Source organism: Natrix helvetica, assembly GCF_964273705.1.
Source record: "Natrix helvetica genome assembly, chromosome: 5".
Taxonomy (NCBI): Eukaryota; Metazoa; Chordata; class Lepidosauria; order Squamata; family Natricidae; genus Natrix; species Natrix helvetica.
Window position 1 is genome coordinate 125504642 of NC_138551.1, and position 72089 is coordinate 125576730.

The window sequence follows — 72089 nt, forward strand, 5'->3', positions numbered from 1 at the left end:
CAGCGCGGCAAATTCAAACTGAGAAGATGGCGATGCATGCTCCCCCCGCTCCTTTCGACCCAGCAAACGACGAATGGGAAGCCTTCATGATTCGATTCGAGTGTTTCCTCGAAGCGAACGAGTACACGGGGATCACCGATGCAAGGAAGAAAAACATCTTCCTCGGCTACTGCGGAAAGGAAGTTTTCAATACGGCCAGAGACCTCACCGCGCCTACTCCAATACAAGCGGTATCATGGGCGACGCTGCAACAGACTCTGCAAACGCATTATGCGCCAAAACCTTCCCGCCATGTCTGCTGAAAGGAGTTCAACATGAGGACTCAGAGGGCGGGAGAATCCATTAATCAATATGTTGCAGCCCTACGAAAAGCAGCAGCCCACTGCGAATACAGGGATTTGGAAGAGCACATCTTAGAGCAGCTCATCTGTGGGATAAGAGACATTTCTTTGCAAAAGAAGCTGTTGGCAAACCCGAATTTAACCCTACAATCAGCATTAAACGAAGCAAGAGCGTCAGAATCAGCGGAGAAATCATCGGTGACCATACAACGAGGGGCCAGCGTAACCCAGCCAGCACCGAGACAAACCAGAGTCCACTACGAGAACACAAGCCCCGACTACGAGAATTCCGAGTTCGAGGACAGTCACCTGATGCAGAGCAGTCACTTGAGGCCTGGGGGGAGACCCGGATCCCGTTTGCCGCCCTGCGCAAGCTGCGGAGGGAATCACCCCAGGTCTACTTGCAGGCTCAGGAACGTTGTTTGTTCGCACTGCAACAAACTTGGGCACATCGCACGAGTGTGCCGGAGCGGAGTCCTTGCCTCACGGCAGCCACCCATGTACCGCCAACAGAAGCCCAACCCAGGGGCTTGGCGAAATCAAAAAGGGCGCCCAGAGAGAAATCCACAAGTGTTTACCCAGAGAGAAAATTTCCAAAGAGCTGAACGAGCGTATTCCCAGAGAGATTACTCACAGGGAAGTGAGCGAGCGTATCCCCAGAGAGAATACACACCCAGAGCTGAAAGAGCGTTCTATCAAGACGCTCAACAAGAGTATTTTCAGGATGTTGACGATGAGATAGAGTTGACCCAGAGAGAGGAGTTGCGAACGTATCTCACCACGATACATCAGGTCCGCCCTAAGCGGCCCAAAAGGCTGAAAGTCACAGTCCTATTGGAGGGCTCACCCTGCGAGCTAGAAGTTGACACAGGATCCACCCTGACGATCATTTCATGGGCATCCATGAAACAGGCTATCCCTAGCCTCAGAAAGAGCCAACTGCGCGCTCCAGACGTCCTGCTACGAGACTACCAGGGGAACCAAGTCCCCATCGCGGGCCAAGGCACATTCCGCATCCGTTTCAAGGACATCGAAGCCCAGCTGCCCGTGACCATCGCCAGCGCGCCGTTGCAGAACCTTCTGGGGCTTGATTGGTTTGAAGCCCTGGGATTAGAAGTCACCGGAATCAACGCCGTGAGAAACAGCAGCGCTGAAAAGATTTTTAAGGAGTTCGAGGATGTGTTCAGCCCCGGTCTTGGTAAGTATGTGGGCAAACCAATATCATTTAATTTAGACCCCAATGTGGCACCAATCCGACTTAAACCGAGACGAGTGCCTTTTGCACTCCGCCCAAAAATAGATAAGGAAATAGATAAGTTAGTGGGACAAGGGATCCTTGAGCCGGTAGATCACGCGCGCTGGGAAACGCCTATCGTGACCCCAGTCAAACCAGACGGATCAGTCCGCATCTGCGCGGACTATAAATGCACAATTAATGTCGCGCTACAACAGAGCGCATATCCTGTGCCCTTAGTACAGCACTTATTGCACTCGTTGGGGCCGGGAAAAGTTTTCGCTAAGTTAGATATGGCACAAGCTTACCAGCAACTGCCAGTTGATAGCGCCACAGCGGAGGCCCAGACGATAGTGACGCATAGAGGAGCTTTTAAATGCAACCGGCTACAATTCGGCGTGAGTATTGCCCCAGGATTGTTCCAGAGCGTCATGGAACGACTGTTGCAAGGGATACCGGGAGTCGTCCCATATTTTGACGACATCTTGGTGTCCGCTGCAAACGAGGAGCAACTAAACAAAAGAGTCAGATCTGTTTTGGCCAGAATCAGAGAAAAGGGTCTCCGCCTTAAAAAGGAAAAATGCCAAATTAACGTGCCTAGCGTAGAATTCCTGGGTTATAGAATTGATGGTCAGGGAATACACCCCACTTCAAAGAAAATTAAGGCGATCCAGGACGCCCCCACACCACAAAATCAGACCGAGTTGCAGGCCTTCCTCGGATTACTTAACTTCTACAGCGTTTTTCTGAGACAGAAAGCGACCGTTGCTGAGCCTCTACACCGTCTACTCCAGAGGAACGCACCATGGAAATGGGGACGATCCGAAGCTGCAGCTTTCGCCGGGGTAAAGCGCCTGCTCACCACTGACTCACTGTTGGTTCAATACAGTCAGACCCTTCCGCTGGTATTGACCTGCGACGCATCGCCCTTCGGAGTTGGAGCAGTCCTCAGCCACAGGATGCCCGACGGGAAAGAAGCACCCATTGCTTTCTACTCCAGAACTCTTTCATCGGCCGAAAGGAACTACAGCCAAATGGACAGAGAAGCGCTGGCTGCCGTAGCTGGTGTAAAACGTTTCCATGAATACCTCTACGGCCGCGATTTTGAACTGATCACAGATCACAAACCGCTGTTGGGACTTTTGGCGGGAAACCGCCCCACTCCGGTCTCCCTTTCTCCACGCATGACCAGGTGGACTGTTTTCCTGGCTGCGTATTCATACAAGTTAATTCATCGACCGGGCTCCACTTTAGGGCACGCAGACGCGCTCAGCCGTTGCCCATTACCAGACATTTTGCCAGACCCCACTCCAGAAGTACCGGTATTACTCATTGACTGTTTGGATTCGGGACCGGTCTCTTCCTACGATGTTGCAAGGTTCTCCTCTAAAGACAATTTAATAAAGCAAGTGCAAACTTGGGTATGGAGGGGGTGGCCGAAGGGAAATGTGGGCCCGGAATTCAAAATGTTTTGGTCAAAACGGGACGAACTCTCAGTACTACAGGGATGTTTGTTGTGGGGGGATCGAGTTGTTATTCCTTATGCTCTACGAAAAAATGTATTAGATGCTTTGCATATGGGTCATCCGGGGATCGTGAGAATGAAAGCGTTAGCGAGAAGTTACGTGTGGTGGCCAAACATGGACAAAGAAATAGAGGAGTGGGTGGCCACTTGCGACCCATGCCAGGAGTCGAGACCAGCACCCCCGGAAGCGCCCGCCACAGAATGGGAGAAACCCAAGGCACCCTGGTCACGTATACACATTGACTTTGCAGGGCCATTCCAGGGTCAAACCTTCCTCATAGTAGTAGATGCTTATTCTAAATGGCTAGATGTAGTCCTAATGACGTCAACCACGGCAGAGGCAGTCATAAAGGTTCTTCGGCGGCTTTTCGCCACCCATGGTTTACCAGATCTTCTAGTATCCGATAACGGGCCCCAATTCACGGCCATGCAGTTTGAAACATTTTTAGCGGGGTTGGGAATCAGGCATGCCCTCATCGCGCCATTCCATCCAGCATCCAACGGTCAGGCAGAGAGAATGGTGCGATTCGCGAAAGAGGCCCTCGCTAGGATGGGTCCAGGGGATTGGCAAACACGCATTGACCATTACCTCCTGATTCAACACATTACCCCGAGCGCAACGACGGGTAGGAGCCCCGCTGAACTACTCATGGGTCGCCGCCTACGGTCTCACCTGGACCGGCTCCACCCGAATTACTCTGCCACGGCTCCCCCAGACTCTACAAGTAAGGTCCGGTCTTTTAGAGTAGGGGACTCAGTATATGCTCACAACTACACAGGGGGGACATTGTGGATGCCGGCAAAGGTCATTGGCATCACGGGTCCTCGATCGTATTTGCTAGAGCTAGAAGATGGGCGGAATTGGAAAAGGCACATCGATCAACTTCGAGGTCGCCTTGCACACTCCAACATTAGAAATGAAGACGAAAGTTTCCCGTCTACAGAGAGCCAACCGCAGGAAAACTCCATCGCAGGGAACAATGACACCGGCGAGCAGGACAACACGCACACAGCTGAGCAACCCCCAGTCAACGCAGCCGAACAAGCTCCTGAATGCCCGAGCAACGAAAGCGCAAGACCTTCAGAACGGGAAATAGGAAAAGCAACCGATCCTGCAACTACGTCAAACCAACACGCACCCAGTCCTGCAAACACTTCAACCCAACCTGAACTACGACGTTCCTCCCGAGCAAGACAAACACCCACCTACCTAAAGGACTATGTCACCTACCGTAACGTCCCATCTAGGAGGGGAGGGGTGTTAGATATTAACATATATCGGGATAAGTCTTCCCTCTGGTCCGCTCCTACAGCGGGAAACAGGTATCCCTCTGATTGGTCGAGGGGCGTGCCCTATCCCTATAAAAGGGGAACCCTCCGACCACAGAGCAAGCTGGATCACTACTACTATTAATAAATGAGCTGATAAGTTACTTCGTGTCCGCAGTCTGTCTCTCGTTGCCCAGATCCAACAAGAACTTTAGCTTCTGCCCTCAGAACTAATTTAGGAAGTTGTTCGTTTCTCTCTCACACTAAAATTTGGGAATATTATTATTGATCTAAAATGAAATTAATGGAAAATAAGAGAACCCCAAAATCTGGTCTGTCAGAACCAACAAAATTTCAATTACAGCCCACTTTCCTTGAACATCTGACAAATCCTATTAGGAGCTGTGGTTTCCCTGTCTCTTGCGTACTCGGAGAACAAGTTCAAGAGAAAGCTGCACAAAGAATCTGGGATATCCGAGCAGAGAAAGATACACCCAACCTCAGTAAGGTTGGCACATTGAAGTGGATGAGCTGCTACAAACAGACCTCCCAAATTTCCAAGTATTGAGACACAGAAATGCCTTAATATCTCAAGGTCGTATTTATTTGAGCAAGATTTGAAAAGCTAGTCATAATGGTTAATTAAAGAAATATAATCAGCTGCTTATAATGAAAAGGACTTTATCTGTGGAGCCCCAGTTAAGAAGATGTCATGCATCTTAATACATCTATTAATGGAATGTCTACTGTCTAAGAAAGAGAAAGATCTTGGACTGCATTGTTAGACAAATGACCCGTTGCTTAAATCCAAACAATTGATTTCCTGGGTGGTCAGAATTCCAAAATTACATATAATGCAGCCCCTTATTGGAGCAAAACTCTTCCAGTGAGAACTGGATATGTGGGTATGACTGTGGCAGTGGTGGGTTTCAAATTTTTTTAGAACCTATTCTGTAGGTGTGGCCTGTTTTGTGGGAGTGCCTTAGCGGTCATGTGACCGGGTGGGAGTGGCTTCGTGGTCATGTGATAGGTGGGCATGGCCAAGTTGGAAAATGTGGTGAAACTCACTTAACAACACCCTTGCTTAGGAACCAAAATTTTGGGCTCAATTGTGATCATAAGTTTTCTTTCTTCTTTCTTTCTTTCTTTCTTTCTTTCTTTCTTTCTTTCTTTCTTTCTTTCTTTCTTTCTTCCTTCCTTCCTTCCTTCCTTCCTTCCTTCCTGTGTCTCTCTCCCCCACTTATTTTCTTTTTTTCTCTTCCTTCCTTCTTTTTTATCTCTCTTTAACTTTATTTCTTTCTCTTTCTCATTCTTTCTCTCTCTCTCTCTCTCTCTCTCTCTCTCTCTCTCTCTCTCTCTCTCTCTCTCACACACACACACACACACACACACACACACACACGCACACAAACACCATTTCCCTCATGTCTGCCACTGACAGCTCTGAAAGAGAAGGAAGGACTCCTGCCTTGGGAAGGGGTTGGACTAGATTACATTTATGTTCCCTTGTATGCTCCTAAGTCTACTCTACACATATATGTTCTGCTCTGTGCCAGTTGAAACTGTTTTGCATTTGTGTGTGAGGGGATGTTCTTTTCCAATTTTTAATTTTTTTATAATTTAATTACTTGAAACACACTCTAATATACGTTTAGATAGCAAATGTAAGACCACTTCAACCATACAGTAAACAAAGGACTAAAAATTGAAATATGAATTTGCAGAGCAAATAAAGTCTTTCTTCAAAAACATCTACCACAAATTAATGTTCCTTTAAGGAGTGTTAAGAATTCCCTTGAATAGGAATTTTCACGGTAGGTAGCTGGCTACAGCAGACAACCCAAACAAATCCTTCCCATGATCAAGGTCATACATGGGTCAACCATTCATAGAATATTGCAAGCCCTCTTAAAGGCAGGGAGTGGTTGATAGCTGGTTTCCCTGTCTACCATTCCTTAAGGAAAAATATATTTCCCTTTTTCTTTTCCTCAAGTAAAAGACAAATCTGGAAGGATAAAATTCTTGCATGTTTACAATGGTTGATATACACCTGTAACAATATAATAGATAGCATAATGGAAAAAAACTATGGGAACTAATTTTTATAGCAATCAAACCTCTCATGACCAATTTATCCATCCAAATAGATATAATATTAATAAAATAATGTGCTTTAATTTATGGATAGTAGGAGGGAAATAGTAATCTTTCTCTTCATGGCAATGTATATTATGTCTATTATCAATCTAAATATATGTTTGGTTATACCAAGTAGACAAATAAAAATAACCTCCTGCTAGTTCTCATATTCCTGGTGACATTGAGCCAACTGAATGATTTATTGCTTCTTTTGAAAAGAGTCTCCTCAGAACTGGGCACCCTGTTTTCCATCTTTTGAAAATATTCCACTTATAGTGGAAAAAAAGTGCAACGAAGAGGTCAAACAGAAGGGAAGGACTTAACTCACATTGTGAAACTAAAAAAACACACACAGAGAGACACACAAATATTTTCTATACTTTATTGAAAGTGAATATTAAATTGAGTTGTAATATTTTTTAGAACTGTTTTCTTTTTAATTAAACATTAAAATGGTAGAGTTAACTCTAATTTAATTTTGATTTGATGGTTGGAAAACACCTTGAGTATTCTGACGAGGTAGCGCAGAGTATAAATAAAAATGAATAAATAATCCTGGCTCCTACCAACTAAAAATATATTTTGGTATTGTTTAAGTGATGAAAAAGATGAATAGTTTTAAATAAATGAATCAATTACTTTTTTAAAAGGCAGGTTTTCACACACATATTTAGGCTCACCACTGAAATTGGGAATGAGAGTCTGTGGCTCCACGTCTCTCATCTTCTTCCCCGCCTCAGTTCTGTGGGCGAGAGGTGCTGCTGCAGAGGTGGCGCAGCGGCGGCGGTGGCAGGGGAGTCGGGGCACTGCCCGCCGAGCAGCGCGACCCACAGCTAGCCCAGGAGCAGCAGTTGCCACCGTCGGCAGCTGCCCCGCCATCGCTTGCTACCACTCAGGCCGGAGGCCGGGCACGCAGAGGGGCGTGGCAACAGTGAGTGCAGCCGAGGGGGGGCAGCTCTTTGATGGGCGAAGAAGAGCTGAGCTGAGGGGGGGGAGCTCTGCCAGGTGGGGGAGTGGGGTGGGTCGCTCCATAGTGGGAGCCTTTTATTCTTTTTTTCTCTTCCCCTCAAGAGAGTCACACCGACAGCAGCAGCAGCAGGAGGAGCAACAGCCTGGTGTGCGCTCCCGATCTGGCCTGCCTGAGGAACAGGAGGGGAGTTCGGCTCTTTAAAAAGCCCCGCGTGGAACTCCTCTCCTGTTCCTTCTTTTGCTGCTTGAACAGCCACGCGGGGGGTGCTGCCTTTCCTTTCGCAGCCCCCTCATTTCCAATTGGGAGGGATCCATGGAGAGGGACAGAAAAGATGGATTTCTTCCCCACCCCAATTGGAAACGAGGTGGCTGTCAAAGCAAGGGGCCGCCCTGCTGCCCCATGCTTTGCTGGGCAAGTCTGGGGAGGTGCTTTGCTGGCGGCCAGGCCACGCCACGCAAGCTACTACCGCCCCACCACCCCGTGCTTTGCTGGGCAAGTCCGGGGACCTTGCAAAGACCTTGCAAGGTCCCCAAACTTGCCAATGATGCCAGCCATGCCGCTTCCACCCCCGCGCCCATACTTGCTGGTGGCCAGGCATCTTAGGGGCGAGGGAAGCGAGCAACAGGGCCGGTGCCAGTTCCCAGGGCCCAGAAGTTACTTCCGGGTCCGGTCACCAACCAGTTTGCACGGACCGGTGAGGACCAGCAGAAACCCACCACTGGTTTGCACCCAGGAGCTCTTTCCCCTCTCCCACTTCCTGTCTCCTTCCTCAGTTCCAGGAAAGAGAAAGAATCCCCTGCAATGAGAGATCCTGATTTGCGGCCTCCTGCTTGTGTGTCTTCTCCTGCCTTTGCTGCTCTGGAGAAGCCACTCAGAAGAAACCTCCAACCCTCCACAAAAGGCCAACAATGAAAATGGGGTCACCCTAAGATTTGCTTAATGACAACATGATTTACTTAACTACCACACTCATTTGCTTAACAACTGGGGCAAACAGGTTGTAAAATGAGGCAGAACTTACTTAAGAACTGCCTTGCTTAGCAACAGAAATTGTGGTCATAAGTGGAGGACTACCTTTATTGCCTCATAGTTCATTCTAATTTATATACAGAGACATTCAGGATCCCATAATTAGAACTTCCCCTTTCTTCTCCCTTCTGCTCACTTCCTGGGAGCCTGGAGCAAAGTCCTTCTGAAGGGCTTATTTCTGGGGCTTCTTGGGCTGGAAGCAGACTGAGATGACTGAGGGGAACCCCCCAGATCAGGCCTTCAAAGGTTGCACTGCTGGGCTTCCCACCTTGGAGAGAGAGGGAGACCCTCTTTCTTTCCTCTGGTGGAGTTCGTGACGCACCCGATATCCTGCTTGCAACTATTCACCTGGTGCAGCCACAAGGAACCCAATCTCCTCAGGATGCAGTCTGACTCTCCCATGGGGTTTCTCCACCCACATCTTCTGGGCTCCAGTCTCAACCTAGTCCATGCATTGGGGAAAAGAACCAGCTGTTTACAGTGTCCTTATCATCCAATAAGGGGATGGAGATGGGATGGCGGATCTCATGGAGAAGCTTCTTTCACAGGACAGGAGTAACTATGGAGAGGTAAGCTAACTAGGTCTCATTGGATGAGAACATCTAAGCATCTGGATTGGTGGGATGGCCATTGGTTCTCATGGAGATTATCAAACAACATAGTTGGAGTTTGGCTCCCACATCTTACCATTTTTCCTATTCATTCTTTCAGGCAAACAATTTTAGTTGCTGTTGGTATGAATAATTGATCAAATGATTTCTTCAAAGGTATCAAATTCATTGCAGTTGCTGAACGACACATTTCTCTGAATGATATTCACAGAGTTCTCTTTAGCAAGATTTATTGAGATGAAAGGGAAGGGACTGGATCCCCCTGCGAGACCCCCAGAGTGGACAAATCCCCCCTTGCTTTTCTCCCAGATATTCTGGGAGATTCTCTTCAGATCATGATCTGTCTGATCTCGGTCCGTCTCTGGAGTTGGAGGGTCTTCCTGGCCAGCCTCCCCTTTTCCTTCCCTGCACTGATTATTGTGGTCCTTGGATTCACATCTGGGGCTGTTTCTCTTCCCACCCAGGAGGATTTTTTTTCTTTTACCATTCCTCCAATTTCACACCCTCTCATTCTTTTGAGGCCTATGGAAACACAAGTGAGGGCACCAGACCCCCTCCCAGCCGTGGGTCACAGTGGGTTTATCTATTCCTTCCCCAAGCAGAGTCTGCCTGAGTCCCATCATCCACTTCCCTCCCTGCCTAGGATCATCTGAATTCCTCCATTCAGACAGCAGGAAAAGGGGAGTTTGAACAGAGCTTCCAGGTCATTCTCTGTTCATCCATACTGACCTCTCCAAAACCAAATTCCCCCTCGGTTCCTGCCTGGACACCTCCAGCCAATGCTCAGCTGAGCTCACAGCAAGGCCAGGGCGGCTGAGAATTGGGATGGAACCACAAACACTCCACAAACCTCCCCAGCCACAACAGACTTTTAGACGCACACCGTGGCCTCACACACACTCCTAGACAGTGCCTTTATGTAGCCTCAAGAAGGGACATGGATCAATCTCACAATCCTCACCCTATAAGGGTTCCTCAGCTGTTGTCCCTGGTGGCAGTTCGAAGATTGTGAATTCTACTCCTGACACCAGTTTCTGTGGAATCAAACATAGGAAGACCCAAAAAACCAATAATCCAGGCTCACTGCAGTTTGTTATTGATTCAGTGTCCACTAGAGGAATTTCCCCCCAGAACATAGCAGGACAGATTCCCACAGACAAAGGATGCAGTCATATTTATACATTTCTGGAAAGGAGGACAAAATGATAATCATCAATAGGCATATCTAATAGATGATATAACCATGAATATTCATAATTAGCACACTTCAGGTTCATGCTCACCCACAGTTACGATCCTCAAGAAAGAGACATCGTCTAAATAAAAGGAAGCTATCAGTTGTGTTGCCACAGCAGTTTGGCTAAAAAGTATTGAGGAATGAGGGCATTAACTCTTTCTATCTATCTTGTTTTTTTAAAATTATTATTAAACAAAATTTTATTGGTTTTTTTAACATTTTACAAGGGAAAAAGGTAAAGGAAAGGTTACAAATTTTGGCAGTTGCGATGTGTAGTAGGTGCCACCCCTCCATACTCATAGTATACATTTACACAAGATTCATTACTAAGTAGTAACATATAGTCAGCATATAAATTCAGTTAGTAATTTCGATCAGTTTATATCAGGTGGATTTTCTTGCTCATTTTTGTGATCTGAGCTTTCTCGGTATTGCCCCATCTCCCCCCGCCGACAGAGCTCCGGCCCCTCCCGTGTCCTGTATGTCTGTTGAAGGATCATCTGGTTTTTCTAGGAGTACTTTGTTTTTTTCCATAAAGGCCTGCGCCTCTATGGGTGTATTAATTCTAACTCTTGTCTCCTCCCAGAATATTAGCATACCTTCAGGCATCAACCATCTGAACCACACCCCCTTCTGGTATAATTTATTCGCTAATTGTGAATAACTTTTTCTTTTTTCCCTCACTTTCTTGGGGATCTGTTTCAGAATGGTTATCTCCCTGTCTTGGTATGTCAAGGCTTGCCCCCTTTGTGCACTCAGAATTTCATCTCTTGTACTTTTTCTGAGAAATTTAATATGTACCTCCCTGGGTACATTATGTGTTCTAGCGTAGCCTGAGTTCACTCTATAAACCAGATCTATTTCCCACCCCATCTGTTTTTCTCTTTCTGGATGTATTCAGCCAAAATACTTGTCATGATGTCCCTTATATTTTCATCATCTGCCTCCATCACGTTTTGAAATCTAAGGTAAAAGGACATTCTCTCAAACTCTATTTTCATCTGTTGGGTGTCAAGTTCTTTGTTTCCCTTCTGCACCCCCTCCATCCCCTCTCTCATCTCAGCCGTCCCACCCTCCAAAAGATCCAGTCTCTGTGAGTTCTTATTAATTTGGGCCTGGTTCTCTTTAATTTCTTCTTTCATCTCCTTCAGTTGTTTCTTTATTTCCTCTTGTCCCTGTAGGAGTTGCTGGAACATTTGTTGAAACTCCGTCTCTGTAGTTTTAGGTTGCATCAAAGCTGTTATCGTTGATTGTGTACTAGGAGTGGAGGTTGCAGATGTTGGGGCAGAGGCAGCAAAGCCAGGCTTTCCAGGAGGTGGTTTTTTGGGTGACATTGTTTATGGAGTAAAGAGTTCAGTCAGTATAGAGAATGATCAGTCAGAGAGGCAGAACAGCCAGGAGAGTCCAGGAGACAGAAGGTCCAGGCAGAAGAGGATTTTTTTCTAATCACCCTGGCAATAGAGCAAAGTTTTTCACTCCAAGGAGTTCAAAAGAAAGCAATCAACAAGAGATTTGTCTGAGTAGCACGGAGACAAAGACCGGAAGCCTGAAGTTTTAAAGGTGGAGTCAGGTTTCACAGTTCATAAAGACAACGGAAGTGTGCCAGCTTGCCCTGCCAGCTTCGGGTTTAGAGGCAAAAACAAAGTTTTCAAAGTTCAAAGTTCCCAAAGTTTCCAGATCATCATTATGTTATGGGATTAAATCCGAAAATTCACTTAGTAAGGGCGTGACATCATTGGTTGGCTCTCCCCCTCCTCCTTCCCCTGGGGCTGAGCGCAGAATTGTTTCAAGCCGCCTGTCCGAGGGGGGGGGGGAAATCCCCCTCCCTCCAGCCGCGCCTCTCCAAATAAAGCTGAAAGGAAAAAAACTTAAACTGCTGACAGTTTCTTCAACTTGGTAAGGGAAATGGAGGGAAGTTTATGCCTCACCGCACCGCAGCTGTGTTCTTCTGCTCTCTTTTTCTCCACACAGCCTCATAGCGAAGATGCTGGAGCGTCTCCCCATCGTGCTCCCCAGTGCCTGGAGCGAGGCGGGGGACCCCCCGCCAGCCGCCGCCAATCCAGGGATCCCCTGCGGTGCCACCCCTCCGGCAGGAGCCTCTACGGGGCGTCCTGTGCCCCCCAAGGAGTGGGGGAGCCCACTGGGGAAGCGCGGGGCAAGCAAGACTTGCCTGTCACCGTCAGCCGCCGGAACTGGAAACCTCTTTCTTTCTATCTTGTTAACGCATTCTCATTCCTCCAAGAAATCAGCTTCCTCACAATCATCCAGACACTCTTTATTAATTTGAATAAAAATCATTGCCCCACTCATGTATGGAGAATAGCTTGGAGTTGAAATTCCTCTGTCTCACATTTTCACATTTCTTCTGGTCGTAAGCTAAAATAGGGAGATACAAGAATTCCAGTCATTCAAACATTTCCCATTGGGAAACATACATATATGATTTTCTTTGATTCCTGCATACTATCTCAGTGGAAATAATGCCTTTTTTCAAATAAAAGTAATGTTTGCAATACTTTAAATAACATGGTATTATATCTCATGTTTTTACATCGATTTTGGCTGTGAGATGTTCCTTTGTGTTCAGGTCTGGCCTCAGAAGGATAATATAGCACTTGGGGATGAGGATGCAGACCAGCAGCCCAGCACTGGAGGCCAAGATGGAGAAGACCTGCACAGCCACCATGTATTTCCCTTTGGTGCTCAGGTAGGTGGGCACAAAAGTCACCCAGACACTGCAGAAGACCAGCATGCTGAAGGTGATCAGCTTGGCTTCATTGAAGGCCCCAGGCAGATTCCTGGCCAGGAAAGCCACCGTGAAGCAGATGGCAGCCAGGAAGCCCATGTAGCTGAGGGTGACGTAGAGCATGACAACAGCCCCTTCGTTGTGCTGCAGGATGATCTCTCCAGGCTGGGAGTGGAGGTCAGAGTCAGGGAAGGGGGGAGAAACTCCCAGCCAGATGGAGCAGATGATAATTTGGACAGCAGAAGAAGAAAGGATGATGGAGTTGGCTAAGCTCTTCCCCAACCATCTCTTCACTCGGTTTCCTGGTTTTGTGGCAGGAAAGCCAACACCACTGTGATCATTTTGGCCAAGAGAGAAGAAATGGCAGCTGAGAAGATGATGCTGAAAACCGTTTGTTGGAGAAGGCAGGTGGCTTTGCTTGGTTGACCAATGAAGAGAGAAGGAGACAAAAAGCAAAGCAGGAGGGAGACCAGGAGGATGTAGGAGAGGTCCCGGTTGTTGGCTTTGACAATGGGAGTTTCTCTGTATTTAATGAAGATGATTAAAACAAGGCCTGTGGTTAGGAGGAAGACCAGGGCAAAGGAGACCAGGATGATGCTCAGAAGTTCTTCACAAGACAGGAAGGTTATAACTTTAGGGATACATTGGATTCTGGACTCATTTTTATTTATTTATTTATTTATTTATTTATTTATTATTCATATTTATAGACCGCCCCCTCTCCCGAAAGGGACTCGGGGCGGTGTACAGTCACTAAAATGCGTTATAAAATACATACATAAAACAGTTAAATAATTAAATACGTAGGTGGAGGAGGTTGTAAGACTGTATATAGAATAATAAATATAGTACATTAAAAGCTTATTAAAACCCCAAACCCAATTAAAATGAATAAATCCCCGGGAGGTAAAACTAAGAAAGTGCCAGGCCAGCTGATTGAAATAGGTGAGTCTTTAACTTTTGCCGGAAGGAACGGAGGTCGGTGGTAGTTCGAATGTCTGGGGGGAGGTCATTCCAGAGGGTTGGGCCCATCACAGAGAAGGATCTACTCCTAGGTGTCGCCCGCTGGCATTGCCTAGCAGACGGCACCAGGAGGAGCCCCTCTCTGTGTGAGCGGATAGGTCGCAGGGACGTGTGTGGTAGGATGCGATCCTGCAGATACCTAGGTCCTATGCCATGGAGCGCTTTAAAGATGGTAATCAGTACCTTGAAACGCAAATTTGGGTATTTGTCATCCGGACATTTGGTGCATTTGTCAGTATCTGAGAAAAGTAGAAAGCAATATTTCTTTAGCATCCTTTCCTTTGCACTTCAAGAAATACCTTCTTGGGACAAAAGCTGATAAAGGGAACATTTTCCAAGATGCATTGCTTAACAATTCCACATAAAATATTGAGTATATCATTCTATAAAACTTATATACCTAAGGAAATTGGGTTATGTCCTAAGAAATTGTGCATTTTGAATAAACAAAAAAATAGTTGAGCTTCAATCTTTTTTTTAATCTGCACTTTCATCAAAATTTCTGGCTAAATTCATTTCCACTAGGCCTTCCTTTCCTCTGGTGTCACCCACCTTCCTGAGTGGAGAAGGTCCCCTCCGGACAAGGAACGCAGTCATAGCAGCAAACTGGCTCTCCTTCTCAAGCCCTCTTGACAAATCCAGGATGACAATTTTCCACACATTTGGACTCAGGCAGGGGCTGAGGAGAAAAACAAGGATAACAGATAACAGATTAACAGGGTTGGAATGGACCTTGTAGGTCCTTTAGTCCAATGCCCGCACTCAAGCAGGAAACCCCACACCATTTCTGACAGATGACAGTTCAGTCTCTTCTTGAAAGCTTCCAGGGATGAAGCTCCCACAACTTCTGTTCCATTAGTTGATTGTTCTCACTGTCAGAAAGCTCCTCCTTATTTCTAGGTTGAATCTCTCCTTGGTCAGTTTCCATCCATTATTCCTTGGATGGCATTCAGAAACATTAGCTAAGTATTTCCTGAACTTCACTTAGGTGAATATGAAATCTCTGATTCATTTTAAGCAGACATAGGATATATAACAATGGCAGATTCTTCATTTAGTTCCTCCCTTTGGCTTCTGGCATATCTGGCAGGATGAAATTGAGGAAAGATTTAAGTATTAAGAAAGAAGCAGTGGCTTCTTCCTCCTGGCTGTATTAATATTTATTTTTTTACTATTCATTTATTATGATGGTGTACTCATAGTAAATTTTAGAATCAATTTATTGTTACAGATTTATTAAGTTATTATTATTTTAAATCTGTTAAAATAGAATAAAGCTGATGAAGAGAAAAAAACGTCTGACCAGTAGGATCTGGAAAAGTGGGGAAAGATAAAGCAAAAGCATCTCCCACTTAAATACAAAGAAAAAGTTCCTTAGAAATTAAGGCTGTCAACTTTAAAGGCAATGTTCTTTGTTGACTTGTAAAATGGCCTGCAGGTTGAGTCTTCCTCTGATGAGCTCCTTGTCCTGCCCTCAGGCTCAGGCATTATGGAGAATAAATAGATGCCCTCTTCTATGTTGGAAGATGCCTCTCTCCTCAGCCTTCTTTTCCTAGAGGGTAAACATCCTTAGCCATTTAGTGATTTAGCCTCCAGATCAACCAGGAAGCAACCTGGGATTAAGGAGAAACTTCCTAACCGTGAGAACAATTAACCAGTGGAACAGCTTGACTCCTGAGGTTATGGGTGCTTCATCAACAGAGGTCAGTTGTCTGACATGGTATGCGATCTCCTGCTTGAGCAGTGGGTTGGACTAGAACATCTCGAAGGTCCCTCCCAGCTCTATTCTGATTGATTGAAATCCTAAACTCTCAGCAGCCTCCCAAGTTAGGCATGGCTAAATCAGCATTAAAAATGTTTCAAGCTACAGCATGTAAAGGATACCTTGGTCAATAGTATGGAAGCCTTCCAAGCGGTCTAAGAAGACTCTATGTGTTCTGTTCCCAATATCCAATTCTCTTTGAAGGTCTTCCCCTTAATGATCAGATTTAGCAAACTTGAAATGGGTTCAACCGCTTTCAAAAATAAAGAAAGGATACCGATATTTCACCCACCTTGTTGAGCAACTTGAGCCGTAAAAGAGCATCTTGGCTGATAATAAGTCTCTCTCCTTGAAAACTCCCCAGCTGCTCTTTAATGGCATCCTTCTTATGGAAAGTAACCCATCTTATGATATTCAAATCTGCAGCTACATCTCCATTTTGATCCAAGTACAGTTTCTTCTTGGAAAGATTGCAAAATTCACTCGTCTCCAGAAACGGATGGAACTGGAATAGAAACACCCATGAAGGTTAAAAGCAGGAAGCTTGGTTTCTTACCACTCATGGTCTTTTCACATGTGAATCTTTCTCCTAGAGTTGTTTAATTTGCAAATTTTGTGAATTGGGAAATAAATGTTATCCCTGTCTTCAAAACTGACAAAAGTTCAGGAAAATTTGTCAATCATATATTGAAAAACTACATTTGTATTGATGAAATATCATTGACCAAATTTCTCTATGAAAGAGAATATTTTAGAACAGACTACAAATAAATTGAACAAAGAAACAAACAAAGAGATTATTTGTAAACTCCTTGGGAAAAACAGGGGGATTACCAGAAAACGTGGATTTGTCAAGAAGAAAGTTGCCAGGCTAATCTTCTCCCAGGTACACCAGGTAGGAAACACAACCACATGAGGTGACTCGGCTTTATTGGAAGGCCACATCAAGACAATCTCGCAAGTCTGAAAGTTTAAATCTCCCACCAACCCTTTTTCAAGCCTGGAGAATTACACAAGATCTGTGTAACAGTTTTTTTTAAATTCGGTTTGTTTTTTTGGATATGGATTTAACCTTTTTTCACTTTTGGGATGTGTGTTTTTTAATGTTGTACGCCGCCCTGAGTCCTTTTGGAGAAGGGCGGCATATAAATCCAAATAAACCAAACCAAACCAAACCAAACTAGTCGAAAGTCACCCAGCTGGCTTTCACGGCTAAGGCAGGACTCAGGATCTCCAACTTTCTAGCCTGGTGAAGATGTTGGTATTATATTATATTTGCACAGATTTCATTTGCACCTTTTCTTAAATCATTTCTTTATTTATAACTTAGAGCCAGGCATAAAATTAAAAAAAAACATCTTGATGGTTCACCAAAATTGTCTGAAAAACTCCCCAAAAGGAATTTAAGAGAGAGAGAGAAGTGAAAAGATCTTCACTTAGAAGTAAAATGTGATGCAAGAGAAAAGGGATGATGGATACCAAACTGGATAGGAACATTTGGTGAAATGATCTCAACATAGTCATTGATTGGAAGCCACAGCAGAGCAAATATTCTTGTCTGGGGAAACCCCAACTTAAGGTCCCCTTGTAGGCACCACCCTTGGGGAAGACGTGGCAGAATATCTGGCTCAGGAAGGGCAAGGAAGGGCAAAGGAAGCTGCTGCCATCTTGGCTGCCAAAGGGCCCTATTGAAATAAGGCAGATGAAAATCAGAGGGAGCCTGGGACCATCCTTCCATGCAGTCATAGAGTCATAGAGGGCTGGAAGGGATCTTGGTCTTCTAGGCCAACCCCTTACTCAATACCATCCCACTCAAATGGTTACGCAGTCTATTTTTGAAAGCTGCCAGTGGTGGAGAATCCACAAGCCCAAGAGGCAAACTGTTCCACCCATTAAATAGTCTCGCTGTCAGGAAATTTCTCCTCCCTTCTCAGTTTGATCTCTCTTTAATAGGCTCCCACCCATTGCTTCTTGCCCTGCCCTCAGGGGCCTTATAGAATAAACGAAACCCCTCTTCTTTAGGGCAGCCTCTCAGGTACATCTGTTATGTCCCTCCTAATCCTTATCTTCGGTTAACTAGATATTCTAGGACAATCTCTCAATTGGCGAATGGAGGATGCAGCCCTCTTCCAATGATGGAAATATGTCACACAGAAGCTTAAGATCTGTTTACTGTTATCCCAGAGTGTCAGGCATGGAAAAATGAACTCAGTTACAAGAGAGGAAACTCAGTGAAGCAGAGGAGTTCAGTCTCCCCTTCACTGTGTAGGACGTTATCACCCAGCCCTCTTCCAGAAAAATGAAATATCCTACAAAATATTGAAAAGGCAGAATATTATATTTCCCTGGATGTGAGAAGAAACATGTTTTAAATTGAGAATAGCTCCCTGTAGTTTCCTGCCTCCACCCACTTTGTCAATGGGCCCTTAAGAAGGCCAAGCCAGTCCCTTTGCATAATAAAGATTTCTCCGCTTCAGCTCCAGGGGGATGGGAATGAAGGCATGATAATATAAGCCTTTACTCAACTGAACTCTGAGAATTCAACCAAACCTGGATTCAGCCTAGAGAGTTGCCCCTGCATGGGCCCATGTGAGTCTGACAACCAATCAGAATACATTCCTTACACAGGAACAGGAAACAGAGAGGTGGGACTGAACAGGTTATAAAAAGCCTAGCAAGCCCCTTCCCTGCCCTTCTTCTCTTCTTCTCCACCAACATTGAAGCATGTGATCACCTTTTCTGTTCAGGACTCAGGTCATGTGGTCCTGTCCACCATTAAAACCATCTTTCCGGAGTTCCGGTTCCGGCGGCGGCGGCGACGGGCAGCTCTTTGCCCGCTCCGGCTCCCCGGTGGGCTTCCCCACTCCTTGGGGGGCACAGGACACCCCGCAGAGGGGTCCTGCCGGAGGGGCGGCATCGCGGAGGTCTCCTGCAGCGGCGGCAGCCGGCGGGAGTTCTCTCGCGCGCCCAAGGCACCGGGGAGCAAGCTCGGAGGGCGCATCGCGTTTCCACGCCTCGCGCCTCGCTACAAGCCGACTGGAGAATGCTACAATTGAAGGAAGCAGCTGCGGTGCGGTGAGGTTGCCTCTCTCTTCATCCCTCACTTTGCATGAAGATTTATTCAGCTTTTAAAACTTTAAAATAACTTTCGGAGCATTTTGGAGGTGCGGCTGGAGGGAGGGGGGTTTTCCCCCCCCCTTGGACAAGCGGCAAGAAACAATTTTGCTCTCAGCCCCCAGGGAAGGAGGAGAGGGGAGAGCCAACGAATGAAGCCTCACTTAGGCTGAGATGATTTTCTTTTCAATTTAATTTTACATATTACAATGATTTGAGGACTTTGGGAACTTTTTAAAACTTTGTTACGCCTCTGTGCCCAAAACTGGCAGGGCAAGATGGCACACTTCCGTTGTCTTTATGAACTCTGAAACCTGACTCCACCTTTAAAATTCAGGCTTCCGGTCTTTGTCTCCGTGTCTCCCAGAGGAACCTCTTGTGGATTGGTATTTTTTTAACCTTCTAGGGGAAATTTTCTATCTATTGCCAGACTTATTGGAGAGATTCTCTTCTGCCTGGTTATTCTGCTCCCGGATTCACCTGGCTACCCTTCTTTTCTAACTGTTTACTTCATATTTGGATTGAACTTTTAACGTTATAAAGGATGGCATCTAAAAGACCTCCTCCTGGAAAACCTGGCTTTGCCACTTCTGCTCCAACATCCGCAACATCCAGTCCAGATGGACTTTCAACAAATGCTTCAACAAATTCTACAGGGCCAGGAGGAAATCAAGAAACAGTTAAGGGAAATGAAAGATGAAATTAAAGAAAATCAAGCCCAAATATATAAGAACTCACAAAGACTGAATCTTGTGGAAGGGGGGGTGGAGGAGGTGAGGGGGGGGGTGGAAGCTGTGCAGAAAGGGAACAAAGATCTTGACATCCAACAGATGAAATTAGAATTTGAGAGAATGTCCTATTATCTTAGATTTCAAAATGTTATAGAAGAAGATGGGGAAAATATAAGGGACATCATGACAAACATTCTGGCTGACTATACACACAAAGAAAAACAACAGATGGGGTGGGATATAGATCTGGTTTATAGAGTGAACTCAGCTTATGCTAGAACACACAATGTACCCAGGGAGGTTCACATTAAATTTCTTAGAAAAACCACAAGAGATGAAATTCTGGGTGTACAAAGGGGGCAAGCATTGACATATCATGATATGGAGATAACCATTCTGAAGCAGATCCCTAAGAAGATTAGAGAAAAAAGAAAAAATTATTCGCAATTAGCGAATAAATTATACCAGAAAGGGGTGTGGTTTAGATGGTTGATGCCTGAAGGTATGCTGATATTCTGGGAGGAGACAAGAATCAGAATTAATTCACCCATAGAGGCGCAGGCCTTTATGGAAAAAAATAAAACACTCCTAGAGAAACCACCAGACACTACAACGGACACGCAGGACACGGGAGGGGCCAGAGCTCTGCCAGTGGAGGGAGATGGGGCAATAGCAAGAAGACTCAGATCACAGAAATAAATATGAAAATCATATTATTATAAACTGACCGAAAGTGAAAATGGAATTATATTTGGATTTTATATTGTAATGTTTAATTTGATTGAATTTAATAATAGAACTAATATGCTGATTATAATCAATTATATACTAATGCATTATATATAAATGTACGCTATGGGTATGGAGGGAGGGGGGCCTCACACACTTTGCAACTGCCAAAATTTGTATACCTGTCCATTTACCCTTTTCCCTATAAATTTTGAAAAACCAATAAAATTTTATTACAAAAAAAAAAAAAAAAACCATCTTTCCAAGCAGCCTCCATGTCTCCAGTGTCTTTTTCCCCACTTGGAGCCGAACCCAGAAGGACATTTCTTCTAACAGCTGTTTGTCTTTCTCAGGCGCAAGTAGCCAAGAACAGCAGTTGATCTAAAGTCAACAGAATCCATGGGGGGGGGGGGGATGGAGTTGTTGTAATATAATGTTTTTAACAAGATGATGCATTGAACCCCCACCTGCTCAGCTCCTACAATCTTCATGCAAAGACCAAGCAGTCATCAGACAGAAAAGCTTTAATTCCTGCAGAGAGGAGGGGTTGAGCTAGAGGGTCTAGAGCCGTGATGGCGAACCTATGGCACGCGTGCCCTGAGATGCCCTGAGTTCACCTTTTTAAAAGCTATTTTTTCGCCTTCCCCAGGCTCCAGAGGCTTTATAGGAGCCTGGGGAGGGAGAAAACAGCCTCCCACCCCCCCCCCCCGGAGGCTTCAGGGACCGTCCCTGAAGCCTTTGCAACGCTTAAAACCACCCTCCGAGCAAACCGGAAGTGACTTCCGGTTTGCTCGGAGGGTCGTTTTAAGCGTTCCGAAGGCTTCAGGGACCATCCGAGGCTACCCTGATGCCTTTGGAGCGCTTAAAACGACCCTCCGAGCAACCCGGAAGTCACTTCCGGTTTGCTCGGAGGGTGGTTTTAAGCGCTCTGAAGGCTTTAGGGACCGTCTGAGGCTTCCCTGATGCCTTCGGAGCGCTTAAAATGACCTCCGAGCAACCCGGAAGTCACTTCCGGTTTGCGCGGAGGGTGGTTTTAAGCGCTCCGAAGGCTTCAGGGAAGCCTCTGGACAGTCCCTGAAGCCTCCAGAGGGCCTCTGGGGGGTCGGGGGAGGCTCTTTTCGCCCTCCCCAGGCTCCTATAAAGCCCCTGGAGCCTGGGGAGGGCAAAAAAAACATGTAAAAATGGGAGGGGGTGTCGCGCGTTTTGCGCGCATGCACACTGGGGGGGGGGTCGTGCGTTGCATTATGGGTGCGGCACGCCCGTACTCGACCCCCCTGCGCTCTCCCCACTTGTGGCACGCGAGCCAAAAAAGGTTCGCCATCACTGGTCTAGAGTTTCCTTCAAAGGTATAAATATAAAATTCGATCGTGCTAATTTCAAACCCCTGCCTACAGTAATTTATTGAAAAATGTATGCATGGTTTTAAAATTAGCAGTGTTTAACACCCCTTTCCATGAATAATTAAATTGCCCCAAACTCTTGGCCTTTTGTACCCCAAAGAGCTCTGATGGTTCCCTCCGTCTCCTTTGGATGCTTCCTAAAATGTAAGGAAACCTATCACGGCTGCAGCCTTGAGGCCCCAAACTCTCTTCGACCCCTTTGTTTCTCCTCTTCAGAATGGAGAAATAGGATTCTGCTTCCGGTTGTTGAGAGTGACGGACGTGTTCGTCCGCCCTGCGCTCTCTTGGTGGGCTCCCCTCAGCTTCGGGGGTGCACAGGGTGCTTTGAAGGGCCGCCCTGCCATAGGGGCTGCTGGCTGGGTGTCCCCTGGATCGGCGCCAGCTGAGGGGGGGCTCCGGCATTGCCCCAGGAGCTGAGAAGCGAGAGGGGGTGCGCAACGGAGCTTTTACGCTCCCGCGCGCTTTCGCTACGAGGCAGCTGGATGATCGGCAATTTGAAGGCTACAGCTGAAGTGCGCTGAGATGGGAATCCTCCCCAATTCTCCTTTTGATATTTAAATGAAAGAACATCAGCTTTCTAAAAGACTTTCAATCGTCTCCTGGGAAGTGTGATTGGAGGGAGGGGGATTCCCCCCCCCTCGGAAAAGCAGCTTTGGATTTATCTCCTCTCTCTCGGAGGAGAGAGAGAGAGTTTAAAAAGGAATCACACTCTTTATAAGCAATGGCAAAATGACTTTCTTATTGCAATTATGAAAGAAAAGTGATGAGCTGACTCCTTTAAAAACTTTGAAAACTTTTGACTTGTTGTTTTCTGATCTCCGGTGCTGGCAAAGCAAGATGGCGCACTTCCTCCATCTTTATGCTCTTTGAAATTAGACTCCTCCTATGAAAATTGCTGGCATTGTACTTTTGCCTCCGTGACTCTCAGAAACATCTCTTGCTACATAGTATCTTGGATCTGGAATAACTGATTTAATTGACTTTATTTGAACTATATAGAAGGTCTCTATTCCTGTCTGGACTGTCTGCCTCGTGGTCTCTCTTGGTTGTGCTTTTCCACAGTCGCCATTTCTTTGTATGGACATAGATATCTCTGAGGTTCTTTTTTTATGATGGCCCCGAAGAAACCACCTGGGAAGCCAGGATCTGCTCCAACATCGTCAACATCCAGCCCAATTGGACAACAGTCACTAACTTCGTTTCTACAACCTAAAGCCCCTGAAGAGGAATCAGTAACTCACCAGCTGCTTCAAAAGATTTTAAAAGGGCAGGATGGACTGAAAAAACAATTGAGAGAAATGAATGAACACAACACAAATTCCACTCCTGACCAGCATAGGGGTGAAAATCCTCATGAAATTCTCTCCCTTCTCGGTGTCTGAAGCAAAGAGGCCAATCAGGGTCCATCTGAAATGGAGGAGCAGCTGGACAATGGCTGGGTACTGGAATCCTTCTTGGGGAACATCTGGTGGAAAAAGGGGAACTTTTTATCTCTCAGGGTCTCTGAAGCACTTCTATCACTGATCTAAAAAAGCAATGAAGAATGCCATGTTATATTGGGGGTTAGATCAAATCCAAAACATTAGATTTTAATAAATCAAACCTGGTTTTCAGGAACCTATTAGAAGAATTTATTGTAAATTAACCATTAAGCCATGTCAAGATGAATAATGTAGAACACAGAGCATAATAAGTCCATATATAAAAATGGAAAGTAATAAAAAAATAAGTGAGAAAGAATATAAATAATGACTGGAAAACATATTTATGCATTACCCTTAAAATTTGCCACAGTCATACCCACATATCCAGTTCTCAATGGAAGAGTTTTGCTCCAATATGGGGCTGCATTATATGTAATTTTGGAATTCTGACCACCCAGGAAATCAATTGTTTGGATTTAAGCAATGGGTCATTTGTCTAACAATGAAGTCCAAGATCTTTCTCTTTCTTAGACAGTAGACATTCCAATAACAGATGTATTAAGATGCATGACATCTTCTTAACTGGGGCTCCACAAATAAAATCCTTTTCATTATAAGCAGTTGATTATATTTCTTTAATTAACCATTATGACTAGCTTTTCAAATCTTGCTCAAATAAATACGACCTTGAGATATTAAGGCATTTCTGTGTCTCAATACTTGGAAATTTGGGAGGTCTGTTTGTAACAGCTCATCCACTTCAATGTGCCAACCTTACTGAGGTTGGGTGTATCTTTCTCTGCTCGGATATCCCAGATTCTTTGTGCAGCCTTCTCTTGAACTTGTTCTCTGAGGACGCAAGAGACAGGGAAACCACGGCTCCTAATAGGATTTGTCAGATGTTCAAGGTAGGAGGAGGAGCTTCCGGAGGAATGGCGGCCGCTCTGTGAGCTCCGCATGATTGCGGAGGGGCCTCTCTGCTGGGAGAGGTGCTGCCGACCCGTAGCTCCATTTTGAGGGTTGGGATTTGTTGGTGACCACCTCGGCTCTGTCCTGGCTTGGACTGGTCAGGCAGGGTGGCCGGACGGTCGGCTGGTTGGGCGAGAGGCGCCGAGCGGAGAAGCGCGTGGAGGCATGGAGGCACGCTGGCCGGCCGGGCGCCGGCCGAAGAGCAGGGGAATTGCCGCGCTCTGTGGAATGGAGCCGAGTAGAATAAACAAACAAACAAACAAACTGAAGCGGCTGGTGGAGGGGAGCTGAACGAAGCAGACCAGAGCGAAGCGGATTGGAGATTAATATTGGAGGTGAGGATTACCCTGGCAATCCACACAGCTCAGGCGGCGGGGGTTTGGCGATGGCGGCGCCGGGGGAGGTGGTTGTTGGAGACGCCGAGCGCCATACCCTCTGGTCGCCATGACCCCTAGCTCTCCAGGGGCATCACAAGAAGAAGAACGAGGCCCGGGGGGGCTAGAGAGTGCTGCCAATTGCAGGAGGCTTGGAAAAGCCTCAGGGAGCTATGGCGGCCACGGATTTGAGAGCAACAGCCCCCGGGAAGATGAGCTCCAGGGCTCCCGAGGAGGCAGATGTCCATTTTTCCCTGGGCCTGGACATGGAGGAGAGATACCGGGGGGATTGGTGGACTTCTGCTGAAGGCTTGACTTTGTCCCCTTCTATCCCTATTGACAACTGCCTCCCTTGCCACAACTTCATACTCCATCAATTTTCTTTATCACCATGACTATGGCTTTGCCTTTTAACATCCTGCTTTAATCGGCTCCAATACCATCTTGAGATCCTTCCTAGATAAACCCAGCTAGTCGGCTAGCCCATCTACTTACCCTTTCCATCTAGGGTAAGGACAATTCCACGACAAACCACGATTCCATCTTTTGCACTTGTAATAATCTTGCCCCCGTGACATAACTGTATGATTCCTGTATGACTATCACGCACACGAGGTCTGTCCTACTGCTACTGCGAGAGTCCCCCCTCTCGCAGGTATGGCCTCCAGCCCTCTCGAGGGCCCACCTTGAGGACGGGTTCCTTAACCCAGAGAGGTGGAGGAAGCGCAAACTAAGGGGCTTTTTAATTAATCGTTTTTTAAGAATTTTAAGGGGTTCTAGGGTTGGGGGGTGGGTAGATCAGGTCAGGAGTGATGGTAGAGCCAGGCGAATAGGTGTGGTCGAGAGAGGAAGGAGTGGAGGAGGGGAGGAGAGGGAGGATAGCATTCCAATACAGGGCTCTTTGATACCAACGGTCGTGGGGAGGGGCAGGTGCGAGGACAGATTAAGAACGCGTAGTCGGTTGGGAGACCGTGGTTATTGGTCTTACCCGGTCGCTTGTACCAACCCCCGCATACTAGGTGGTCAGGATCTACAGACCCAGGGCCTGAGGCTGCTGTTATGCAATGTGAGGTCCGTTGTCAACAAGGCCCCCCTCATCAGTGATCTGATCCTGGAGGGGGAGCCGGACCTCGCAGGAATAACTGAGACCTGGTTGGGCCACAAGGGAGGTTTACCCCTCGTGGAAATGTGCCCACCAGGTTATCGAGCATTCCACCAGCCTTGGGCCCAGGGAAGGGGCGGTGGGGTAGCAGTGATTATCCGGGAAGACCTAGAGCCGAGAAAGTTCACTGTGCCGCAGACATCCGGGTGTGAGTCCCTTATCGTGAGATGGGGCCCAGGGAGACAGTTGGGCCTGCTGATAGTATACCTGGCTCCTCGCTATACATCAGCGGCCCTGCCTGAACTCCTCGAGCTGATCGCATCGGTGGCGGTTGAGACCCCCAAACTTTTAGCGATGGGGGATTTCAACCTGCCGTCGATGGGAGAAGCGTCCGAGGGGGCTCGGGAGTTCATGGCTTCCATGACAGCCATGGACCTGACTCAATTAATTCAGGGCCCTACACACGAAGGAGGCCACACGCTGGACCTTGTTTTTGTCTCTGGCCAGTGGACGAGTGATCTGGGAATAGGGGATTTAACTATTACTCCCCTGTCATGGTCAGACCACTCACTTCTCCGACTTGACTTCCCTGGTGCTACCCCCCGCTGCGGGGAGGCGGAGCCGGAAGGCATTAGATGGTTCCGCCCCAAGCGCCTGATGGAACCGGACAAGTTCCAGACGGAGCTTGGGCCACCTCCTGTAGACTCGACCCGCCCCCGGGTAGAGGACCTGGTAGCCGCATGGAATAGTGCGACTGCTGGGGCCCTAGACCGAGTGGCGCCTTTGCGGCCTCTCCTGCAGCAACGAACCACCCTGGCCCCTTGGTTTACCGAGGAGCTAAGGGTGATGAAACGCCACAAGAGACGCCTAGAGAGTCGGTGGAGATCCTCCCGCTCCGAATTTGACCGAGCACAGGTGCGAACCTACTTAAGGACTTACCTTGTGGCATTAAGAGCGACCAAACATCGACATTGTGCCGCTCTTATTGCGTCCGCAGATAACCGCCCTACCGCCCTGTTTCGGGTGACCCGCTCCCTTCTGTCTCAGAGGCCGCGGGAAGCCCCTTTACAGGGCAGGGCAGAGGAATTTGGGAAATATCTGCAGGATAAAATCGCTCAAATCCGGAGGGAATGGGTCCCTTTCAGTGGTCTAGTGGAGACGCCCGAGGCGAGTCTTGAGAGACCATTCTGGGACGAGTTTGACTCGGTTGCCATCGAGGATTTGGACAAGTTACGTGGACATCTGCGACCTACCACATGTTTATTGGACCCGTGTCCCTCCTGGCTTGTACTGGCATCCTGGGAGGTTACACGTGACTGGCTCCTGGGCCTAGTGAATGCTTCGTTGGGCGAGGGGTCTCTGCCGGCCGCCTTGAAAGAGGCGGTTGTGAGACCCTTACTCAAGAAGCCTTCCCTGGACCCAACAGAGCTAGCCAATTATCGTCCTGTCTCCAACCTTCCCTTTTTAGCGAAGGTCGTAGAGAGTGTGGTGGCCCAACAGTTCCCACGTCACCTGGAGGAAAATGATTATCTAGACCCGCGACAGTCCGGCTTCCGACCCGGGCACAGCACGGAGACGGCCTTGGTCGCGTTGGTTGATGATCTCTGGAGGGCCAGAGATGGGGGTTGTTCCTCCATCCTGGTCCTATTAGATCTCTCAGCGGCTTTCGATACCATCGACCATGGTATCCTGTTGCACCGGCTGGAGGGGTTGGGGGTTAGGGGCACCTTTTTACGGTGGTTCGGCTCCTACCTCTCCGGCCGGACGCAACGTGTGTTGGCAGGGGAGCAGAGATCGACCCTGAGCCCCTCACTTGTGGGGTGCCACAGGGGTCGGTCCTCTTGCCACTCCTGTTCAACACATACATGAAACCGCTGGGCGAGATCATCCGTGGTTTTGGGGTGGGATATCATCTGTACGCTGATGATACTCAGCTGTACATTTCCACCCCGAACCACCCCAACGAGGCCGTCGAAATGATGTTTATTTTATTTATTTATTTATATTTGGTGCTTCTAGACCGCCCCCTCTCCCAGAAGGGACTCGGGGCGGTGTACAGTCCATAGAGAATATAACAAAATACTATAAAAATTTAAATATGTACAGTTTGGAGGAGGTTAAAATGCAATTAAAAGAACTGTACAAAGCTAATATAAATATAAATTTTAAATCCCTAAAACAGACACAACAAATTAAAAAACCCCTAAGATAACCAGATAATAATACATTTGCCAGGAGGGACAGTTGTAATTATGCCAGGCCTGCTAATCGGAACAGGTGAGTCTTCAATTTTTGCCGGAAGGAGCGGAGGTCAGAAGTGGTTCTAATGTCGGGGGGGAGGTCATTCCAGAGGGTTGGGCCCATCACAGAGAAGGCCCTACTCCTTGGTGTCGCCCGTTGGCATTGCCTAGTGGACGGCACCAGGAGAAGTCCCTCCCTGTGTGAGCGAATTGGCCGCAGGGATGTATGTGGGAGGATGCGATCCCGCAAGTCCCGGTGTTTGGAAGCCGTACGGGTCTGGATGGGTGACAACCGACTCAAACTCAATCCCTCCAAGACGGAGTGGCTGTGGCTTCCGGCCCCCCGGTTCAACCAGTTACTTCCATCCCTGGCCATCGGGGGCGAGCAACTGTCCCCCATGGAATGGGCGCGCAATTTGGGCGTCCTCCTGGATGCCTGGTTGTCCATGGAGGACCATGTAACAGCCGTGGCAAGGGGGGCGTTCCACCAGGTCCGCCTGGTGCGCCAATTGCGCCCCTTATTGGACCGGGATGCCTTGCGCACAGTCACTCATGCGCTGGTGACGTCTCGCCTAGACTACTGCAATGCTCTCTACATGGGGCTTCCCTTGAGATGCACTCGGAGACTACAGTTGGTCCAGAATGCGGCCGCGCGGGTGATTATGGGGAGTACTAGGTACTCCCATGCAACACCGCTCCTGCGCGAGCTGCACTGGCTCCCTGTGGTCTATCGGGTGCGTTTCAAGGTTTTGATTACGATCTTCAAAGCGCTCCATGGCACAGGACCTAGTTGCCTGCGGGATCGCATCCTGCCCCATACATCCCTACGACCAATCCGCTCGCACAGAGAGGGACGTCTCCGGGTGCCATCCACTAAACAGTGTCGGGGGGCGACACCCAGGAGCAGGGCCTTCTCTGTGATGGACCCAGCCCTTTGGAATGACCTCCCCCTTGACATCAGGATTACCTCCGATCTCCGCTCCTTCCGTGTAAAGCTCAAGACCCACCTTTTTCAAGTATCTGGCCTGGCTCAACCGTAGTTTTATCCTATCCCTCCTGACAGCCTTTTAAATTTGTAATTTTAATCCGGGGTATTTTAATTGCTAATTTTATTATTATTGTATGTATTTAATGTGTTACCTCCTCCGTGTATGCGTATGTGTGTATGTTTATGTTTATATGTATATATGTATATGCTTTTATTGTACGCCGCCCCGAGTCCCCTGTGGAGAGGGTGCGGCTAACAAATTAAATTTTATTATTATTATTATTATTATTATTATTATTATTATTATTATTATTATTATTATTATTATTATTATTATTATTATTATTATTATTATTATTAAGGAAAGTGGGCTGTAATTGAAAATTTGTTGGTTCTGACAGACCAGATTTTGGGGTTCTCTTATTTTCCACTAATTTCATTTTAGATTAATAATAATATTCCCCAATTTTAGTGTGAGAGAGAAACGAACAACTTCCTAAATTAGTTCTGAGGGCAGAAGCTAAAGTTCTTTTATCCATCTCTAAGATACTCTTTAGATGCTGGGACTGGAATTGTACTAAGCATGAACTATTTTAACTATAGTTTGATATAGGAGATGGAAATACAGATTTTAATATATTGGGCTAAGGAAGCTGGATGGTTTTTAAAATTTAAGCAGCAAATTCACTGAGTCCCCTGCTCTAAAGGCGCTTCATTGAACAAGAGTGAGTGAACTTTCAGTTCTGGAGAAAAGTACCCTAAATAAGGAAAGATGTTAATTCACTCTATTGACTCACCATCAAATAGCCATCTATGGCTATGATGTTATTTTCCAAACACCCTAACTGTTGACTTTCATTTATTAATTTTAAAACAATTATTAGCACAGTAGGAACAAACTCCTCTCAACAACCCAAGTTGAAACTATAAAAGTAATATCATAACATCAGCAAAGAGGCATTTATCTCCTAAGGCATGCTTACTTCATGCCTTGATTTTGACATCTTTTCACTCATTTCTTTTAACTTTTCTCCCCCCCCACCCGCCTCTCCTCCTCTCCTTTGTTCCTGCGTTCATTCCATGGGGTGAGAGGCAGCCCTGATTTCGTTTTTTCTAACCTTTGTCTCTCTCCCCCCCCTCTCTCTCTTTTTTAACTCTGCAAAATTCTGGTAACTAGTTTTTCAATAAAGTTGATTTTGTTCTTGGAGACAGGCCATACTATAGCATCAGCCCTTTTGTGTGGTGCCCTTGAGCATTAGCTTTCAAAATAAAGTACATTTTGGTTCCAACTCAGCTGCCAACTATTTCAGTTCTGTGATATGCTCTGCCATTAACTGGTCCCTGGAGTTTTGTCTTTTATCACTATGCCAACAAATCTCAGATTTATTTGTTTCTTCAGCCACAGGTGCTGTGTATTCCCTCTGGGCTCAGTTTCACTCATGGAGACCCCAAATCTCTCAATTCTAGATGATGGCTTTAATTCGATATCTGCCCCTGTTATTATGAATTACATGGGGGTTATTTCCCTTTCATTTCCCTCTACAGAATTTCCCAACAATTTTTGAGTCCAAGAACTGGTTGAATTATCCAGGTATCCCTCCTGAGAGGGAGAATTATGATAAAAGTTTCAGATCTGCTCTTTGGCCGAATCCTCCAGGGGAGACTTTGGGCAGAGAAAGATGGAGTTTTGGGACAGGCAGGGTCTGTGCTCTTGAATGTCCGTCTCTCTCCTTTCCAGATGAAGCTGAATGTTTCTCTGTGTTTCAATCAGGAAAGACACTGGATCACATTCCACCTTTTGAGAGTCCTTTGAATTCTTCTAATTCTTCTTTAGAAACAGAAAAGGGATTCATTGATTCACCCCATGAATGATGGACCTCCTCCTTCTGCTTTTGATGCTGCTTTTATCCCATCCAGTCTCTGGGAAGCTGAGAATGAAATGCCCGCAGAGTTTGGAGTACCAGGATGGAAAACGACCACAGAGCTTTTACAGCCCAGGAGACCATCTCATCGGTATAGTCATCAGTGGAGATGAAAAATTGCATACAAACTTGCTTTTCAGCGTGGCTCCTTCTCTTCAGTTTGTTTTTCGTGATTCGTAAGTCATTCAGAGTGGTAGAGTTGCACTCCCTCCATTCTAATACTCTCCTTCTTTTCTTTTTTTATTCTTCATTTATTCCTATATTGGGGATTATGTCTAATTTCCTGAATGATTTTGATGTCCATGGCTTCTCTCTTTTGTCTGATTTTGTGAAAGAAACAAATCGAAAAATAGGCCTGAAAAAAAAGCTGAAAGGGCTGCAGATTATTTTCCTCTCTCAGTTCAATCCTTAATTTATCACTCGAATAATGAATTTTATTTAAAGTAGTGGTGGAACCAGTTGTAGTTGCTGTACCTCAGCCCATTTCCATATTTGTATAACTGATCATTGCTTTTGGATCAATATTGGCTTAAGGATCAGTAGGCTTTTGGAGGCTTATATATTTTTAAAAAATATTTGTTGCTGCCCATTATAATAACATTTTTTTACAATAGGGATGTTCATGGTTTTCTAGATGCCTTAATGTTCATTTTCAACATTCAAATGGTCAAAAAGAATTCCCAGCTCCTGCACAATCTCACACTTGGCTACAACATCCATGACAACTATTGGAGCACTTTCCGCACTTCAGATGCCTTGCTGGACATTCTCTCCACTGGAGAAGCCAATGTCCCCAACTACGGCTGTGGAAGGAAGGAGAACCTTCTGGCACTTATTGATGTAGCTAGAAGGGCCATCTCCATCCAGATGTCAACATTAGGAGGCACCAACAAAATCCCACAGGTTTGTGTGTGTTTTTCTCTCTCTGGTAAAGTGAGGGGTGGTGGGTGGTGGGTGAGCAATAGATGCAATCATGTCTTTTCCATGGAATTCAAGAGCTGCTTTTCTCCATATTAGCAAAAATGACAATATTTTACCCTATTATGTTCATGTTGAGATTAATCATAAAAGGCCTGAAATGCAATTAATACATTCCCTGGAGAAGACATTCTACCAACATTTTAACTGATCAAAAAATATCCCTGGTTGTTGGGGCCTCTATTGGCATCTTCATTTCCACGTATAAATAATATCCAGTAAGATTGAAGTTGGCAATAGTAGCATTTTATCTATCTAAAAAGTGGAATAAAAAGGACTCTAGCAATTATAGGCCAAATAGACTAACAGATATTGTGGCTGAAATGTATGCCTGGATCCTCTTAGTTAAACTTGAGAAAAATGCATTCCTTGCAGAAGAAACAGACGGTTTTAGGTAGTGAATAGCTATATAGATTTTATAAGAAATATTGCATGTCAATAATCTAATATTGGTAACAAATTTGTCTTGAAATATCTAATCTATATCAGCGAAATAAAACACGGTTTTGCTGGCTTTCTAGATGTTAGTGCATTTGTCATAATTAACAGAGAAATATTAGATAGGAAATTGATTGCCCTCAAAATGTAGCTCCAGCTGTTAGTCCTAATCCAGGCTCTTTCTCCAGGTCCTTGTTTGAGAGGGAGGTTGGGGCTCAACGGAGCAATGAGAAGAAGGATTGATACTTACCAAGGAGGAAGGGAAGGATGCATACTTGAACCCTTGTTATTCTCTCCTCATATTGACAATTTACTTCAACTAATGAAGGATCCAAAAACACAGATCATAAATAAAAATTATTTAATTCTTTGACAAAAATTACTAAATTAGTGGACCAGTGAAATGCAGTGCACATAATTTCCAGTACTTGGATTTTAGAAAGGCTTTGACAAAGTAAACCACCATCTACTTCTTGGTAAGCTAAAAATATGTGGGATAGACAGCATCACCCCCAGATGGACTCAGCCTGTGGTCCTCAATGGAACTACATCTACATGACGGAAACAAGCAGTGGGAGACCCCAAGGTTCCATTTTAGGCCCAGTCCTCTTCAACATCTTCATCAATGGTTTGGATGAGGGATAGATGGGGAACTCATCAAATTTACAGATGACACTAAATTGACCAGAATAGCCAACAGCCCAGAAGATAGGCTCAAGATCCAGATGGATCTAGATAGATTTGAACCCTGGGTCTATCTAATAAAAGGAAATTCAGTAAAGAGAAAAGTAAAGTAATACAATAGCAGAGTTGGAAGGGACCTTGAAGGTCTTCTAGTCCAACCCCCTGCCTAGGCAGGAAACCCTATACTGTTTCAGACAAATGGCTATCCAACATCTTCGAAAAGACTGCCAGAGTTGGGGCATTCACAACTTCTGGAGGCAAGCTGTTCCACAGATTAATTGTTCTAACTGTCAGGAAATTTCTCCTCAGTTCTAAGTTGCTTCTCTCCTTGATTAGTTTCCACCCATTGCTTCTTGTTCTACCCTCAGGTGCCTTGGAAAATAGTTTGACTCTATCTTCTTTGTGGCAACCCCTGAGTCTTACACTGAGGCTAGAAAAACCAAATGTACAGGTACATATTAGGTGAAACCTGGCTCAATAGCAGGAACTGTGAAAGGGATCTTGGAATCTTAGTGGACAATCTCTCAAATGTGAGCCAACAATGTGTGGCAGCAGCCAAAAAAAGCCACTGCAATCCTAGGCTGCATCAACAGAAGGATAGAATCCAAATCATGTGAAGTATTGGTTCCAGTTTATAATGCCTTGATAAAACCACCCTTGGAATAGGGCATTGATGGCGAACCCTTTTGGCACCAAGTGCTCTTGTCAGGGATGCAATCTGGAAGAGGAGTTGACCAGTGTGCATGTTGGTCCATACATGTGCACCAGGCAGCTCCTCTTCCAGTTCCTGGCACTGCCGCGCATGTAAAGGCCAGCTGATTGTCGTGCTCACATGCACACAAGAAACCTGGAAGAGCAACGGGCAAGGCCACGCGTGCCAGTCGACATGGCTTTGCGTTCCACTTAACCCAAGCTAAGAATCTGAAGCAGAGGGCACCATTTCCCCTCCTGGGGCCTCTGTGCATCCCATTTTTGGCCTCCCCAGTCCCCAGAAGTACTGTGCCGGCCAAAAGCTTTGGTCTTACTTTGCAGTTTCAGTCCATGGGGCTTGTGAGGGTAAGCCCTGTGCTCAGCTGGTGGGTGAGGGCTGGCAAGTGGGCGGGGTGATTTGGGCAGGGCAGCCTCATGGTCCCACGTTGGCTGGATTAATGGCTTCAGTGGCCTGTATCCGGCTCGTGGGATGTAGTTTGAGGACCCCTGGTATAGGGTCTCCTTCTTGAGCGGGGGGTTGGACTAGAAGACCTCAAAGATCCTTTCCAACCCTTTTATTTTGTTATAAGTTCTGTTATGGGTACATATGTTTAGCATGCTAAATACCTATTGGAACATGCTGATTTACACTGTGATATTATCATACTTACACATTGGATTATATACCCTGTGAGGAAGACTTGGGTTCTTTTGTCATAATAATTATCTGATAATTAATACCGATAAATCAAGTTCAAAAGTTATGGTCTTTGGGAAATGACATCGTAGCCATAGATGGTCAGCCAATAGAGCAAGTGATACTTTTCCTTTCCTGGGGTTGTTTTCTCTGAGACTGAATCTTGGCTCGCTCATCATCAAAGGAGCTCAGTTAGATCAAAGACATGAATGAAAGTGGTGCTTAAATGAAAACCTCATAGCTCTCCAGTTTCCTCAGCCCCAATTATTGAAGTATATGAGGCCAAGGTTTCCCCCCTTCTTACATCAATCTGATGTTTGGGGCTTCAGAGAGAAACCACCAGCAGAACCAACCCAATCACAGCCTCCGAGGAGTATCTTGGGGTGGACAAAAGGACTCCAGCTGCTGCCCCTCAGAGCTGATTTGGGAATTTAAACAATTTCTACTTTGTCTAAAATCAGAAAATATGAATATTGGCATAAAATTTAATCCATGGAAACTGACAGACTCTGAAAATTGTGAATGTTAGAAAAGACAAAACTTCAATTAAAGACCAATCTTGGATTCTACTACAGACAAATTGTATGAGGAACTGAGGTCTCCCTGTTTCTTGTACAACTGGAGAAGAAGCTAAAAAGATTCCTCCACAAAGAATCTGGGCCGTAGAAGCATTAAAATATGCAGCAATGCTCAAAAATTATAGTAGGCCCTTTATTGGAATAGAATACTTCAGTTGGCATTTGCACATGTTAATCTAATTGCAATAAATTGTAGGGGTGAGATACAGTAATATGACTTACATTGTTTATAGTTTTTTAATTTATTTATTATTTTCCACTTTTTAAATACAATCTTGCTAATATTCTCTCTTTAATATTTTAAACAATGTCTAATTAACAAATTATTCTAATGCCTTCATGAAAACAAGATTGGATTTATTAAAATATAATACTTTGGACTTGGTCTGACCCCAAATATAACACAGCATTCTTCATTGTGCAAGGTTTTTGAATGCAGCTCAGAATCTGATAAATCCAGTGAAACTCTGAAGACGAAGCTATGGATTATCAGCTTTTATTTCTGCAGAAAGCAAAAGACTGGATGACCTTTTTGTCTCCCACCTTAACAGAGCAGGCAGAGAGAGAAAAACAGGCATGTGCCAAAAACTTTTCCAAACATCTTATAGTTTGCAAAGAACGTCATTGCTATAGAAACATAATTTGATATCACACAAATGTCATGATTTTTGTCAGCGCTCTGAAAACCATAGACTGTAGAAGGGAAAAGAAATCCATTTTCGGGAGTATAACTCATAGCTTTGTTAGGGAATGCTGAACAGACATTTTAAGGTACAAGCAAGGCTACTTGGCAGATTCCACATTTTACTTTTCACAAGACGTTACTTTGCTAGGCTAAGCTTGGCAATTCGCCTAGAGGTTTTATCTAAGTAGTTGGCACCTTAGGTTACAATGGAGCTTCTCTCAACAGCAATTTAACAAAAGCTGAATTAGGTTACACTCTGTGTATGCTCTAATGCAGTGATGGCAAAACTTTTAGAGATTGAATGCCCAAACTGCAACCCAAAACCCACTTATTTATCTTGGTGTGCAAACACGGCAATTTAACCTGAATAATGAGGTTTTAGTTTACAAAAACAACTCATACATGATTAACGTCTTTTCTCTGAAAAAACCTCACAATAACAGCGCTTTCAATGATACAAACACTTTTTTATTGAAAGGTAAACATTTGCCTTTGGCATGCTTTTGATTAATCTGACTTTTGCTGTTGAATGCAAGCTAATAATTTTTCTAACCTTGACTCATACGTTGTAAGTTTGAGAGCAACACATGCAGCACTCAGGTCATTTGTTAGTCCAGGGGTGTCAAACTCAATTTTAATGAAGGCCCCATTGTGGTTGACCTCGGAGGCCATGGTGGGCACGGCCAGCTCCCACTTCTGCTGTGCTCACTCTCCTTGGTTGCCCATGGTGTGTGCAGGAGGTCAAAGTATGTGGGTCAGAGGGAGGCCCACTCCCTCTCCTTACGAGACCTAGCTTTGTAACCAAAGCATCCTCAGTAATAGGATGGGAGACCACCAGGAGAGGTCAGGAGGAGAAGACAAGGAGATGGTAAAAGGCAACAGGGCTGTTGGTGATCAAGTGCTAAGGCAGGATTTACCTCACACTCTCACCCTCTCTCATTATAATCTCCTTCCTTCCCTTCTTTTTCCTTCCCTCTTCATTCTTTCTTCCCCTCTTTCCTTCTTTTTGCTTCCTTGCTCTCTTCTCCTCTTTCTGTCTTTTTCTTTGTCTTTCCTATCCCTTCTTAGATGCAACAATGCAAAAGGGGAAACATTCCTTGCCTTGTGATCAAATGGCACTTTTGCTAGTAGTTTGTGGCCACTGAAAAGACTGAGAACAAACCAGGCTCAGTTTATTCCATGCTTGCATTTCATGGGGACAGACTACAGGACAGCAAAACTGTCAAAATGATGGCTCTGGTAGTTGATCAGAGCTCCTATGTTTTTTATGTACAACAGCTTTAACATTTAAGAGCAGAGCAAAGTTAGTTGCTTTTCTATTCATACATAATTATCCTTAAAAGAGCTCTTTTGTAGGGACCCTGCCATGGTCTAATTCAGACTGGAAATATAGCAAAGGAAACTATTTCCCCAATTGCTTTGTCTTTTCCCCCCCACTGGAAACAGCTGTTTGCAACCCACAAGGAGGGGTTACTTTCGTAAGAGCTCAGAATTCAAGGATACCAATGTGCCCATGACCACCACCATATGGATTCGTAACTGGCTGACCAACCGCACTCAACGTGTAGTCCTCAATGGAACTGCATCTACATGGAGGGAGGTATGCAGTGGAGTACCCCAAGGCTCTGTTTTGGGCCTACTACTCTTCAACATCTTCATCAATGATTTGGATGAGGGAATAAATGGGGAACTCATCAAATTTGCAGATGACACCAAGCTGGTAGAAATAGCCAACACTCCAGAAGATAGGCTAAAGATACAGAAGGATCTTGACAAACTTGAACATTGGGCACTAATAAAATGAAATTCAATGGTGAAAAGAGTAAGGTTCTACATTTAGGCAACAAAAACGAAATGCACAGGTACAGTATAGGTGGTACCTTGCTCAACAGTAGTAACTGTGAAAGGGATCTTGGAGTCCTAGTGGACAACCATTTAAATATGAGCCAGCAGTGTGCAGCAGCTGCAAAAAAAGCCAACACGGTTCTAGGCTGCATCAACAGAGGGATAGAATCAAGATCACGTGAAGTGTTAATACCACTTTATAATGCCTTGGTAAGGCCACACTTGGAATACTGCATTCAGTTTTGGTCACCATGATGTAAAAAAGATGTGGAGACTCTAGAAAGAGTGCAGAGAAGAGCAACAAAGATGATTAGGGGACTGGAGACTAAAACATATGAAGAACGGTTGCAGGAACTGGGTATGTCTAGTTTAATAGAAAGAAGGACTAGGGGAGACATGATAGCAGTGTTCCAATATCTCAGGGGTTGCCACAAAGAAGAGGGAGTCAAACTATTTTCCAAGGCACCTGAGGGTAGAACAAGAAACAATGGGTGGGAACTAATCAAGGAGAGAAGCAACTTAGAACTGAGGAGAAACTTCCTGACAGTTAGAACAATTAATCAGTGGAACAGCTTGCCTCCAGAAGTTGTGAATGCCCCAACACTGGAAGTCTTTAAGAAGATGTTGGATAGCCATTTGCCAGAAAGGTATAGGGTTTCCTGCCTGGGCAGGGGGTTGGACTAGAAGACCTCTAAGGTCCCTTCCAACTCTGCTATTGTATTGTATCTCAGGGTGGGGAAGGCCATGGGGGTCCTAGTGATAGAAGAGACCCTCAAGGCCTGCCCAACCCACTAAGATACCTCCTGCTTCTCCCTCCCTTCCTGCAACCAGGACTCACTTATTTTCCAAAAATAAGTCTCTGTCTCCTCTCTTGTTTCTCGGCTTCTTTGCCTTTGAAGAAGGGAGAGGAGAGTTGGCTGGGAAATGCTTTTTATGCCGAGAATGGATGCTCCTGGTGTTATAATATTATGCAGATTCAGATTCTACTTCCGTTTTCTGTGGACGACGGACATGTTGTCCACCGCTTGCTGTCCTGGTGGGCCCCCCCGACTCAGGGGGGACACAGGGTGCCTTGTAGGGGCGTCCTGCCGAAGGGGCGGCATGCTGGAGCCCCCTGGAACGGCGGCGGTCGCAGGGGGCTACCAGCTTTGCCCTAGGCATCGGGAGGCTTTGGGGGGGTGCCAAAAGCCATGCGCACCTTCGTCCTGAGGAGATCGGAAGAAAACGTTCCATGTGAAGGCAACAGCAGAAAGGCAGTGAGGGGGGAATTCCCCCGGGGTCTTTTTCCCACTTCTTTGAACAACTAAGTAAACAAGGATTAGCAGCTTCCCTAAGACTCTTTGATCTCGGCGAAGTGCTAAGATTGGAGAGGGGGGGTTTTCTCCCCCCCCTCTCGGAAAAGCGGCTTTAAACGATCTCTCTCTCGGAGGAGGGGGAGAGAACTGGGAAAAAACTCTTTGATATTCACTTCTTTCAAGCAATGGGGCAATGACTCTTTTGAACAATTGCGAAAGAAAGAAAGTGAACTGACCTAATAAGCTATGAATGGAATTTTTTTGAATGATTGTACTCCGATCTTCTGAGAGAGGGCTGAGCCAATATGGCGCTTCTTCCCCCGTTTCTGCTGCTGTTACAAATGAACTGTTGTCTTTGAAAAAATCTTCTGGGTTGGAAATATAAAACCCTGTAGAACCCTAGAGGAATCTCTTTATACAATCTTCCTTGGATTGGGGAAATTGACTATAACTAGAGGGGAGCTGTATTGAAGGCTGATATCCCACACTGGACCTTGTTTGCCTGTAGACCTCGCCTGACAGCACGCTCCTGTAGACACCATCTTTTCTGTCTAGACTTATAAACTCTCTCTGAACTTTATAATGCCTGCGAAAAAGGCCCCTATTCCTAAACCAGCATCAGCTCCATCTTCTTCTGTTTCAAGTCCTGTTCCACAACAAACACAATTATCTTCCTTTTTACAACCAAAAGCCTTTGAGGGGGAACAGCAGTCTCAAGAAATGTTTCAACAAATGTTCCAGACAATCTTAAAGGGACAGGACAAAATAAAAAAACAGCTGGCAGACTTAAGGGAAGAACTCAGAGAGAATAAACAACAGACTTTACAAAATAGCCAGAAAATAGATGCTCTGGAGGGGGGGGCTGTGGTGGTGGGAGAAGAGATGAAGGCTTTACAAAAAAAATGTTGGGATTGAGAATTATATGGAAAAAATGGAATTTGAAAGGATGTCTCTTTTTCTTAGATTTCAAAACGTACCTGAAATGGAAGGTGAAGACTTAAGGGAGATTATGACAACAATGTTAGCAGATTATATTAAAAGAGATAAGCAACAGCTAGGGTAGGATATGGATCTGATATATAGAATCAACGCAGCATAGGCCAGAACACATAATGTTCCAAGGGAAGTTCATGTTAAATTTTTTAGAAAGACCACAAGAGATGAGATTCTAGGAGTTCAAAGGGGGGGACCTTTAAGATACAAGGACAAAGAAATAACCATTCTGAAACAGATACCAAAAAGAATAAGAGATAAGAGGAAGAAATTCTTCTTTCTAACTGAAAAATTATATGGAAAAAATATCTGGTTTGGGTGGTTAATTCCAGAAGGCTTGTTGATTTTCTAGGAGGGGGGTAGAGTGAGAATTAATACAGTAGTGGAGGCAGAAGCCTTCATGGAAAAACACAAGAACCTCCTAGACGAAACAAGAGACACTGCACAAGATATGAAGGGGGGGAGGAGCCATGGCTCAGCCAACAGACAGGGGAGAAGAGACAGCAATGAGACTTAGGTCACAGAAATGATTTAAAAACACAGTGCAATTGTTAATATAATGAAATGGTTAGAAGTGATGTAAAGTAGGGTTGAAGATGTTAAAGAATTTGAAGTAAACCTAAACTACTAATACGTATGTAACAATGATATTTTGATATATATAAAATGAGAGAGAGAGATGTAAGACTCTGGGGAAGTACCACCTTCCGTATGACGTAGCTGTCAAAATTTTTCTCCACATTTATGTACCCCTTTCCCCAAAATATTTGAAAAAAACCAATAAAACTTTTTATTTAAAAAAAATTTAAAAATATTACGCAGATTCAGGCACCCATCTTCTTTTGCAGAGTCAGGGATCCAGAAACTTTCATTCTCAGGGGTGGGTGGGGAAAGTGGTTACCTGTAGGTCTCCTGCTCCTCCCCTCCCCACAACTACTTTCCACTTAGCTACTTAATGAGGCTTCTTTGTCTCAAGGAGCAGCAAATGGGGCCAGACAGAGACAGGCAATCCAAGTGTGTTTGGCAGAGAAAGCATACTTCAGCCAAGGCACCCAAACTGCTGCCAATGGTGTGGGCAACAGCTGAGCATGCAAATGGGGCCAGACAGAGACAGGGAGGGTAAGAGAGTAATGTGTGTGCGTGTGTGTGTCAGAGAAAGCGTGCTTCAGCCAGGGCACCCAAACTGGTGTGGCCGACACCTGAGCAGGGAGGCAGGGTGTGTGTGTACTTTCATCCCCATTCAAGCAGGGCCATTTATTTCCTCCCCAGCACAGTTGGGGCATGCAGGCTGCTGCCACCTAAGCACCGTGATTGCCCCCTCCCCAGCCAGCCAGCCAGCCAGCCAGCCAGCCCCACCTGACCTGCTCCCTGCCGGCTCCTGCAAAGTCTCGTCATTCTCCTTCTCCTCTTCTTCTTCGTGTGGTCGTCCTCCTCCGCCCAAGTGGCAGTGGGCTCCACAGGACAGCTTTTCATTTCTGCCCTGGGGTAGAAAACTCTGGTGGGCTGGAAGTGAGTGTGAATGGCCTGGCTCTCCAGTGCTTCCTGGTTCAGTTGGAGGCTTCCTTCAGCCTTCAAACAGTTGCAGGGCTTGTTTGGGGTCTTTTGCTTCCAGGTTGGTGCAAGAAGCACTGGGGGGGGGGCATTCACACTCACTTCCAGCTCGCCGGAGTTTCCTGCACAATGTGACACCACCCCCACTGCATACTCATGCGTCCCCCGCCCTGGCCCTTCACAAAGGCCCGAAAACCAGCTGACTGGCAGGAGGTGCGCCTGTATGTGGATGCTAGTGGAGCTGGGCTGGGGTGGTTGGCGTGCCAGGAGAGGACGCTCTGCATGCCACAGGTTCCCCATCATGGCTCTAATCCTTTCAATTGCTTTTTCAGATCAATTATTTTAGAGCTTCAGAGGCTCTGAGTGATAAAAGTCGATTTCATTTTTTCCATCGGATGCTCCCCAAAGAAGGAATCCAATACCCAGCAATTGTCCAGCTGCTCCTCCACTTCAGATGGACCCTGATTGGCCTCTTTGCTTCAGGCACAGAAAAGGGAGAGAATTTCATGAGGATTTTTCCTCCTGTGCTTGTCAGGAATGGAATTTGTGTGGTTCTATCACAACTGTTCTCAACAACTGGATATACTGCATACCTCAGGGATTCCCTCTCTAAGTGGAGACAAGTCAAAGTCTTTGTTCACTTCATGGAATTTGATTCCATTTGGGACAGAATTCTTCCTTTCCATTTAACACTTATGCGTCTCCCAGGACCCATTGGGGGGAAAGTCTGGATCCTCACAAATTTTGCAGCATATCAAATAAAAAAGCGCAGACTTCTCAAATACATCCATAGTATTTGGAACTTTAGTTATCTGGGAAAAGAAAGGCCAAAAGATTCTGCCTTTAAACCACATTTCTTTGTGGAAGTAAAGTTTCAAAATCATTATTTTCTTTGTTCTCTTTCAAAGAATGTCTTTTCTGTCAAAGGCCGCAGAAGATGCACCCAGAAAGCCCCACTGGAGACCCAGAGGAAAAGGGACAGATTAAGGGCCCAAAATGACTACCACGATTACAGTGTCACAAAGACTCTGGCTCAGGTCCTGAATGCTGCATATTCCTCCAGATCGAGGAGGAGAAGGAAGAAGGGAGAAAAGATGTTGGGGTCTCCAAGGCTGCAGTCATGGCAGGTAAGGGGGTCCCGATATGGATCCATTAGATCCTTTGGAGGAGGAATCCAGAGGAGAAGGAGGGGAACCATTTCAACAGATCTGCCCAATTTAATTACTCAGGGAATTAATGGTTCCAAAGAGTAGATACCATGGCATTTTTATATTTAGCACTGCTAATTGGAAAATGCTGTATTCTATTTAAAATAAATTCCCGTATTTGTGGGTTTGTAATTAGCCTGGTGGAATTCCACTTTTCCCCATTGCACGTGTGCAGCTGGAGAGGCAGCTAAGCCCCCTTATTCTCCTCCAATGAAAGGGAGCCTGGGGTGGATCTGGATGCTTTATTGGGAGAAGAGGGCAGGTGAACCTGAGGAGATGCAAAGAGTGGAAATCAAATAGAAAGACCAGATAGGCAGCATTAACTAACAGCCACCAAAGGAGCAGCTGGAACCTCTCCAGGGATGCTCCGTGTGAGGGAGGGAGGCAGTCTCCGGATGACCAGGGGTCTCGGTCACAACGGCTGATTCTGTCTCCTCCAAAGGCTGACAGAAAATGGAGTCTGGCTTCAGACCTTATAGTGAGGCTTATCTGCCCCCGGCCACTAGGTGGAGCTTGAGCAACAACAGCACAATAGTTACCGTATTTTTCAGACTATAAGATGCATCTTTTTCCCTCAAAAAAGAGGCTGAAAATCTGGGTGCATCGAATACAGCATTTTTTGCCTCCTGAAGCCCTGCCCCCTGCACCAAAATGGCAATGCATACCCTTATGGAGGCTTTCAGAGAACTCCTGGGGGCTGGGGAGGGCAGTAATGAGCAAAAAATGGGCCATTTTTGGGCTCCCCAACCCCCAGCAGCACTCTATAAGCCTCCATAAAGCTATGCATACAATTTCTTTGACAAAAAAGGGCTTGTTTTTGAGAAACAACGGGCCATTTTTTTGCTCATTTTTGCCCTCCCCCATTAGGAGCACTCTGCAAGCCCCCCCCCCCAGGCTGTTCTTGACTTTTTTTAAAAAAGGAGGACGTTTTCACAAAAACAGGCTGTTTTGGGGAGGTTTGCAGAGTGTAAAAACTTTTTTTCCCTGTTGGAAAGCTCTTTAACTGGTTGATGAGAATTGCATTGATCAGGTGCTTTGCCAGCAGAAACAAAGTCTGCAGATTGTCAGCGATTTCCTTCTCCAGTACATGGATAAATATACCTGGAAACATCTACCTACCTACCTACTCTCTCTCTCTCCTTCCTCCCTACTGTATTTCTCTCTTTATCTCTTTTTATTTCTCTCTCTCTATCCCTCTACCTACCTACCTTCCCTCTCTCTCTCTATCCCTACCTACCTACTGTGTTTCTCTCTCTTTCTCTCCCTCTACCTACCTACTTTTTTAAAAAAAAAGCCTCCTCAAAACCTTGGTGCATGTTATATCTGGTGCATCTTATACTCTGAAAAATACAGTACATGTTGTGGCATGACAACCTTTATAAATTAGGAGGAGACCCTGAGACCATCTAGCCCAACCCCTCCTCTCTGCAGGAATCCCAGTTCAAGCTTCTCTGACTGATGGCTGCTCAGTCTTTGCTCTCAGACCATCCATGAAGAGGAGACTGAACTTCTCTGCTTTACTGGCTCAGCTCTAAAACAGCTCATCCTTTTATCATATTTTTTCTCTCATTCAATTAAAATCTCCTCTCTTGTAACTGAATTCACTTTTTCCATGTCTGACACTCTGGAATAAGAGTGAGGGGATCTTACACTCATGTGTAACAGGAGTCAGTTATTGGAAGAGGGTTCTATCCAGTGGTTGGATTCAAATCTTTTTACTCCTGGTTCTGTGGGCATGGCTCGGTGGTCATGTGACTGGGTGGGTGTGGCTTGGTGGTCATGTGACTGGGTGGGCGTGGCTTGGTGGTCATGTGACTGGGTGGGCGTGGCTTGGTGGTCATGTAATTGGGTGGGTGTAGCCAACTTGAAATCACTCATGACAAGGGGTACCTTGCCTGGCCTCTCCTTGCGTCAACAAGATACAATTTCCCTGTCTATTTATTTACTACTAATGAACATCCAAAATACACAATTTAATCCTATGTATAAATACCATATGTGTACATACATATTACAAGGTATAGTGTGTGTATAGGCACATAAAAAGATACATTATCTACTTTATACACTGTATGTGTATGTACACACACACACATACACAGCTCTTCTAAAACTATACACATTCAACCTCACTTATTGCGTTTGGAAAAACACACCCAGTCCACTTTCTGGCACACATTTAACTATCACTTCTGCACATTAGAACATTACACAGGCCTTCAGATGTTCTTCCCTAGCCTGCACATGACTGTTAGAGCCAGGAGATGTCATGGATTGAGTAAAATGTGGCAAAGCTCACTTAACAACGCTCTTGCTTAGCAACCAAAATGTTGGGCTCAATTGTCATAAGTCAAGGACTGTCTCTGCCTTCCTCTGCATGGCAGCCTTGTCCAAGTAAACTCCTTCCCTTTTCTGGCAATTTTCCTCTCTGTTGGAGGCACCAAAATAATCCAGGGGATATAAGGTCTCCTGCTGGAGCAGGGGGTTGGACTAGATGGCTTCCAAGGTCCCTTCTGACCCTACTAGAGCAGGGCTTGGACTAGAAAATGACCTCCAAGATCCCTTCCAGCCGTTTTAAACATTGTTGTGCTGTTTGAAAGAGTCTTCTGAAGCCATGGTTTGTGTCCTTCCTTCCTCTCATTTTCTCTCTTTCCCTCCCTCCCTGTATCTATTGACCCATCCATCCAACTATATCTCATTCACTTCCTCCTCCCTCCCTCTCTTTTTGTTTCCCTTCCTTCCATAACTCCCTCTTTCTTTCTCTCTCTCCTTTCCTTTCTTTTCCTTTTCTTTCTTCTTCCTTTTCTTTCGTCTCTCTCTTTCTCTCTCTTTCTACCCCTTCCTATCCTCCTTCCAAAGCTAGGAGACCCACCTGAAACAAAAACTCCTTTGAATGAAACCGCCCATTTTACTCTCTCTTTCTCTCTCTCTGTCTCTGTCTCTGTCTCTCTCTCTCTCTCTCTCTCTTCCAACCAGCTCTGCGCCTCGCCTCATTGTTTGCTTTTAGTGGTGGGCCGGTGGCCGAAGTCCTTTTCAAGTGCCCGGCAGCATCCCTCGCATCCCAGGAAAGCCCAGCTGATTAACTTACTGGGATGTGCTTCGATCGGTGCCTCTTCTGCGCAGGCAAGCTTCTCTTTCTGGAGCAGGCAGAGAAGGGGGACTTGCAGGGATAAGTGTGTGTGTGTGTGTGTGTGTGAGAGAGAGAGAGAGAGAGAGAGACAGAGACAGAGAGACAGAGAGAGAGATAGTAAGAGCGAGAGAAATGGGGGGAAGAAAAAAGAAAAAGAGTGAGAGTGAGGAATCAGAAGCTTTTCAACCTTGTGGGCCGCCTGGGAGGAGGCTGAAATGGGGCGAGGGCCCCTTCCCATTTCCTCTCGATCTCCCTCCCTCTTCCCCAGGTTTTTCTTTCCTCCCATCCATTCTCTCCCCCATTCCTGAGAGCAAGACGGCTCTGCTTTGCCTGGGAGTTTTCTGGGCTCTGGAAGGGGCAGCAGGGGGGCGGGGGTTGGGTTCCCAAGAACTTCTTTGGGAGAAGCGTCATTCTGAAATCCGCATTGGGGGGCGTGTGCGTGGGGTGTCCACTGAGGGGCTTTTAGCTGGAGGCGCCTCTGGCCAGGGGGGAAATTGGAGTGGCTCGGAGGGATGATTGAAATCTGTTGGCTGAGCTGGTCAATCCCCACCCCACCCCCGGATGGACCTGGCTGAACTTTCCTCCCTCCTTCCGGTCACTGCGGAGCTGCTGCAGCCTCTCCCCCTACATGCTGTCCAGTTTTGGGCCCAGCCTGTTCTTCCCTGCAGTATTCGGGTGGGGGGGTTCCTCTGTTTGGGGGTAGAATTTGGCTGCAGAAACGCAAAGGGGTGGGCAGTTTTGGAGGGCCTGTTCACCCCTCCCCTTTTCCTCTCAGCCCTGCAAAACCAGAAATCTCCCCCCTCCAAGCAGCAACTGAGACTGTGCAGGGGGAGGGGGGGAGGAGAAGAAGATCTGAAAGATCCCAATTCTGGAAAGGAAATGGGAAAGAAGAAAATGATGAAAAACGGAGGGAATGGGAAGGGAAGAAAAAAGGAAAAGAGAAAGGAAAGGAAAGAGGGAAAAGGTGAAGAATGGCCGCTGCTGGAGTGGTCGGGAGCAGCCTGAGGTGGGCATTTGGGAGCAGGCCAAGACGAGCAGGAGGCCACGGCAAAGGCAGGCAAACAGGCTGGGTTGTGTGGCCACATGGTCGAGGCAAGGGAGCCAAAGAGCAGCTGCAGCTATGACTCTAAGGCCCAAGCCAAGGCCTGCGAGGCAAGTAGTGGTGGGGAGAGGTGTGGCCAGGCAGAATTTTTACTACAGGTTCACTTGAACCATACCGAACCGTCTGAATCCCACCACTGGCAGTATCCTCCCTTCCCCAACCGAGAGATTGTGTCAGTTGGAAAAGGGGTTCCCAAACTCCTCTTGATCTTCAGCTCTTCTCCTTGTTGTTTTTCCTCAAGGCTAAGAGCAGCTCCTTTTAACTCTTCCTTGGCTTCATTGTCCTTCCCTGAAGTTTTGTGCAAATTTTCCTCCACATGTGATGCCTGCAAGGGGACCTGGTCCTTGACTTGGGGTCTCCTCAAACCAGAACGTTCACTTCCTCAGATTCTTATGGCTGCATTTGCCTTCTTTCCATGAACATCTCCCAGCTGACTCAGATTCTGTTTCCAGTTAACTACGATTCTGAGATCATTTTAACAAACATGCATATCAAATTTGGTATCCTTCATGTTTTAATTAGAATCTTTCCCAACAACTGCTTTCCATTCCCCAAAGTTATAGGATGTCCTGTAAATGCAAACAGAACTCTTAAGACTTATTTTCCAGTTAAATATGACAAGTCCATTTCCCAATCTCCGTCAATCTTCTTGAAAGAATCCATTTCATCAGTCATCCATTCGGTCCACTTTAAGTCTTCAGGGTCCATGGCCTCTCCAGCCATCTCCAAGCAGCTTGCCTTCAAACCAGACTCCTCCTTCAGGGATGCCAGCAGCAAATTAAATTCCAGTCCATCCATCCAATTCATCCTATTCAACAATTGTTGCTTGCTTCTGATTATCGCCTTTAAGTTGATTTAAAACCATTGTTATTTTATCAAACTTTTAAAATGAAGTTTCAAATAAGGCTTCTAAGTTGAAAGACATTATATTCTTTAAATCACATCAAATTAGCTTACTCTAAGATCCTATTAATTACCATATTAATGACAACATAGAATAATTGATGACCAAAGGCAAATTTGAATCCATCACTTTTAGGTTTCATAAGAAAGATTTAAAAGGGTTAAAAATTATTTGAGTATCATTTTGAAGACAGTTTTTATCCACTTCGTTATCATACCACCCACCCCTCAGGTTTCTAATCCTATCGCAAAATTATTTCTGAGTCCTTTACTGAAATCCAGTTCTATCACCAGAGTTCCCATAATCTATTTAGAAACTAATGATGTGTGAGAATGATTTTTGGGATGAGGGGAAGAGAGGCTGCCTAGGTAAGGATCAAATAAGAGGGGAGAATCCTGCAGCTGCATAATGGGAGAGAAAGAAACTCAGAAAGGATCCTCGATAACTTTTCAGACTGAGAAAAGAGCTGGTGGGATATTTGTTCTTTCAGATCTGCAAAAAATTTGTTTTAATGTCGTATTACAATCAAGTAGAATTAGCACATTTAGAGATGTTTTCCATCAGGATGACCAGGGAGAAGATTAGCCTGACAACTTTCTTCTTGATCAACCCATGCTTTCTGGGAAACCTGTTATTTTCAAAGAGTTTATGGATCATCTTTTTTTTCTCTGTTCATTTTATTTGTCATCTGCTCTAGAATGTTCCCTATAATTGACCAATTGTGTCAATTACATTTTCTCTATATTTTGTCAATATATGACTGGCAAATTTTTCTCAAACTTTTTCATTCACTTAGGAAGAGACTGGGAGTATTTGTACCCTATTTAACCATATTTGGAGATTAGGCAACTGTAGAAGAAAGAGTCAATGTGGGATAAGAAACAAAGTTTTCTGCTTTTGAAATTCCTGGATGTTCCCATTCCAGTTTCATCCCTTTCTGGAGAAGAATGAATTTTGGAATATTTCCCATTATAAACTATACTTGGACCAAAATGGAGAGATAAAAGCTGATCTGTACATTTTGGGCTACTTGGTTCTCCCCAAGGAGAATGTTCTGAAAGAGACTCTGGCGTATTTTCAAAAAGAGAGAATTTCTGTCGACCAAGATGCTCTTTCACAGCTGAAATTGCTCAATAAGGTGAGATGAATGTTGGTGTCTTTTCTCTGTTTTCCAAAGCCTGAGGTCCCATTTCAAGTGGGCAAAGCCTAGAGTCTCCAGGGTGGTTGGCATCCCATGCCAGTTGGTGTTATCTAATGGAAGTTCTACAACAGATGGGACCTAAGTGGAGGGGCTTTGCCATGTTTTTTGGAAACTTTCAAGATCTTACTGGTCAGAAGTTTCTTTTTTCATCATATTAATTTCATAATAAAAATCTAATGGCATAAATGTTTCCTAAATCTTTTACAATAAATTTTATTATCAGTTTTAATATGAATATATCATCATATGTACATCTTTTTTCAATTCCATCCCTCCTGACTTTATTAGTAGAAAAGTACTTTATTGTAATGTTAAATGCCAAAAGCAAAAGGGAGGAACTAAATGAAGAATGTGCCAGTAGTTATACCTCCTGCATCTTCTTAGTAGTAGTCAGGTATTTCTTATTTACTTGCATGAAGACCAGAGGCTATTTGGCTAATGTCAGTGTCTACCTCTATTTTCCATGAATGTTGACTACTAACACATTTTCTTTGGCATTCCTTGTTTTTCTGCTCAGTCCCTGCCTCAGTCCAACTGTGCGGGAAATTGTCATCCTGGATTTGTCAAGAGGGCTCGAGAAGGAGAGCCAGTTTGCTGCTATGACTGCCTTCCTTGTCCGGAGGGGACCTTCTCCACTCAGGAAGGTGGGTCACCCTGAGGAAAATGGGAGGCTTTGTGGAACTGGATCCATCCAGAACATTTTCATGAAAGTGCAAGTTAAAAGACACAAGCTCACCTTTTAACATTTTTAACATGAACAATTTCTTCTCTAAAAGGAAGTAAACCAAAAAGTCTTTGAAGGAGGGACTGGGAGGAGATGGGAGGAGGGGATGGCAGACTGGGCAAGCTTCACTAATAGCAGACAAAACATCTCTCCTGCTTTCTAGTCTGGATATGTGCTGCTAAGTTCACCTTTCTAGGAAGAACTGAGTTCTTTGAAACTTGATGAATTGTTTTAGGTCCACCTTCTGAAAGACCTTGCAATTCACTGTATGTTGGATCCTCCCCTTGAGGATCACTGAGAAGGAGTCACTGGTCCATAATGTGGTGCTGTGGAGAGTTATGGGGGCAACTCATTGCACAAATATTCTGCCAGTGATGTAGATCAATCAATCAGAGTAGAGCTGGAAAGGACCTTGGAGGTCTTCTAGTGCTACTCCCTGCTCAAGCAGGAGACCTGATACCATTTCAGACAAGTGACTGTCCAGTCTCTTCTTAAAAACATCCAATGTTGAAGCACCCACAACTTCTGGAGGCCAGCTGTTCCACTGGTTAATTGTTGTCACTGTTAGGAAATTTCTCCTGAATTCCATATAGCTTCCAGATGTTACAAGATACTGTAGGTATCCTCTAAGTCCAGTATATTAATTGCCATGTGGCAAGACTCTAAATATTTGTATGAAAAGATGATATGATTCATGATTAATCTGTAATAATGTAGCTTCCTATGAATTACATTACACATTACACCAGAAATAATTAACATCCTAGGACTTTCCTCAACGTCATATACTTAGCTACTAAAAAAAATTACATCCTTCTTATGCTATTTTCAATGCAAAATAAAAGGAACGAAATATTAAAGAAAATTGATTTTTGGTTTCTCAGATGCAGAAAAATGCACCAAATGTCCAGATGATAAATATCCAAATGAGGCCAGAGTCCAATGTGTCCCCAAAGTTATAGCCTTCCTGTCTTATGAAAAACATCTGGGCATCATCCTGGTCTCTTTTACCCTGCTCTTGTTCCTAACTACAGTCCTTGTATTAATTATCTTCATTAAATATGGAGAAACTCCCATTGTCAAAGCCAACAACCGGGACCTCTCCTACATCCTCCTGGTCTCCCTCCTGCTTTGCTTCTTGTCTCCTTCTCTCTTCATTGGTCAACCAGGGAAAGCCACCTGCCTTCTCCGACAAACGGTTTTCAGCATCATCTTCTCAGTTGCTGTTTCTTCTCTGTTGGCCAAAACCATCACGGTGGTGCTGGCTTTCTTGGCCACAAAACCAGGAAACCGAGTGAAGAGATGGTTGGGGAAGAGCTTGGCCAACTCCATCATCCTTTCTTCTTCTGCTGTCCAAATTATCATCTGCTCCATCTGGCTGGGAGTTTCTCCCCCCTTCCCTGACTCTGACCTCCACTCCCAGCCTGGAGAGATCATCCTGCAATGCAACGAAGGGGCTGTTGTCATGTTCTACGTCACCCTCAGCTACATGGGCTTCCTGGCTGCCATCTGCTTCACGGTGGCTTTCCTGGCCAGGAATCTGCCTGGGGCCTTCAACGAAGCCAAGCTGATCACCTTCAGCATGCTGGTCTTCTGCAGTGTCTGGGTGACTTTTGTGCCCACCTACCTGAGCACCAAAGGGAAATACATGGTGGCTGTTCAGGTCTTCTCCATCCTGGCCTCCAGTGCTGGGCTGCTGGGCTGCATCTTCATCCCCAAGTGCTACATTATCCTTCTGAGGCCAGACCTGAACACAAAGGAGCATCTCATAGCCAGAATAAATGTAAAAGCATGAGATATAATACCATTATGATATTGGAAGAATTGTTAAAGTTTATTTTATTTCAAAGGAGATATTCTTTCCATTTAGATAGTATGCAGGAGTCAAAGAAAATATTTACATGTTTCAAAATAGGAAATTATTGAATTGTTCTAGCTCCCTTCCCTTTCAACTTAATAAACCTTGCTGAAAGTCATTCAGCGGAATTTGCTGTTCAGCAACAGCTACTGAATTTGGCACCTTTAAAAATAATTCAGGCACTTGTTCCTACAGCTAAAAGTATATGTGTTTTTGTGTGTGTGTGTGTGTGAGAGAGAGAGAGAGCGCAGGAAAAGAGTTCAGGAGGAAGCTGTGGGAACCAAGAACCAGCATGGTTGCCTGATCCTCTCCCTGAGAATGCCAGAATGATGTGAAATGCCATGTTTGACTGGCTGTCAGATGGGGAGGGAAATCAAATATATAATTCTTTCTTGATTTCCTGATAAAATTTCCTTTGCAGAAAGTGTTCAGCAGAACAGCTGTGTGGAGATTTCAGTTTGGGATTTTTTTTATTTTGGTATGTACTTCACACCAAAATAATAAAAACAAAGTAAATAAAAAATGTGTAAAATTTCCACTGTATTTTTTTTCTTTGATCAACCAGATAATTAAAATAGCGGTTTTCACACCCTTTAATTTCCCACTCTACAATTTCTACCTAAAGCATTTTCTCTGGTCCTCTTCCAAGCTTGTCTTGTTTGTGAAGGGCTGGAGAAGATGCCCAGAGAAAGGGGACCTTGAGACTCTCCCCAGGAGGAGGTTGGAGGGATCCTGTCTAAAGGCAGCCGCATCATTGACCAGGTCACAAACCTTCAATGCTGCATAATATCCACCCAGGTCCAAGAAGGGGCTGAATTAGGGGGTGGGGGACTTTGAGGTTTCTAGGATGAGGCACCCATGGAAGCTCTTCTGCTCCCCATCACACAGATTGCTGATCAGTTGGTAATCAATGTTTAGGTCTATGAATGGCTCCTCATTGGGAATAGGATCCCTTTGCAATTTCATTTTAAGGAGGTAAGAAAAGATCTGATGGACCAGAAGAAGATCAGTCTAAGATTCACAGGGACCACACAGAGGCCTCTGGTTCTCCCACAAGCAGAAGAAGGCAGAGACTTATGGCTTTGCTCAACATGGAACAGACATTTTTGCACAATTTCACTTTCTTCCATCACACACCACAATATTAGGCACTCGGACATCTCACACTCTAGGAATCCCCAATTCTGGTATCCCAAATTAATCTGAGAAAATATTTCCAACTTTCACAGCCCCATTCAATAAGAACTAAGGTGGGATTGGAACTCAGGAGTCTCCTGGTGATTGGCCCAAAGTCCCCCAGGAAGTTTTCATGCCTAAGGGAGGATTAGAACTCGAGTCCCCTGGTGATTGGCTCCAAGTCGCCCCTTTGGCATTTATTTGAAGGTAAATAAATGTAAAAACATGAGATATTACACCATTATGATATTGGAAGAATTGTTAATGTTTCTTTTATTTGAAAGGAAATATTCTTTCCACTTAGATAGTAGGCAGGAGCCAAAGAAAATCAAATCTACTTTTTTCAGAATGGGAAATGATTGAATAGCTGTACTTCTTGTATCTCCCTATTCAACCCAATAAATCTTGCTAAAGAGAACTCTGTGAAAGTCATTCAGAGGAATGTAATAGTCAGCAACTACCAATGAACCAGACATCTTATGAAAAATAATTGAGGCACTTGTTCCTACTGACAGAAACTAAAAGTTTGTGTATGTGTGAGAGAGACTAAGATCCTAAGAGGTAAGATGGGAGTTGTAGGAGCCCTGCTCTAACTGTGTTGTTGGATCATCTCCATGAGAAGCCTTGGAATGGCAGAATGAGCTGGAATGCAGGGATTGACCTGCTCTCCATCACTATTATGTCCTTCTTTCTTGATTTCCTGATAAAACCCCTTTCACAGAAAGCATCGACCGGAACAGCTGTCTGAGGTTTCACTTTGGGTTTGTTATTATTTAAGTATCTACCTTTGAGAAATCCCCACTCTATTTTTTTCCTTCCTTATCCAGAGAATGAAAAGAGCAACAACTAACACTATTCCGGCCCTTTAATTTCCCACTCTATAATTTGTCCATAAAGCCTTTCCCTGCGTTCAATGCTGCCTATTCATCCAGGTCAAGAAGGGGAGGGGGAGTAACGGGGATGGGGCGGCACATCCAGGTTTCTAGCAAGAGGCACCCATGGAGAGTCTTCTGCTTTCCAACCACAGAGATTGTGGGTGGATCAGGAGTCAGCCTGGGGTTTCAGAATGGCTTCTGATTGTCACTCAGGTCACTTTGCAAATTCCATTTTAAGCCGGTAGAAAAGGTTTGATGGATTAGATTGAGGTCAGTCTAAAATCCATGCTGACCCCCAGATATCTCTGGTCTGCCCACAAGCATGGGGGAGGGACGTATCACTTGGCCCAACATGGAACCAGGTAGGGGTGGAATTCAGACAGTTCCCACGGGTTCCCTAAAGTGGGTTGTTAATTGTATGAGCTGTTCGGCCAACTGGCTGAATTGTCTTGGCCTGCCCCCCAACCCCCTCCTGAGGGGGTGTATCCCCCCCCATGAGAAAGCGACCTGTCTGAAGATCCCATGGACCTCTTTGGCTCAGGCAGTCCAGTTCCCCGGTGGCTCTCTCTCTATGCAAAGGGAAGGAATCACAGAAACTCTGCAGAGCCCAGAAGGGGGCTTCCTTGAACTTCGGGTTTGGGAGGGTCCAGAAAGGAGGAGGACCAATGGGAATTCTCCCTTCTGCAGCAGCATCGGTCTCCAGGCAGAGTCTCCCTCTACTTCACCCAGTGCAGGAGAGCCTTCCAAGCAGAGAAGAAGCCCCAGTAGGTTCTTCAGGCCAAGATCCCCACTCCCACTTTTCCCGCCTCTCCCTCTCCGCAGAATTGGCTTGCCTCCTTCAGCTGAAGCCCCAACGGACTCTGCCCAGAGACCGATAACACTCAAGAAAGGAGAATTCTCATTGGTGCTGCCGCTAGTTCTGGCCCGGCCCTCCCACCTCCGAAATCGGAGACAAAAGCTCCACACACCTTCTAGATTCCTCCTCTGGAGCTGGAAGCATCAGGCCGGGGCATACACGCAAGCGCTGCCGAGCCCAGAACGGACCTTCACACGACACAATGCCTGAGAAACACGGGATGTGCAGAGAAATGCAGGCTATAACCAGCGAATAGTGTTTCCCAGAATCCGGTGAAGCCCCAGCAGACCAATACAAATTCTCCCTTCTGTAGCGTCATCAGTCTCCGGGCACAATCGGGGTTGAGGGGTGGGAAATCGGAAGGGGCTGCTTCGTCCGGACATTCTGAGCAGGAGAGATGCTGTTTGAAGGAAGGAAATGGCGTTTTTCTTTGGTGAAGTGAAGCGGCGCCTTTCCCAAGAGAGCCCAGCGGAGGTTTCCCCGGGAAGGGGTGGGTGGGTGGAAGCTGGGGAGAGGATCCAGCAGGATTACATCCCTGAGGATCCTCTCCGCCTCTTCCTGGTTTACCTGAGGGCTTTCCGTAGCTTGCTTTCAGATTGGGGGGTTTCTGTGACCCCCAGGTCTTCCCTGGCTATGGGGTCCGCCTCCCCTCTTCTAATCCAGCACAGCGCCTCTTCTATGCATTCTTTCCAGAGTCTCAATATCTTTTTATAGTGTGGTGACCAAAACTGGATGAAGTACTCTAGGTGTGGTCTTACTTGGGCTTTACAGAGTGGTATTACTACCTCTCTTGATCTTGATTGTATCCCTCTGTTAATGCAACTTAGGATTGCATTGGCTTTTTTGCCTGCTGACGCACACTGTTGGCTTATATTTAATTGATTCTCCACTAAGACTCCAGGATTCCTCTCATAGTTACTACTATTAAGCCTGGTTTCACCCAGTCTATATGTGTACCTTTGGCTTTTCTTGCCTAAGTTTAAGACTTTACTTTTCTCTACTTTGAATTCCATTTTATTAGATCTCTCTTAGCTTGTTGAAGTCAGAACTCTCTTAAAGACTCCACTGTTAGCCTGCTTGAGCAGAGCTTGGACTAGAAGACCTCCAAGGTCCCTTCCAACTCTCTTAGACAGTTACAGTTGGTGAAGTTCCCTGTGCTTGATGAGGAATGCTTGGGGGGGGGGCTCCCCATAGGCTTAGAGCCAGAGGGGCTGAATGGGATGTTTGTTAGTGTCTTTATGGGGTGAGAGTCGGGTCTGGTGTGGTGTGGATGTGCTTGTCTGACCAGTGGGAGAGGCCATCTATGGGGTGGGATGGGGTAAATGCATGAAGGCAGGGGGAGGAAGCGAAAGTACAGGTAGATGTTAGGCATGGCCTCCTCCTTCTCTTGCTTCCCCCTGAGAGGCTCTGGAGCAGCAGGAGCTTCTGCCTGCCCCCGAGACCCTCCACCCAGCCCTGTCCTCCCGTTCTGTCCCCCTGCTCCCTCAGCCTTGCTGCCTCTGGGTTCTCTGCTCCTCTGAGGCCTCTCCTGGGGACCCCTGGGCTCCCCTTCAGCTTCTGGATGCTCTCTTCTCCCCTCCTCTCCTGCAGGCTGTTCAGCCCCCATCTGCTCAGCCCATTTGGCTGCTCGGTTCTGGCTCCCAGATCCAGCTGTGGTCAGACTCACCTGGCACACGAGGTAGCAAGTCAGTCCCCCACCTCCCTCCCTCCCTTCCCCCCCCAATCCTCCCTCCTCTCCTGGATAGACAGTTGGACACAGACTCCTTTGATGCTCTTTCTATGGAGATATCAGAAAGAAACATCCTCCCAATAACTGATAGGCATCCTGGCCATTCTGACACTGCTTAGCTCCAGTGGCTGCTTAAGGCCGAACAGACTTTGGTTGCAGCAATGGTGGCTCGATTCTCTGCAGCAGCACTGGGGATCCATGGGAAACATGTGATTAATCCACCATGGCTATTTTGCACACCTGATGTAGGAAACCCTTTTGCATTTCTGCTCCTTTGCCTTTTTGTATTTAATGACTTTGGGCCTCCCAGTTTAAGGACTGATGTTATAGTTCGTTAGGCCATTTGTCACTGACAGATTGGATGTCAAATTGTGATTTTAATATAGATTTCATCTGTGGTTTATTATTTCATTCTACAATTTTTAACTGGGTATTCCTTGAGTGTTTTTATTTGTTCTGGTCTTTGATTGTAATAAACTTGACTTGATTTGATGCAAATCCATTTACCAAGAGGGGTACTTAAAAAGGCATATGATAGACTTGACTGTTCCCCATGTAGTGAATACTTTCCTCAGATAAAGGAACAATTCATGTGTCTTCAAGGAATTCACCAACACACTGAGGTTGAAGCTATCACATTTTTAAAAAAATAGGACCAGTAATTAATTAATTAGTGGACAGGGGCCTTCTACCTATGGATTCATGGCTGTTGAGACTATCAGTTGTGGATAAGGAATGAGAACAGCCAGCCTCAATCTGGTGGCCTCCAGATGTTAATTCATGCATCCTTCATGATTCATGCGTGGCAACAAATAAGGCCACCTTCCTCCGAGAAGGGAGACCCAGGTGTGTTTGCCAACACTGGTGCGGCTGTCAGGGGAAAAAACACCCTGATGAAAAACGAGGTCTATGAACCGGGCTGATTTCCAACAGCATATCATTAAGATGTTAAGAAAAGAAAAAATAGACTTGAGAAGCATATTCTAATTAAACAAACAAACTTTAATACGAAAATAATAAAAGTAAATAAAACAGAACTAACTACATTTTGATAATAAAAGCTCCATCTGCCAGACTTGGCAGTCGGACAAAAGTTCAGCAGTAGCTTTCTCTTTCTCCTCCGTCTCTGGAATGTGTGAAGACATGCACAATAAATCACTTTCAGATAACTTTTATGACCTGCGCAATAATTCTTTCTCAGTTTAACTCTTCAGTGTCAGTTTCAGTCAGTTCATATCTAGCAAACTTTTTAACATCGTGACAGCGGCTCCATTTGTAGACCGGAGACCGAACCTTTGATGTTGTGTCTGTTGCTGCTGCAGCCCTGGAAACCTAAAATAAAAGGGGATCTCAACATTGTGACCAGATCCTTGGACTTTCACTTGGACCGGTAGCTCCCAGTCATTGCCCAGGCCCCTCTCCTCTTGTAGGTCACCTCAATTATCTGGATCCTGATGGAGAGAGCACAGAAATGGCCTCTCTGCCTTTTGGTCTCCAACCTTGGAAGGGGAACTTTGTGGGTCTGATTCCTCAAGGAAATCCTGCTGTTCCTTGCAGCTTCTGAACAGTTACTTAAAGATGTCAAACTGGGCTTTGGCTATTATAACTATGGGTGTCCTTTACGGAAACTGCTGCATAAAATGTTATATCTTCCATATATAAAGAATTTCTGAAGTGTGTGTGTGTATGTGTGTGTGTGTGTGTGTCTGTGTCTTGTGGCACAATAGTCTTTTTTCTATACTTATCTTTGATTCTTCTTTCTATTCCAACTTAATTCAAGAAATTTAAAAAGAATAATTAATAAATTTCAGTTGCCAAAGATGACAGACCTTGGATGAAACAGTACATAAATCCCACAATTTGGTTCCTTTGGGTTTATGTCCTCATGGGTTTACATCCACATGTCTTGCCTGAATCCAGGCTGCAAATCGTACAACAGTGGATGGCCTCCAGGAGCCCCCTTCTCCGTTCCATCATCTGGCAGGTGCATCAACTATAATTCCAAGAACTCCCAGGGCTGGATGGGCCATAGGTCAGAAGCATCCACGATGATGCAATCAAAGCTCTGCTGGGAATTCTGGGAGTTGTAGTTGAACCTATCTTAAATGGCCAAGCTGAGGAAAGCCACCCCAGGGACAGATTAAGAGACCTCCTGAATCCCCTCCTGGAGATCAACTCCATGTTTGCACCCAGGAGCCCTTTCCCTTCTCCCACTTCCAGCCTCCTTCCTCAGTTCCAGGAAAGAGGAAGAATCCCCTGCAATGAGTCATCCTGATTTGCGGCCTCCCACTTGTGTGTCTTCTCCTGCCTTTGCTGCTCTGGAGAAGCCACTCAGAAGAAACCTCCAACCCTCCACAAAAGGCCAACAAGGAAGATGGGAACAACCTAAGATTTGCTTAACAACCACACTCATCTGCTTAACAACCGTGGCAAACAGGTTGTAAAATGAGGCAGAACTTACTTAAGAACTGCCTTGCTTAGCAACAGAAATTGTGGTCATAAGTGGAGGATTACCTTGATTGCCTGATAGTCCATTGGAATTTGTCTCCATGGATGTTCAGGAGCTCGTAATCAGAACTTTCCCTTTCTTTTCCCTTCTGCTCTGTTCCTGGGAGCCTGGAGCAAAGTCCTTCTGAAGGGCTTATTTCCGGGGCTTCTGGGGCTGGAAGCAGCCTGAGATGACTGAGGGGAACCCCCAAGATCAGGCCTTCAAGTGTTGCACTGCTGGGCTTCCCACCTTGAGAGAAAGAGAGAGACCCTCTTTCTTTCCTCTGATGGAGTTTGAGACATGCCCGATCTCCTGCTATTCACTTGGTGCAGCCACAAGGAGCCCAATCTCCTCAGGATGCAGTCTGACTCTCCTGTGGGGTTTCTCCACCCACATCTTCTGGGCTCCAGTCTCAACCTGGCCCATGCATTGGGGAAAAGAACCGGCTGTTTACAGTGTCCTTATCATCCAATAAGAGAATGGAGACAGGATGGTGGATCTTATGGAGAAGCTTCTTTAACAGGGCAGGAGTAACTATGGGAAGGTGAGCTAACTAGGTCTCATTGGGTGGGAACATCTAAGCAAGAGGACTTGGAGGCCCCCACCTTCTCTGGCTTGGTGGGATGGTGAATGATTCTCATGGAGATTGTCAAACAACATAGTTGGAGCTTGGCTCCCATATCTTACTCATTTCCCTTCTCATTCTTTCAAACATACACTTTTAGCTGCTGTCAGTATGAATACTTGATCAAATGATTTCTTCAAAGGTGTCGAATTCATTAGCAGTTGCTGAACAACACATTTCTCTGAATGATTTTCACAGAGTTCTCTTTAGCAAGATTTATTGAGAGGAAAGGGAAGGGAGATACAAGAATTCCAGTCTTTCAACAATTTCCCATTTGGGAACATGTAGATATGATTTTCTTTGATTCCTGAATACTATCTAAGTGGAAATACTTAATGGGTTTTTTCAAATAAAAGGACATTTTACAATCCCTTTAAATATCATGGTCTTATGTCTCATGTTTTTACATTTGTTCTGGCCGTAAGCTGCTCCTTTGTGTTCAGGTCTGGCCTCAGAATGATAATGTAGCACTTGGGGATGAAGATGCAGACCAGCAGACCAGCACTGGACGCCAGGATGGAGAAGACCTGAACAGCCACCATGTATTTCCCTTTGGTGCTCAGGTAGGTGGGCACAAAAGTCACCCAGACACTGCAGAAGACCAGCATGCTGAAGGTGATCAGCTTGGCTTCGTTGAAGGCCCCAGGCAGATTCCTGGCCAGGAAAGCCACCGTGAAGCAGATGGCAGCCAGGAAGCCCATGTAGCTGAGGGTGACATAGAACATGACAACAGCCCCTTCGTTGCATTGCAGGATGATCTCTCCAGGCTGGGAGTGGAGGTCAGAGTCAGGGAATGGGGGAAAAACTCCCAGCCAGATGGAGCAGATGATAATTTGGACAGCAGAAGAAGAAAGGATGATGGAGTTGGCCAAGCTCTTCCCCAACCATCTCTTCACTTGGTTTCCTGGTTTTGTGGCCAGGAAGGCCAGCACCACTGTGATGGTTTTGGCCAAGAGAGAAGAAACAGCAACTGAGAAGATGATGCTGAAAAACGTTTGTCGGAGAAGGCAGGTGGTTTTCCTTGGTTGACCAATGAAGAGAGAAGAAGACAAGAAGCAAAGCAGGAGGGAGACCAGGAGGATGTAGGAGAGGTCCCGGTTGTTGGCTTTGACAAGGGGAGTTTCTTGGTATTTCATGAAGATGATTAAAACAAGGCCTGTGGTTAGAAATAAGAATAGGGCAAAAAAGACCAAGATGATGCCCAGATGTTCTTCAAAAGACAAGAAGGTTATAACTTTGGGGATACATTGGACTCTGGCCTCATTTGGATATTTATCATTTGAACACTTGGTGCATTTTTCTGTATCTGAGAAAAGGGAAAAAACAATATTTCATTAACATTCTGTCCTTTAAATATATAGAAATATCTAGCTAAATCTATGAAGTTGAAGTAGTATGATAGGTATTTCCTGTCTAAAGTGCAAAATCTTCATAGGAACCTATATTATAAGAGGTAAATAATGAATCAGATTATCCTTCTAGGCAAACATCCTGAGTCCTGCCTCTCACATGGCACTTTTAATATGATGGATTTTAGGATACCATCTTTGGAAATCTAGTTGGCTGGGAGAAAAAGACTTTCCTGCAAATAATCCAGAATGGGCACTAAAAAGGAAAGGTAAGATGGATGTAATGAGTGGCACCCATAGTAATCCACACCATCTCATTCTGGGCCAGCAACACCTTCTTGGTGATCCTCAAGGGATATCCATGTAGAACCCATTCCAAGGAGCCTTTGAGGAGGTGGACCTGAACCCCCCCTCCACACACACACGTATGTATGTATGTATGTATGTATGTATGTATGTATGTATGTACTGTGTGTGTGTGTGTGTGTGTATGTATGTATGTATGTATGTATGTATGTATGTATGTATGTATGTATGTATGTATGTATGTATATATTTCCACAAATCCTTTTTCTCAGTGTGACCCACCTTCCTGAGTGGAGAAGGTCCCCTCCGGACAAGGAACGCAGTCGTAGCAGAAAACTGGCTCTCCTTCTCGAGCCCTCTTGACAAATCCAGGATGACAACTTTCCGCACATTTGGACTCAGGCAGGGACTAAGCAGAAAAACAAGGAATACCAAAGAAAATGTGTTAAGATTCACCATCCATGGAAAATGGAGTAGTCCATGAACATTAACCAATAGTCTCTAGGCTTCACTGAGGTAAATATGAAATCTCTGACTCCTTCCAAACAGATATAGAAGATATAACTATTGGCAGATTCTTCATTTAGTTCCTCACTTTTGCTTCTGATATGTAATATTGCAATAAAGGATTTTTGTAGTTACTGAAATCTGGAGGGATGGAACTGAGAGAAGAGTTAAGAACTCAGGGACAATCAGGGGGTTCCTTCTCATATCCTTAGAAACAAACATACATCCCTCCACTCTTCATGGAGCCTTCAAGCAGTGTAAGAAAACAATCCGGTTACTATTCCCCAGATTCAATTCTCTGTGATGGTCAGCCACCCTGGGGACTAGGCTGAGCCCACTTCAAATAGGACCTCTGGCTTTGGAAAACAGACAAAAGACACCAAAATTTCTCTCACCTTGTTGAGCAACTTTAGCCGTGAAAGAGCATCTTGTCTGATAATAATTCTCTGTCGTTGAAAATATCCTAGAATCTCTTTCCTGGGATCCCCCTTGAGGAGAATCAATCGGCTGTCAATGCTCAGATCTGCTTTTATCTCTCCATTTTGGTCCAAATACATTTTTCTCTCAGAAATATTCCAAAATTCATTCTTCTCCAGAAAGGGATGAAACTGGGATTGAAATCCAAGAATTTGAAAAACACAAATTACAGTTATCTAACTTGCAAGTTCGCTTAATTAGGAGAAAAGGCATTGCTGCTATGTTCATAAGTGAACAAAGAGATTTAAAAATTGTCAATCATATACTGTATATATTGAAAAAATGTAATAGACACAATTGGTCTATTATTTTTTTTATTAAGAATTTAATAATTTTACAAATATTTCCCCTTCCCTCCCTCCACCCCAACCCTACCCCTCCTCCCACCCTCCCTCCCCACAACCTCCCAGAGCAAAATACAGGGTATAAACATTTAACAATCATACGCTAACATAAGCTAACTGACTATAGCATCCTACCTCCTCTTGTACTTTAACTCCCCTTTTATTAAACTAACTTTAGATAAATTGTAACATTCCTTGTTCATTCATAAGCTAATTGGAATTTCTTAGTCCGATATTTATTTTGAATATAGTCAGTCCATCTTTTCCATTCCAGCTTGTATTTCTCATCTGAATAATCCTTCAAATATGCTGAGATTTTGGCCATCTCTGCTAAGTTTACTACTTTTAATGTCCATTCTTGAATAGTAGGCAATTCTTCCTTCTTCCAGTACTGCACCACCAACAATCTTGCTGCCGTTATAAAGTTCAAAATCAAATTAATAATAATAATAATAATAATAATAATAATAATAATAATAATAATAATAATAATAATAATAATAAATTTTATTTGATTAGCCGCAACCCTCTCCCGAAGGACTCGGGGCGGCGTACAATCAAAAGGATAAAAATACACATAGGACACACATATATACAAAAAGAACAGGGACAAATACATATGTGCATGGAGGAGAGTAGACCTATAAGTGAAGGACAATTAAAACACAACTAAAAACACAATTAAAACACAGTTTAAAATCCCCTTAAATAAAATTGCTAAATTAAAAACCCCTCAGGAGCGTAACGAAGTTATGGTTGAGCCAGGCCAGATATGTGAAAAAGGTGGGTCTTGAGCTTAACATGGAAGGAGCGGAGGTCAGTAATGGTCCTAATATCCGGGGGGAGGTCATTCCACAGGGCTGGGCCCGCCACAGAGAAGGCTCTGCTCCTAGGCGCCGCCCCATGGCACTGTCTAGTGGACGGCACCTGGAGAAGTCCCTCTCTGTGTGAGCGAATAGGTCGTAGGGATGTGTGGGGCAGAATACGATCCCGCAGGTAGCTAGGTCCTGAGCCATGGAGCGCTTTAAAGATCGTAATCAAGACCTTGAAACGCACTCGATAGACCACAGGAAGCCAGTGCAGCTCGCGCAGGTGTGGTGTCACATGGGAGTACCTAGTGCTCCCCATAATCACCCACGCGGCCGCATTCTGGACCAACTGCAGTCTCCGAGTGCATTTCAAGGGAAGCCCCATGTAGAGAGCGTTACAGTAGTCCAGGCGAGACGTCACCAGCGCATAGGTGACTGTGCGTAGGGCGTCCCGGTCCAATAGGGGGCGCAATTGGCGCACCAGGCTAACCTGATGGAACGCCCCCCTGGCCACGGCTGTCACATGTTCATCCATGGACAGTCTGGCATCCAGGAGGACGCCCAAATTGCGCGCCCGCTCCACGGGGGCGAGTTGAATGCCCCCAATGGCCAGAGATGGAATTATCTGGTTGAACCGGGGAGCCGGAACCCACAGCCACTCCGTCTTGGAAGGGTTGAGCCTGAGTCGGTTGTCATCCATCCAGACCCGTATTAGTCTCTATCGCTGTACAATCTGTAATTATACCTAACAAGAACAGCTGGGGAGTGAACTTTATCCTCTTTTTAAGAATATTTTGAATAATCCACCATATTTTTATCGAAAATGCTTTACTTTTTTACAAGTCCACCATACATGATAATACGTAGCATCAACACAATCACATCTCCAACATTTAGATTGTAAATTCGGATACATACAAGCTTACTTTTTGGGATCTAAATGCCATCTATAGAGCATCTTATAAAAATTCTCTCTCAAATTTTGAGCTTGTGTAAATTTTACATTTTTTACCCAAATCTTTTCCCATGTTTCCATCAATATTGGTTCTTCAAAGTTTTGTGCCCATTTTATCATGCAATCTTTAACTAACTCTGTTTCCGAGTCTATTTCTATCAGTGTATTATACAACCTTTTTATATGCATTTGACTCTGGTCCCTAATTTGTTTTACCAAATTATCCTCAATTGATCTATTATTGGTAACATTGTAGAGCAGGTGACAAACAAATTGAAAAAGAGAAGAAAGAAAATTTTAAAGTCCTTGCAAGCGACAATTTGATGACCAGAAAGGATGGATTTATCAAGAACAAAGTTGCCAGGCTCATCTTCTCCCTGGTAATCCAGATGGAAAACACAACCAGATGTGCTAATTCTACTTTATTGTAATCCTACAGTAAAAGAATTTTGTAAGTCTTAAAGTGCAAATCTCAACTCTTTTCTTATTCTGAAAAGTGAGGGAGGGTCCTTTCTGAGTTTTATTTTCTGCCCTTTTATGCAGCTGCAGGATTCTCTCTCTTTTCTCTGACCCTTCCCCAGGAAGCATCTCTTCTCCCAAAAGTTTTCCTCACAAATCATTTCATTTCCTAAATAGAATATGAAAATACTGCTGATATAACTTGATCTCATAAAATAGTAAAAACAATTTTCTTTAGAAGCCTATTAAGTAAGTTATCAATTTTTCTATGTTGTCCTTAATACAGTAGAGTCAATAAAACTCTGTAATACAAGATTTAATAAAAGTTTTATAGCAATTCTCAGGCAAATGCAATTTGATCTGACTTAAACATTACAGAGTATCTAGATAAATTTGTATGATTTCCCATTATTTTAATGCTTTTATTTTTAATGCTGGTCTGTCTCTCTCATAAAAATTGATTGATTGAAGGAGGAAGAGATGTTCGATCCATTGACCACCTTGAGTTATTTGTAACTAAATAAATACATGTTTAAGAAAATGATCCTAAAATTGTACTTGACTGCAAATTGAAAGTGAGTCTTGGGAGAAGACAAGGAGAAGATTATGGGAGCAGCTTCTACAAAATCTCTCAGCTGGACAAGGGAGGATACAACACTCTTCCAACAACTGAAAGAGTTAAACAGAAACTTAAGATGTGCTCACTGTTATTCCGGAGTATAAGACAGGAGCAATTAGAGGGTCCAGATCTGATGACCTTTTGCAGCATAAGAAGGTTGAGATGGTTTTCCTGCTTCTCCTCTGGATACCTTCTCCAAAAGAACTACTGTAAGATAAATGGATCCATTTTGGGACCCCTTACCTGCCAAGGCTGCAGCCTTGGAGCCACCAGCATCTTTTCACCCTCCTTCCTTCTCCTCCTTGATTTGTGGGAATATGCGGCATTCATTGCATGGGCCAGAGTCTTTATGAGAGTGTAATCATGGTAGTAATTTGCAGTCCGTCTCCTGTTCCTTTTCCACTGGGTCTCCAGTGGGGCTTTCTGGGTGCATCTTCTGCGGCCTTTGACAGAAAATACGTTCTTTGAAAGAGAACAGCGAAAATAAGGATCTTGAAACTTTTCTTCCACAAATAAATAAGGTTTAAAGGCATCATCTTTTGGCCTCACTTTTAACAGATAACTAAAATTCCAAATACTGTGGATGTATTGGAAAATTCTGTGCTGGTATATATTATACCCTATAAAATTTGTGAGGATCCAGACTTTCCCTTCAATGGATCCTGATAGACGCATAAGTGTTTCATGGAAAGGAAGAATTCTGTCCCAAATTGAATCATGTTCTATGAAGTGAACAAAGATGTTGACTTGTCTCCATTTAGAGAGGGCATCCTTGAGGGAGACTGTATGTTCAGATTGTGAAAATTGTTGTGATATAACCACACAAATTCCATTCCTGTCAAGCATAGGAGGGAAAATCCTCATGAAATTCTCTCCATTTTCTGTATCTGAAGCAAAGAGGCCAATAAAGGTCCATCTGAAATGGAGGAGCAGCTGGACAATTGCTGGGTACTGGATCCCTTCTTTGGGGAACATCTGGTGGAAAAAGGGGAATTTACTTTTATCACTCAGAGCCTCTGAAGCCTTTATAAGATTGATCTGAAAATGCAATGAAGAAAGCTGTGTTATATTTGGGGTCAGATCAAATCCAAAATATTAGATTTTAATAAATCCAATCTGGTTCTCATGAATGTATTAGAATAGTTTATTAATTAGACATTGTTAAAAATATTAAAAACAGAATATTATAGTAAAAGTAGAAAATAATAAACAAACTAAAAAACAATAAAATGTGTAACTCATGTTGCTGTATCAGCCCTACAATTTATCACATGGATTAACTTGTGCAAATGCCAACTGAAGGATTCTATTCCAATAAAGGACATATTATAATGTTTGATGATGGCTGCATCTGTTTCTGCTTCTATATCCCAGATTCTTTGTGGAGAAAAACAGGGAGACCTCAGTTCCTAATTTGATTTGTCAGTTGTACAATCCAAGAGGTCTTTAATTGAAATTTTGGTGTCTCTCAGTTTCCATAGGTTACATTTTATGCCAATATTTTCTGATTTTAGACAAAGCAGAAATTGTGTAAATTCGAAATCAGCTCTGAGGGGCAGCAGCTGGAGTCCTTTTACCCATCCCAAGATACTCCTCGGAGGCTGTGATTGGGTTGGTTCTGCTGGTGGTTTCTCTCTGAAGCCCCAAACATCAGATTGGTGTAAGAACATGGAGAAAACCTTGGCCTCATATACTTTAATAATTGGGGCTGAGGAAGCTGGAGAGCTATGAGGTTTTCTTTTAAGCACCACTTTCACTCATGTCTTTGATCTAACTGAGCTCCTTTGATGATGAGGGAGACAAGATTCAGCCTCAGAGAAAACAACCCCAGGTAAGGAAAAGTGTCACTTGCTCTATTGGCTGACCATCTATGGCTAGGATGTAATTTCCCAAACACCATAACTTTTGAACTTGATTTATTAATTATTGATAATTATTATGCCACAAGGATCCAACTCTTCCTCACAGGGTATACAATCCAATGTGTAAGTATGATACTATCACATTATCCGTGTAAATCAGTGTGTTCCAATAGGAATTTAGCATGCTAAACAAGTGTACCTATAACAGATCTTAAAACAAAATAAAAGGCTTGGAAGGGACCTTGGAGGTCTTCTAGTCCAACCCCCTGCTCAAGCAGGAGACCCTATACTATTCCAGAGAAGTGGCTGTCCAGTCTCTCCTTAAAGCCTCCAGTGATGGAGCACCCAACATTTCTGAAGGCGAAAAGTTACATTCCTCACTGTTAGGATTTTTCCCCATAGTTCTAGGTTGTATCTCTCCTTTATTAGTTTCCATACATTGTTTCTTGTCTTCTGGTGTTTTGGAAAATAGGTTGACCCACTCTTCTTTGTGGCAGTTCCTCAAATATTGGTACACTGCTATTATGTTGCCCCTAGTCCTTTTCACTATATTAGACATACTCAATTCCTGCAATTGTTCTTCATATGTTTTAGTCTCCAGGCCCTTAATCATCTTTTCTGCACTCTTTCTAGAGTCTTTACATCTTTTTTTATAATATGGTGACCAAAACTGGCTGCAGTATTCTAAGCGTGGTCTTGCCAAGGGATTATAAAGCGGTACTAATACTTCATGTGATTTTGATTCTATCCCTCTGTTGATGCAGCCTAGGACTGCAATGCCTTTTTTTGGCTGCTGCCACACATTGCAGGCTCACATTTGAGAGATTGTCCACTAAGAATCCAAGATCCCTTTCACAGTTCCTGCTATTGAGCCAGGTTTCACCTAATCTGTAAGTATACATTTGGTTTTCTTGCCTCAGGGTAAAACCTTACTTTTCTCTTTACTGAATTTCCTTTTGTTAGATAGGCCCAGTGTTCAAGTCTGTCTAGATCCATCTGGATCTTGAGCCTATCTTCTAGGGTGTTGGCTATTCCTGCCACTTTAGTTTTGTCTTCAAATTTGATGATTTCCCAATTTCTCCGCTCATCCAAATCATTCATGAATACGTTGAAGAGTACTGGGCCTTAAATGGAACCTTGGGGTCCCCCACTGCTTATTCCCCTACATGTAAATGTAGTTCCATTGAGGACCACAAATTGAGTCCATCTGGGGGTGATGCTGTCTATCCCACATATTTGTAGCTTGCTGAGAAATAGGTTGTGGTTTACTTTCTCAAAGCCTTTCTGAAATCCAAGTATACTACATGCACTGCATTTCCTTTGTCCACTCATTTAGTAATTTTTGTCAAGAAATGAAATAATATTTATGATCTGTTTTTGGATGATTACTCCAAGTAAGTCATTCATATGTCTACTGAATAACAAGGGTTCAAATATGCTCTTTTCCCTATATTAAAACTAATAAAACTTGTTTAAAAAAACATGCACCCTTCCCTTCCCCCTTGGTAAGTATCTATCCTCCTGGATAGAGCCCTCCTGTTACTCCACTGAGCCAAACCACCCTCTCAAACAAGGGCTTGGAGAAAGAGCTTGGATCAGGGCCAAGTCTGAACTCCATTTTAAGGGCAATCGATTTCCTCCATATTGGATAGGGCAGGCATTATTTATATGTGAAAATGAAGATGCCAGTAGAGGCCCCAACAACTAGGGATATTTTTTGATTGGTTAAATAGTTCGTAGAATGTCTCCTACAGGAAATGAATTGCTTCATCTCAACATGAACATAATGGGGTAAAATATTGACATTTTTGCTAATATGGAGAAAAGCAGCTCTTGAATTCCATGGAGAAGACATGATTGCTTCTATTGCTCACCTACCAACACCCACCACTCACTTTGCCAGATGGAAAAAAACAGGTACAAACCTGTGGGACTTTGTAGGTGCCTACTAATGTTGATGCCTGGATGGAGATGTCCTTGGGAGCTACATCAAGAAAAGCCAAAGGGTTGTCCTTCCTTCCACAGCTGTAGTTGGGGACATTGGCTTCTCCAGTGGAGAGCATGTCCAGCAGGGCATCAGAAGTGCGGAAAGTGCTCCAATAGTTACTATGGATGTTGTAGCCAAGTGTGAGATTGTGCAGAAACTGGGAATTCTTGTTGACCATTTGAATAACATTAATTAATAGTAAGCCATATAAAAAATGAGAATAAGTCCTATTGTAAAAAAAAGTGTTATAAAAAACAGTAACAACAAATATTTTTTTTAATATACAGTATACACCTCCACACACCTACTGACCCTTAAGCCAACATTGATCCAAAACCATTGATCAGTTACACAGATGTGAAAATTGGCTGAGGTACAGCAACTACAACTGATTCAACCGCTACTTTAAATAAACTTCATTATTCAAGTGATAAATTAAGAATTGAACTAAGAGAGGAAAATAATCTGCAGCCCTTTCAGCATTTTTTCCGACCCCTTTTTGGATTTGAGTCTCTTTCATAAAATCAGACAAAAGAGAGAAGCCATGGAAATCAAAATCATTCAGGAAATTAGACATATCCCCCAATATAGGAATAAATGAAAAATAAAAGACAGAAAAGAAGGAGAGTGTTAGAATGGAGGGAATGCAACTCCATCACCCTGAATGACTTACAGATCATGGAAAACAAACTGAACAGAAGGAGCCACGTTGAAAAGCAACTTTATATGCCATTTTTCAGTTCCGCCAATGACTATATTAATGAGATGGTCTCCAGAGCTGTAAAGGCTCTGTGGTCCTTTTCCATCTTGGTGTTCCAAGTTCAGTGGGCATTTCATTCTCAGCTTCCCAGAGACTGGATGGAACACCAGCAGCATCAGAAGCAGGAGGTCCATAATTCATGGAGTGAATAAATCAATCTCCTTCCCGTTTCTAAAGAAGAATTCAAGGGACTCTCACAAGGTGGAATATGATCCAGTTGCTTTCCTGATTGAAACACAGAGAAACATTCAGCTTCACCTGGAAAGGAGAGAGATGGACATTCAAAAGCACAGACCCTGCCTGTCCCCAAACTCCATATTTCTCTGCCCAAAGTCTCCCCTGGAGGATTCGGCCAAAGAGCAGAGCTGACACTTTGATCATAATTCTCCCTCTCAGGAGGGATCCCTGGATAATTCAACCAGTTCCTTGACTCAAAGGTTGTTGGGAAATTCTCTGGAGGGAAATGAAAGGGAAACAATGTCCATGTGACTCATAATAACAGGGGAAGAGATGGAATTAAATCCATCATCTAGAACAGTAGTTCCCAAACTTTTTCAGTCCACCGCCCCCTTGGTGCTACAAACTGATCCTCAGTGCCCCCCACCCAGTGGTGGAATTCAAATTTTTTTACAACCAGTTCTGTGGGCGTGGCTTGATGGGCGTGGCTGGGGGAGTCATGTGACTGGGTGGTTTGCATGAAGGAATAAAGATAGTAACAGTAAAATTCAAAACTGTAACAATTAATTGCACATTTATTCAAAATCCAATTTAAAAACCTTTGTAGTTAGTTAATTCAACAAAATTGTTGAACATGATCCAGTGATACCAGGTTTTCAAAGTCTGATAGTCATTTATCAAGAACCTTAATAACTAGTAACTTAGTAAACTCAGTAAAATTTAGTAACTACTTCACTGTTCAGTAAATTCTTAATGTGATGGATGGGCTTGATGAAGTGATACCAGTTTCCCAATGTCTTGTTTTAAGTCACTTAGCAGGAGTCTTAAATCACCATGTTCAGTAATCTGGAGTCGATTTCTTTGCTTGGAGACCACACTGAAGCCATGTTCCACCAAATATGATGTTGGAAATGCAACAAGGAGCTTCTTAACCACTGTCCATAGTGCAGGATAGCGATCAGAAATTTCTTTCTGTAACTAAAACTCTTGGTAGAATTTCTTGAACTTTGGCTTCAGCTCAATGTCACCAACATTTGCTTGAATTATTTGATGAGATTATTGCATGGTACCTAGGGATTCCCAATATGGAAAGTGAGAATGGGAACATTTTAACAGATCAATATGTCCTGGGGTTATAATTTTCATTAAAGAACCATGGGGATGGAAAGGGAAATATAGACAATGGAGTCCAATCCCTCTCCTCAACAGTTTGGAAGAATAATTCTAGCAAAATGTAGCCTTTTACTCTTTGGGGAATCTATTATTATTATTATTATTATTATTATTATTATTATTATTATTATTATTATTATTATTATTATTAATTTTTCCCAATACAACTCATGCAAAGGGTCATCCACAACTACATTACATTTTCCATACTCATATTTGTGATTCCTTATAACTTCTTTAAACTAAACATTTTTAGTACAAATCAACGCATTGACATATATATCACTAATGCAGTTTCCTATCTCTTTCATTGACATAATTAACACCTTATGTATTGAATACAAGTATATCAAGTATAGGTTAAACATGAATTGAATAACATCTAATTCAAATGTATAAACTGTGAATTTATTATATAATCACAGGCAAACATTGCACTTATGCCTAAGTCCTCTACCCATGCACATTATAAGACAGATAAAACTATCTTAGCTGGTTGTTGTAAATATTACTCTGCTAATTCAACAAGAAATGCCATTGCATGAATTCTTAATGCAGAACACAGCTAAAAGTGATTTTAGCAATTTTCTTTCCAAGTTAATTCAAAATGTATATCCAAATGTTCCTCTTATTTTCCCCCCCAAAACTAGGGAGGATTAGATTCAAAACCAGACACTTTTGCTGTGTGTGTGTGTGTGTGTGTGTGTGTGTGTGTGTGTGTTTGCTTGCTTGCTTGCTTGCTTGCTTCTGGTCTCCAGAGTCAGAAGGGCCGGTTGGGACCCCCAGAGGTCATCTAGCCCCACCCCAGACAGCGCCTCCCCGCCCCACATTCCCCAGCCCCACCTCCTCTGGGAAGGCTCTGGTGGGGGGGAATGCAGAGCCCCTGCAGAGAGCCCCTGCTGCTCTCCCTCACCCTTCACTCTCCCTCACCCTTCACTCTTTAGGTTGAAAATTGAGGAGTACCTGAAGACCACTTGGGATACAATGTGGGGCTTCTTGTCTTTCATGTGATGACACGCACGGACGACACACACACACAGAGAAGGGGAGGGAGGGAGGGAGGGAGAGAGAGAGACCTTAGTGTTTCAAAAGAAAGTTACCTTCATTGATGAATCG

The 72089-nt window shown here is 44.5% G+C and overlaps 1 protein-coding gene and 1 long non-coding RNA gene across 2 annotated transcripts in view; one reads left to right on the forward strand and one right to left on the reverse strand.

The window, feature by feature from the left end:
- Nucleotides 1–8031: 8031 nt before the first annotated feature.
- On the forward strand, nt 8032–51377 carry LOC309393751 (vomeronasal type-2 receptor 26-like; the record flags this gene model as incomplete). The annotated part of the gene is made up of 3 exons (XM_081956246.1): nt 8032–8172; nt 49376–49502; nt 50467–51377. The coding sequence occupies 3 exons, from the start codon at nt 8032–8034 to the stop codon at nt 51375–51377; spliced, it is 1179 nt and encodes a 392-aa protein (XP_081812372.1).
- Nucleotides 51378–70191: 18814 nt separating this feature from the next.
- LOC309393605 overlaps nt 70192–72089 on the reverse strand; it is a 2316-nt gene continuing 418 nt past the window's right edge. Inside the window, exons 2-3 of the long non-coding RNA XR_014175618.1 lie at nt 72074–72089; nt 70192–70870 (exon numbers count right to left, since the gene is read on the reverse strand). The exon at nt 72074–72089 is cut by the window's right edge and continues 66 nt beyond it. This is a non-coding gene — a long non-coding RNA (uncharacterized lncRNA). The remainder of the gene's footprint in view (nt 70871–72073) is intronic.